Here is a 72,089-nt window from a genome sequence, read left to right on the forward strand (position 1 = left end):
AGCCTCATCTCGACCGGTCTTCTCCAAAGAAAACCGAGAGGGATCGCGCAATCCCGTATACTCGAATCCAAGATGACTGCGGCACTGCAAGGGATGAACCTGCCTCCTAAGCCAGGACGAGACAACTGTAGCCCCAATCACCCCCTCCCTTCGCAGCCTAGCAATTTGCTTCAGAATCTCCCCCACCTGATCAGCATTGCCAGCAGGCACACACCACTCGTGACGCGCCGTCGGAGGTCCAGAAGCCCTCTCCAGAAGAGCAAGAGCATGGTTATCAATATAAAACCACTCCACTTTCCAATCCCCAATCTGACGGCGCAGAGAATACGGAATATACTTCTCCGCCATGCCAGGGCGAAGCTGGAGATCAACACCCCCACCCTCGCAATATTCCTAAGATTGGGATATGGGGTCAAGTAAAAGAGACTTTTGAAAAGATCAAAATGAGGATGAACCCCAAGAAATACCTCACATAGCTGAACAAAAATAGCTATATGCAGGATTGAATCAGGGGTTAAGTGATGAAGCTGAACACCCCAGAAGAAAAGAAGACTCCGCAAAAAGTCACAAGCGGGAATGGCAAGACCACGCTCAACAAAGGCTTTGAAAAGAACAATTTCAGAAGTTTTTTCAAATGGCCTCCCATAACCCTCAGCTGATTGCCACTGAATCAAACTCCTAGACTGCAATAGATGGCGGCTAACAAGAGACAAGATCGCAACTTCCGTCAACTTACTTTTCTTCCACCCATCAGCCATCGCCACCTCCCTCTCGGACACTTGGCGCTTGGATTTCTTCAGCGCCATCCGAAAGGTCACGAGCCTCTTCTCACGCATATGCTCGGGGGCTGAGAAATCAAAGAAAGATAAAAGATGAAGCCTAACACAGAAGGCTAAGGAAACAGCCGGAGGCAAGAAAAGATGAAAACTCACATCGGATCTCCACTGTTAAATAAATAGGACAATGGCATTTCTGAGAATACCAGGAAAACCAAAGGTCACAAAGAACGCCTCGGTTTGGGAACCTTAACCCTAAATTGAGGGATTTCAAGTCAAGGCTCGGGGGCTGCAAGATAGGTGTCATAAATGGTGAACTTTTTTCAAAATTAGACCTAAAGACAGAAATGACCCTCAGCCTGATCCATCGGTTCAACCTAAGGCTCGGGGGCTACTTCATATGGAGCGCGAGTACATCGTGCACCATATCAGAAGAAGAAATTTAGGGCTAGAGCACCTCATAGCCTCGATGCAGCTAGGGAAGTACTCGGAAGACTACTCGAGGCACTCAAAGGACTCCAAGCCTGAACAATGGATTCCGGAAGCACTCGAAAGCACTCGATGGACATCTTCAGAAGTACTCAATGTCTGCAGGACTCGACTACGAAGAGCTCGGGGGCTTGTCAGACTCGGGGCACGGGACTGTTCACGGGCGTAGAATATTCTAGAGTAGGGAGTACTGCATGTGTACACCCTACCTCTACTGTAACTACTCGTACAGCAGTAGAACTAGCCTAAGTACAAGGAAACTACCCAACCCACTCGGAGTAGGACTCTAAACGTACTCGGCTAGGACTTTCCATGTAACCCTGTTCCCCCAGACTATATAAGGGCGAGCAAGGACCCCTCCAAAACATCGAACAATACCTGAGGGTATTATGCTCCGGTGGCCTGAACCTGTCTAAATCCTTATGTTCCTTGCTCCATCGCGTTCTGATCTCGGCGAGTCCCTACTCATAACCACTCTCCTCGGGATACCCCTCGGAGAACCCGACGGTAAAACACCGACAATGGCTGGACTCGGCGTGTGTGCTAATAGCGGGATGAGATGGAGTATCCTCAAAGGAGTATGTATCCTGTGGTTTTTCCAAGAAGAAACTCTCATTCTCATCATTGACTTCCGTACCCGACATGGAGTTTGCTGCCTCAAGAGTATCCATAGAGCAGACATTTTCGACATCTTGCTCTAGCATATAGTATTCATGAGGCTTATCAATGCCTTCAATGTGGAAGTCCTTGGATTGCTCCGGGTCAAGAAGAAAAGATGTTTCCTCGGAGTCACTAAATGGATCAAGGCATTGATATTCTTGGAGTTCGGAGGGGCTTGGAGAGATAGGAGCTTTGAACACCTCATCAGAGAATTCAAACTTGTCCTCTGAGAAATGGAACTCCATGTTCTGGAATGATGAATCCTTCTTTGCTTGATTAGTGTCAGGTATGGATTCTTCATCGGGATCGGGAGTCACTACCTCAAATTCTCCATAAGTATCACTTTCTTCTCTTGGTAATGAAGAGATATCACCGTCCACTATTGATTCATCATCATAAAATATGGAAAAGAAGAAAGGTCGATGATCTTCGCTGAAGGGTTTAGGATTTGAGGTGAAAGGGTATAGTTCGGCAATCCTTTGTGGGCAAGGTGTTGGAGATGGAATGAAAGGTTCTGCTCTTTCAGCAGGCTCTCGAGATTGTTCAGGCAGGTCTTCATATACTCGGTATCATTGAGGATCCTATCAAGGATGGCTTTGGCTTTGCTTATAGTCTTGTGCAAGAACTACCCCTTGGAGGCCTTGTCTAAAAAGGTTACACTATTTGTGCTAAGGCCACATGCAAAGTGTTGCAAGTGCATAGCCTCGGGTATACCCAAGTTTGGCCCTGAAGAAATTAGCTCTGTATAATGAGCCCATGCTACTCCTAGAGATTCTTCCTCTCGTTGCTTGAAAGAAAGAGCTTCTATACGAAGTTTAATGATCTTTCAGAGCATTCCAATCGCCCTCTACACTTCCTACGGTTATGGAGTACCAATCTTTGGCACGACCAGTCAAAGAGAATGGGAAAAGTATCCATTTCACGGTTTCATGGTGCATACCTGGTATTGAGATTATAGAGCAGTTTTACTCGAATTCACATAGGTGAGTGTAGGGATTTTCATCCCTGCACCCAGAAAAAGATTGTGATCAAACCATGGCTACGAGACTAGTGGGGATCTCATAGCCTGGTGCAAGGATGGGATGATGTTGGCACTCCTTAAGTACCCATTTTATCCCTTGTTTATCCTTGATAATGGCATGAATTTAATATCAAAATCACTAACCGTCCTAACCCCGGCCTAATTATTGGTCATTTTTACATTTGCACATATATTATGGAGGAACTTTGTTTTGCAGGTTTTTGGCCTATTTTGGAGCATGAAATGACGAGGCCCGTGATTGAGCGCTAACACGGAGAAAGATGAAGGCCAAAGCCCAAAGGAAGGACCAAAGCCCATGTTGATTCGAAGCTCATTCATGCACATCCATCCTCCAAGAGAGCCCAAAGGACCAAGCCCACGAAGATGAGATCAAGATACTTCGGGATTTAAGGAAGGATTCCCTATCCTATCCTTTCCTCGAAGATATCTCCAAGATAACGACGTTCAAAGGGGTGCAATCGTGAAGGACATAAACTCTAGAAGATGTGAGGAGTCTACACGTGAAAGAGGAGACCGAGGTGGTCCCGAAAGTGGGTAGTCCGGCCGGCCTAGGCCCATGAGGCCGGCCGGCCTAGCCCGTTTCTGAGGCGGTTCGGCCTCCCCTTCGACTGGTGGCTTCCTCGGCTTATAAATAGCTCACACCTTATTCAACTCGCGGAATCAATCCACCCAGAACTCGACAAAAACCTAGGGCCAAGACCAGAGGAGGCTGACGGCCGCCGCGAGTCTTCGAGGGTACCTAGGAGATGGCTTAGGCCACCCCTAGCTGCCATGGCCTCCCTGCGAGGTTGTGCCATGGTGGAGTTCGGGAGTCACCCCCAACATTCGTCAGGGTATGTACACACACGATGGTGATATCAATCTACTCTTTATTCTAGTTGTCTCGACTTTGGTCTGCTTCAATGCATGCTTTCTTTCTCATATGTGATGCATCCATATGTTCATAGTAAGATTAGATCTATTCGTGGTGATTAGTCTATATCTAGCGGATACGTTAAGGTAGCGTGTTTTATCTAGTTTGTTGATTACCCCGGTATGGTGACAGCATGGCGGAGGGAAAAGCCCTAGAGATGACATGATGTGGAATAGGATCGATGGCGAGTATCATGGGAGTCGTGGCACGACCACCGAGAGGAGGAGCTTCGAGTAAGAGCACTTGGTGGGCGTTTGGGGTAAAGCTTTGGGAAACCTTAGGCGTTAACACGCACCTCGCACCGGCGACCTTGGGAAAGTAGGCCGCTTGCGAGCCGCCTTTCTGAGAGATGATTTCGTGTACCTTTAGTTGAGATGCAATCTATGTTTTGATCACCTTTTTTACTAGAACTGTACCTAGAGACGATAGGCCCTAGCTCCTTGGTTGTGTTATCTCATCTATGGTTGTGGGTGTGATGATGAAGTGTCCCCTCATAAGAGAGAACTTAAATTTGATACAAACATCAGTCCCAGGAGGCTGATGCCACATTTATTACATCAGATGGTTCATTACCGTACAAACCTCCGAGGAGGACACTCGATACAGATGATAATAACAAGTAACCAAGCTACGACATAACACCAGACCGCAACCCACATGAGGTCTAGCTCGGGCTCAGAGTACTGCGTCAGCAAAAACATCTCGAACAGGGCCGGTTCCACAGGCAAGGTTGGGTGTAGAACGATAACCCTACTCGGCGTCGTCTGGTACGAAGTCTGGGTCTTCTTCTGTAAAAAGTAAGAATGGAGTGAGTACAAACGTACTCAGCAAGTCCAACCACACCCACGGAGGGGGGTTATATCAGAATAACATGCACAGGTAAAACAAGGATAAGGTTATGGCTTTAATTTGCGGAAAGCTAAATTTTATGCAGGGGTTCGTTTAACAGAAAACATTTTGGAAAACAGTTTTTGTAATGAATAACACAGTATTTAAGTTTTAAACTGCTACCGGACTCCCCGTCCGTCGTAGCACACGGCACAACTACCGGACACAATTCCAAAACAACTCACGCTAGCCCAACCCAAGGTAAACACTAGTTATGTGACCACACCGTAACTCGCCCAATACCGTGGGCACGGCTATTCGAATAGCTTTTAACTCTGCAGAGGTGTGCAACTTTACCCACAAGCGGGTACCACAACACGAGCACCGAAGTGTCGGTGTAGATCCCGACATAGCCATTACCCACCTTAGCTAAACCTGACTAGCCATCACGGGATGCACCAAGGGGTCATCGACCGTTCACTTAGGTATAACCAGGCATAAGTCACTCGGGGCTTATCCCTTCTCCTTAGTCACCCGTTGCTCTCAGCTCTTCTGATGGCTATCAAATTAACTAGTGGGATTTATGCTAAGCCGTTGCCCATTCAATGGTCGAGTGATTTGCATGAGAGTGGAGTAAGGTGAGATGACACACCAACTCGGTCCTTAGACACGACAAGATATATATCTCCCTTCTTTGCCCTGCCACACAGGCACGAGCACACCAAATGGCAAATCACGCAGAAATGCCATCCATCCCGTCTATACTCACTTTTCAAAAACACCACTTTTATCCCATCCCACATACGCACACATTTTCTTTATAAAAATAAATCGTATTATGAGTAAAGTCCTAAGCATTCTAATATCGATTAACGTCTAAGCAAAATCAGACATTAATCTAGGTGGTCAAGGAATGGTTACAACAAATCAAGGGGTGGCTATCCAACCGTGTTTTCATGCAAGCAAATCATATGCAACTTTATAAAACAGGCCATAGGTTGTGTTTATAAAAACTAGGACCGAAACATGCATCAAAGGATGGGATTGAACTTGCCGTCTTCAAAGCCTTCTGGGATGTCCTGTCCTTCGGGCTCGGGGTCGCGGAACGGGTCCTCGTTCACCTGCTCATAGTACTGCTCGTTGACGGGCTCTCCTTCATTCACTCCGTGGTCTACAGCGCACACAAACAAGCACACAATCAATACACAGAAAATAAAGATCTATCGTTGAGCTCGAATCGGGAACACATAAGATATGGGGTACGGAGTAATATTTTTGGTTGGATTCCTAATGGCATGGGCAAAACTATGTTATGAAAGGTGTGGTCAAGTTTTAGGTTGATCCGAGGTCGTGTGGCGCATGAAATGATAGGTTAAACAAAGGTTTAGGGGTTAAACAAGGGTCCAGGGATCTATTTGTAAATATAATTGAGAATGCAGGGGCTTGGTTGATAATTTAGAAACTATTTGGGTTATTCTAAAAAGGGTCAGGGGATTACTTATAAATGTTTTCATAACGTGGGAGGTTCTGTTTTGAAATATAATAAAAGAAGGGGTTTCTTTTGCAAAATGGTCCAAAGGTGGGAGGTTTCTTTACTAATTAGGGGAAAAGCTAGGGGGTTTTGGGCATATTGCCCTGTCCCCTTCCTCCCTCGCGCTGGGAAACAGGGGAGGGAACGGCGCGTCGCCGGCGGCGCCAAATCCGGCGGCTCGGGGGGCTCGGGGTGGCTCTGGGGTGGGGGAAACGAGAGAGGGGAAGGAGGTAGGTCGATTCCCGGCCGTGGCTCGGCCAGAGGCGGCCCGAGGTGGACTAGCCACGACGGCCGGCGGCAGCGGGCGGCGGTGGCGGTGGGTCGGCGGCTCAGGGGCATGGTGGCGGTCATGGAGGTGGGGAAGAGCACCGTGGAGCTCCGTGGAGTCGACTACTCCGCTCACCTTGGGCAGGGGTGACGCGCAGAGGTGGGGCGACGGGAGGGGGGTGGCGGCGGCAACGGCGGGTGGTGGTGCTAGGAGGCAGTGGGTGGTGGCGGCCGGGGATGCGGGGCTCAGGGGTGACGCCAAGCCCCTTTTATAGTGGGAGTATGGCGGTGGAGGTGGGAGCAGGGCAGTGGCGGGCGTCAACGGCGGCGCTGTGCCAAGGTCGCCGGCGTCGTACGTGCACAGGGTGACGGCGCGCGGCGAGGCGGGATGGGACGCTTCGGGTAGGCAGCGACCCGGTGCAGGCGGTGCTGTGCGGCCGTCAACAGTAGCGGTGTGCGAGCGCGGGCGAGCCAGTGTGCGTGCGTGCAGGCGGGCCGGTGCTGCGGCTCGGCGCACCGCGGCGCGGCGAGCGCGCGCGTCCGAGCGCGGGCGCGGCCTACCTTAGCGTGCGTGGTCGAGCGGCGGGGCAGTGCGCGTGGGGTGTTGGGCGAGCGGGACCGGGCGGTGCGGTGCTGCGCGCGCGAGCGCAGCCAGGCGGCCGTGGTGTGGCGTGGGCACGCGCACGGCTCGGGGCGCCGCGGCATGGCGTGCGCACGCGCGGGCGTGTGTGCGGCTGGGCAGGTGGGGCGCACGGCCAGGAGGCGCGCGCGGGCAGGCGGCGTGCGCGCGGCCGAGCGGAGCAGGAGCGAGGGGGAGGAACGCCGGGTCGGGCGGCGCTCGGGAGCGGGGTAGAGCGGGCCGGGGAGGGTGGCGCGGTCGGTCCGCGTGGCAGAGGAAGAGGGGAAGAGAGAGGAAAAAAAGAAAAGAAAAGAAAAGAAAAGAAAAGAAAATGGGAAAGAGAAAAAAAAAGGAAAGGGAGGGGAGAAAAAAAAGAGAGAGGGAGGGAGATTCGCGCCGGATCCGCGGTGCGCGGTCGGCCATGCGTAGCGCCGATCACGCGTGTTCGGTTGGGTGCGTGCACGGGTCAAGGGTGAACAGAGTGATGGATTCAGATGTCGGGGTCGGGTCTTTCGGGGATCGGGAGATCGGGCGGGAAAAAGGTTCGAGCTCAACGACGAAAAACTTTTTTAAACCATTTTATCGCGTGAATTATTTTGGTGGATTTCGGGATGTTACAAACCTACCCCACTTAAAATGAATCGCGTCCTCGAGATTCGGCTGGCTTCTAAACAGGTGGGGAAATTCCTTCTTTAGAGCCTCTTCTCGTTCCCACGTTGCTTCTTCTACTCCATGTCTGCTCCACTGGACTCTGCAGATCCGCACTTCGGAGTTTATGGTCCTCCTGGTGACAGTATCTAGAATCTTAACCGGTATTTCCTGGTACCACAGGTCTGGCTGTAGGTCTATTGTTTCCACTGGCACGTGTTCTGTCTCAGGTACCCTCAAACACCTTCTTAATTGCGACACGTGGAATACTGGATGTATATCCGACATTTCTTGCGGTAGTCCTAGACGGTACGCTACGGCTCCAACTTTCTTCAGAACTTGGTAAGGTCCAATGTATCGAGGGGCCAACTTCCCTTGTACCTGAAATCTTCGGGTTCCTCGAATGGGTGAAACCTTGAGATAGACAAAATCTCCTGGGTTGAAACATATTTCCCGTCTTTTCTTGTCTGCGTAGCTCTTTTGCCTTGACTGGGCTGCCTTTAATTTTTCCCTAATCTCAGCAACTCTTTCTTCTGCTTCTTTTATAAGTGCGGGCCCAACTAGGGCACGTTCTCCAACTTCTGACCACATCAGCAGTGTTCTGCACTTCCTTCCGTAGAGAGCTTCGAACGGTGACATGCCTAAACTTGCTTGGTACCCGTTGTTGTATGAGAACTCTGCATAGGGTAAACTCTGCTCCCAATCTTTGCCATAAGTGAGGACACACGCTCTCAGCATATCTTCCAAAATTTGGTTTACCCTTTCTGTCTGGCCATCTGTCTGCGGGTGATAAGCGGAGCTAAAATCTAACTTGGTGCCCATTGCTTTATGCAAACTTTTCCAAAACCTAGAGGTGAACTGGGTCCCTCTATCTGAAACAATTCGGCTGGGCACACCATGCAACTTTACTATGTTTTCTATATAGAGCTTGGCCAGCTTTTCTCTGCCGTAGTTGGTTCGTACGGGTATGAAATGAGCTGATTTAGTAAGTCGATCCACTATTACCCATATGGAGTCGTGCCCTTTCTGAGTCGTGGGCAAACCTACTACAAAATCCATTCCTACTTCGTCCCATTTCCAAACCGGGATGGGTAAGGGTTGCAACAACCCTGCTGGTTTCTGATGTTCGGCCTTGATCCTTTGACAAGTATCACACCGGGCGACAAATCGTGCAATATCTGCCTTCATCCCATTCCACCAATATTTTTGTTTTAAGTCCATATACATTTTGGTGGATCCTGGGTGAATGGAATATGCCGAGTTGTGAGCTTCATCCATGATCATTTGCCTGAAGTCGCCTTTTTTGGGGTACACAAATTCTATCCTTATACCATAGGGTTCCCTTATTATCCACTCTAAAATCCGGTGCCTTATTTTCTCCAGTCTGCCTCTGGATTCCCATCAGCCTCTTGTCTGATCTTTGTGTCTTTCTGATTCTGTCCTCTAGTGTGGATTGAACATTCAGCACTTGGCTAGAGCCTCGAGGGGCAATGTGCACATTTAATCGTGCCATCTCCTCGCACAGATGGTCATCCTTGGGTACATAAGATTTTCGGCTTAGGGCATCGGCTACTACGTTTGCTTTTCCGGGGTGGTAATGGATTTCCAGGTTATAATCCTTAACCAATTCCAGCCATCTTCTCTGCCTTAGGTTCAGATCTGGCTGGGTGAAAATGTATTTCAGGCTCTTATGGTCCGTATAGATTTTGCACTTATTTCCGATCAAATAATGCCTCCAAATTTTAAGGGCATGCACTACAGCTGCAAGTTCCAGATCATGGGTTGGATAGTTCAGCTCGTGAGACCTGAGTTGGCGGGAAGTATATGCAACAACTTTCCCGTCTTGCATCAGTACACAACCCAACCCTTGTCGGGATGCATCACAGTAGATGACAAAATCCCGATGAATATCCGGTAGGGTCAGCACTGGGGCGGTCGTCAGTCTTCGCTTCAATTCTTGGAAACTCCTTTCACACGACTCCATCCAGGTGAATTTCTTCTCCTTCTTGAGTAGCTCTGTCATGGGCCGGGCTATCTTGGAAAATCCCTCAATGAATCTCCGATAATACCCAGCTAGTCCGAGAAAACTCCTGATCTCGCTGACATTGGTTGGTTGCTGCCAGTTGGAGACTGCTTCGACCTTCTTGGGATCCACTGCTACTCCTTCCGCGGTCAGAATATGACCAAGGAAGGCTACTTTCTCTAGCCAGAACTCACACTTGCTGAATTTGGCGTATAGCTTATGCACTCTCAGCTTTTCCAAAACTACCCTCAGGTGCTGCTCGTGCTCCTGAATGCTCTTCGAGTAAACAAGTATGTCATCGATGAAGACTATGACAAACTTATCCAACTCATCCATGAACACCTTGTTCATAAGGTTCATGAAATAAGCAGGTGCATTTGTCAGACCAAAAGACATCACTGAGAACTCAAACTGTCCGTATCGGGTGACAAAGGCTGTCTTTGGGATATCGCTCTCCCTAATCTTGAGCTGAAAATATCCGGACCTTAGATCGATTTTGGAGAAGTACCTGGCCCCTTTCAACTGATCAAAAAGGTCATCGATCCTGGGGAGGGGGTACTTGTTCTTGATAGTGACTTCGTTTAGTGCCCGGTAATCCACACACAATCTCATACTTCCATCCTTCTTCTTGACAAATAGAACCGGGGCTCCCCAAGGCGACGAACTTGGCCTGATGAAGCCAATTCATTGTAGTTCTTCCAGTTGTTTCTTCAATTCAGCTAACTCCGAGGCTGCCATCCTATAGGGTCTCTTGGCTATAGGGGCGGTTCTGGGGACAAGGTCAATGACAAACTCTACATCCCTATCCGGTGGCATACCAGGGAGTTCTTCAGGGAAGACATCTGGGTACTCATTCACTACTGGTACCTCTTCCAAGGACTTTGCTTCCATGCTAAATACCATTGGGTTTGCTCCACTTTCCCGGGTATGGCAGGTCACTCGTATTCCTTCTGGGATTGTTAGGTGTACCACTTTGTCAGTATAGCCTATGAGACAATTATGTTGGCTTAACCAATCCATTCCGAGGATCACGTCTATCCCTTCTGACTTAAGTACTACTAGGTCTGCTATAAATTCTACCCCACTTAAACTGATCATTACCCATAGACAACCCAGTTGACACTTGATGTCACCTCCAGGCGTCCGGGTTATTAGGGGTGTTTTTAGTAGTACTATAGGTATTTTATGTTTCTCCATAAAGCTTGAAGATATGAACGAGTGTGATGCTCCAGAATCAAACAATACTGTTGCGAGGGTTGAGCTGACTAGGTACTCACCGAGTACTATGCCCTGAGCTCCTTGAGCTTCCTGCGCGTCGATGTGGTTGACGTGGGCTCGTCCAAACGACTGCTGAGGCTGCCTCATCTGCTGACTATTGTTGTTGGTGTTGTTGTTGCTGTGGATGGGTACTCGGTTGGCACCGGTCAGGACTGGCTTTGGTCCGTTCACCGTGTTGGAGAAAGCTGACGTAGCTGGCTTGTTCTTGGCATAGGGACAGTCGGCGATGAAATGTCCCGTCTCTCGGCAGTTGAAGCAGGCCCTCACATTGTTGTTGTTGGTGGTGACCTGGCTTGCATTACCTTGCGGGGCCCTCATGGTGTTCTGGCTTCTGGGCTGGGTGTTAGGGGCCCGTGGTCCTGTCACTTGAGTCTGAGTTCTGTACTGCATTGGGGCCTGGGACCTTGGTGCGTTGTAGCTGAAGTTTCTGGGCTTCTGGAAACGATCCTGCTGGCGTGACTTGCTCTCCAGGAACTTGCGCTTGTTATCCTTTCTTTCATCAATCTTGGCCTTCTCTGTGACGATTGCCTTGTTCATCAAGGTGTTGAAATCAGGATAGATCTGAGGAGTGAGCAGGGTCCTGAGTTCTGGGTTTAGTCCCTTCTTGAACATATCCTGTTTTTTCTCGTCGTCGTTCACTTCTTCTGGTGCATAGCGAGCCAGCTCCATAAATTGGTGAGTATACTCTTCCACCGACATACTCCCCTGCTGTAGTGCGCGGAATTCATCTGCCTTGCGCTTCATGGTGGCCGAGGGGATGTGATAATGGCGGAACTCCCTCACGAATTCATTCCAAGTGATGGTGGAGGCATCTCTGGCAGCAGCGCAGTAATTCTCCCACCAGGCTAAGGTAGACCCGGTGAGTTGATGTGCTGCCAGCAGAACTTTATCTCGATCCTGGCACTCGAACGGCTCAAGCTTCCTCTGGATCACACGCAGCTAATCATCTGCATCCAAAGGGTTGCTGGATCCAGCATAGGTGGGTGGCTTGGTCCTCAGAAAAGCTGTCAGTTTGTCATTCATGGTTTGTCCCCGTGGTTGCCTGTTGACAAGGGCATTGGCCAGTGTTTCTAGGATGAGGGTCTGATTGTGGATTATTTGTGCCAGGTCCCCGAGAGGCGGTGGTGGTGGTGGCAGTGGTATTTCTTGATTTTCTCCTCGGTTCTGGCTCACTTCTTGCTCATCCTGGGGAGGGTTCTGTCCATCCGGCTGCACTCCCTTGTCAGCGACTGGAGGGATCCGGTTGCGGGAGGCCCTCGTGACGCTCCGGGAAACCATCTGCAGATCGAGTGGATTGGGACTAAGATTAGATGACGTTTAAGTTGTTTAATTCGTATTTTTGGAAAGACAGTATTTATCTATTGCTGATAAGCACACAACTAACAAGCACACAACATACCAAACAATAAGCACAACAACTTTATTACTGCGAGGGAGGGTACAACACGGGGCAAGACCAAACGCGTACTACACGTCCAGGTACACAACTTCAAAAGAAAAGGGGGCACAGATCTTCTTCGGACCACACAGCTTCATTCCTTGACGGTCGCTAGCACTTTTAGGCAAACTCATCGGCTTGAGTGGGTTCCTCCCTCGGAAGAGAACCCAGGTCTTCTAGGGGAATGAGCGGTCCTCGCTCGCCGTCCACTAGATCTCCGTTTTCTCGGGGTTGCATAGTGGCTTCTCTTGCGGTGGCAGTTGTAGACCTTGCAGGGTTCTCGGGTGGGACTTGTGGGTTCCCAAAGAGTGGTCCCCATCCTATGACGGGCGTTCCGAGCAGAACATGGTCTTCTCCAATTGCTGGGACTGGGGTTCCACTTCTAGTCCATTCCTGCATACGCCGATCCCGTGCTTGCCTGAGGCTCTCCTGAGCAACTGCTTCACTGCTGACCGCGGCTGCGGCTCTTGCCTCGGCTTGGACTGCTCGGATCTGTTGCAGTCTTACTGTGAGCTCTGCTTGCTCGGCTCGATGGGTCTGTTCCCTCAGCAAGTTGGCTTGCTCGTCAAAGAGCTGATCCAAGGAGGCTAGGTAGGTAGCCACTTGGTACAGGAGGCCTTCTTCATGGCGGCACCGTTCCAGGCTTCTCATTCGGGCTTCCCAAACTGGAGTTCTGATGGCCGGTGGAAAGAACCTCATTGGTGTGGGGGCGAGGTGTCTTTCGAAAATCCGACACAGGTATCAGAGTGCTTTCCTGATGGCTAAGGGATAGGTGTCCTGGTGCCTGAACCCTGTAGCGGTCACTCGCCATGACTGGATGTCGGGGTAGCGGTCACTTCTGGCGATGACTAGGATCACCCTGCAGCGGAGAGTGCCATGATGCTCGTACTCTCTGCTGTAGTACCTTGGGCGTTCCGTGACGCCAAGGCTTTCCAGGGCATTGATCAAGAGGCTGGGGAAACCAGGTGCAGCTTGGCAGTCGCCCTGGGTCCATCCTTCCTCAGCCATCTGAAAATAAAGATAGGGTGAAAATCTTGCACAATTATTTGGGGTACATAAAGGGAGTGGGTGATAATTATTATTGCAACATGGTGGAGTACAACTTCATGGTTACACGATTAATAGAGTAGAGATCCTAGCTTAAAGGCTACTTCTATCATGGGACTCTTCCTCGATCCTAAGAGGGCGCTTCTTCAGTGGAAGATACTGATCCAGCGCGTCATCTTCGGTCTGAGTACCTTTTTCCCAGTGGGTTTCTTTGGGTTCTTCTTCTTCTGTCTGAGTACCTACATCCCAATGAGTTTCCATGGGTTCTTCTTCTTCTTCTTCTTCTTCTTCTTCTATCCATCCACCTATTCCTCTGCGAGCCTCGTACTCTCGCATACGGGCTTGGAGGGCGGCTAGGGAATTTTCGGCGCGTGTGACTCTTGCATGTTGTTCTTCCAGTTCCGCCTCTTTTTCTTGCATCTGGATTTGGAGAGCGGCTAGGGAATACTCAGCGTGTACGGCTCTTGTCCATTGTTCGTCCAGCTCTTGGGTTGCCTTTTCTGCTCTATGGACTTGTTGCTTCAGTTGTGCCGCTTGTTCGCAGTTGAGCTCATCCAGGCCGGTGAGATAGATAGACAGGTGAGAGACCGTGTCTTCTAGGTCTTCTTCTTCTCTTCCAAGTCCTCTCATCCGGGCAATCCATGTGCGTCCTCTTCCTTCAGTCGGCGGGAAAAATCCCATAGGAGTCCGCTGAAGATGGTGCCTGTAGATCACGCGTAGACGTCGTAGGGCTTTACAGGCGGCTTTCCGATAGGTGTCCGGGAAGCGAAAACCAGTGGTGGAGATGTACCAGGGATCCACATCTGGGTAGCGGGTGCTCCTTGCCACAAAGATCATCAGGTCGCACCGAAGAGTGCCCTTGGAGTCGTACTCCCGGTAGAGAAACTCTGGTAGGTCCACAACTCCGATGCGTTCTAGGCTGAGTATCAACAACTTAGGAAGGCCGGGCCCTACATGACAGATTCCGCCAATCCATCCATTGTCAGCCATCTGGAACAGGGCAAGAACCAGTGGTGAATGTTTGTGTGAAAGAAGGATTAAAGAAAGAATAAACCTAGTGTGGAAAGGCCTAAAACAGGGTTTCGTTCCTAGGGTCACGTCCTACGGCCAACCTACAGCTCTGATACCACCTGAAGCGTCCCCTCATAAGAGAGAACTTAAATGTGATACAAGCATCAGTCCCAGGAGGCTGATGCCACATTTATTACATCAGATGGTTCATTACTGTACAAACCTCCGAGGAGGACACTCGATACAGATGATAATAACAAGTAACCAAGCTACGACATAACACCAGACCGCAACCCACATGGGGTCTAGCTCGGGCTCAGAGTACTGCGTCAGCAAAAACATCTCGAACAGGGTCGGTTCCACAGGCAAGGTTGGGTGTAGAACGATAACCCTACTCGGCGTCGTCTGGTACGAAGTCTGGGTCTTCTTCTGTAAAAAGTAAGAATGGGGTGAGTACAAACGTACTCAGCAAGTCCAACCACACCCACGGAGGGGAGTTATATCAGAATAACATGCACAGGTAAAACAAGGATAAGGTTATGGCTCTAATTTGCGGAAAGCTAAATTTTATGCAGGGGTTCGTTTAACAGAAAACATTTTGGAAAATAGTTTTTGTAATGAATAACACGGGATTTAAGTTTTAAACTGCTACCGGACTCCCCGTCCGTCGTAGCACACGGCATAACTACCGGACACAATTCCAAAACAACTCACGCTAGCCCAACCCAAGGTAAACACTAGTTATGTGACCACACCGTAACTCGCCCAATACCGTGGGCACGGCTATTCGAATAGCTTTTAACTCTGCAGAGGTGTGCAACTTTACCCACAAGCGGGTACCACAACACGAGCACTGAAGTGTCGGTGTAGATCCCGACATAGCCATTACCCACCTTAGCTAAACCTAACTAGCCATCACGGGATGCACCAAGGGGTCATCGACCGTTCACTTAGGTATAACCGGGCATAAGTCACTCGGGGCTTATCCCTTCTCCTTAGTCACCCGTTGCTCTCAGCTCTTCTGATGGCTATCAAATTAATTAGAGGGATTTATGCTAAGACGTTGCCCATTCAACGGTCGAGTGGTTTGCACGAGAGTGGAGTTAGGAGAGATGACACACCAACTCGGTCCTTAGACATGACAAGATGGATATCTCCCTTCTTTGCCCTGCCACACAGGCACGAGCACACCAAATGCCAAATCACGCAGGAATGCCATCCATCCCGTCTATACTCACTTTTCAAAAACACCACTTTTATCCCATCCCACATACGCACACATTTTCTTTATAAAAAGAATTCGTATTATGAGTAAAGTCCTAAGCATTCTAATATCGATTAACGTCCAAGCAAAATCAGACATTAATTTAGGTGGTCAAGGAATGGTTACAACAAATCAAGGGGTGGCTATCCAACCGTGTTTTCATGCAAGCAAATCATATGCAACTTTATAAAATAGGCCATTGGTTGTGTTTATAAAAACTAGGACCGAAACATGCATCAAAGGATGGGATTGAACTTGCCGTCTTCAAAGCCTTCTGGGATGTCCTGTCCTTCGGGCTCGGGGTCGCGGAACGGGTCCTCGTTCACCTGCTCATAGTACTGCTCGTTGACGGGCTCTCCTTCGTTCACTCCGTGGTCTACAGCGCACACAAACAAGCACACAATCAATACACAGAAAATAAAGATCTATCGTTGAGCTCGAATCGGGAACACATAAGATATGGGGTACAGAGTAATATTTTTAGGTGGATTCCTAATAGCATGGTCAAAACTATGTTATGAAAGGTGTGGTAAAGTTTTAGGTTGATCCGAGGTCGTGTGGCGCATGAAATGATAGGTTAAACAAAGGTTTATGGGTTAAACAGGGCTCCAGGGATCTATTTGTAAATATAATTGAGAATGCAGGGGCTTGGTTGATAATTTAGAAACTATTTGGGTTATTCTAAAAAGGGTCAGGGCTTACTTAGAAATGTTTTCATAAGGTGGGAGGGTCTGTTTTGAAATATAATAAAAGAACGGGTTTCTTTTGCAAAATGGTCCAAAGGTGGGAGGTTTCTTTACTAATTAGGGGAAAAGCTAGGGGGTTTTGGGCATATTGCCCTGTCCCCTTCCTCCCCCGCGCTGGGAAACAGGGGAGGGAACGGTGCATCGCCGGCGGCGCCAAATCCGGCGGCTCGGGGGGCTCGGGGTGGCTCCGGGGTGGGGGAAACGAGAGAGGGGAAGGAGGTGGGTTGATTCCCGGCCGTGGCTCAGCTAGAGGCGGCCCGAGGTGGCCTAGCCACGACGGCCGGCGGCAGCGGGCAGCGGTGGCACTGGGTCGGCGGCTCAGGGGCGTGGTGGTGGTCATGGAGGTGGGGAAGAGCACCGGGGAGCTCCAGGGAGTCGACTACTCCGCTCACCTTGGGCAGGGGCGACGTGCAGAGGCGGGGCTAGGAGGCAGTGGGCGGTGGCGGCCGGGGATGCGGGGCTCAGGGGTGACGCCGAGCCCCGTTTATAGTGGGAGTATGGCGGTGGAGGTGGGAGCAGGGCAGTGGCGGGCGTCAACGGCAGCGCTGTACTATGGTCGCCGGCGTCGTACATGCACAGGGCGACGGCGCGCGGCGAGGCGGGATGGGACGCTTTGGGCAGGCGGCGACCCGGTGCAGGCGGTGCTGTGCGGCCGTCAACGGTGGCGGTGTGCGAGCGCGGGCGAGCCAGTGTGCGTGCGTGCAGGCGGGCCGGTGCTGCGGCTCGTCGCACCACGGCGCGGCGAGCTCGCGCGTCCGAGCGCGGGCGCGGCCTACCTTGGCGTGCATGGTCGAGCGGCGGGGCAGTGCGCGAGGTGTGTTGGGTGAGCGGGACCGGGCGGTGCGGTGCTGCGCGCGCGAGCGCGGCCAGGCGGCTGTGGCGTGGCGTGGGCGCGCGCACGGCTCGGGGCGCCGCAGCGTGGCGTGCGCGAGCGTGCGCACGTGCGGGCGTGTGTGCGGCTGGGCAGGCGGGGCGCACGGCCAATAGGCGCGCGCGGGCAGGCGGCGTGCGCGCGGCCGAGCGGAGCAGGAGCGAGGGGGAGGAACGCCGGGTCGGGCGGCGCTCGGGAGCAGGGCAGAGCGGGCCGGGGAGGGTGGCGCGGTCGGTCTGCATGGCAGAGGAAGAGGGGAAGAGAGAGGAAAGAAAAGAAAAGAAAAGAAAAGAAAAGAAAAGGAGAAAGGAAAATGGGAAAGAGAAAAAAAAGGAAAGGGAGGGGAGAAAAAAAAGAGAGAGGGGGGAGATTCGCGCCGGATCCACAGCGCGCGGTCGGCCATGCCCAGCGCCGATCACGCGTGCTCGGTCGGGTGCGTGCACGGGTCAAGGGTGAACAGAGTGATGGATTCGGATGTCGGGGTCGGGTCTTTCGGGAATCGGGAGATCGGGCGGGAAAAAGGTTCGAGCTCAACGACGAAAAACTTTTTTAAACCATTTTATCGCGTGAATTATTTTGGTGGATTTCGGGATGTTACAAATGAACACTTATGCTTCATTCATATCTATCAAGTGTTCAGTTTATATGCAATCTTCGCTTTATGTTTAGGATAGGTTCGATAGATTAGATGGTAAACTCTAGTCGGTTCGCTTCCGATCCACGGATTGATAAACCTTCGGGGAGTACTCTAAGGGAAAAGCTACCACGATCCGTGCCCTTGCGGTACGTAAATTGGGGCTCTATGGAGTGTCAACAAGCTTTTCTGGCGCCGTTACCGGGGATCGGCAACTCGAACCCTAGGGAGATCTATCTATCTTTTTGGACTAACCCTAATTTCATTATTGCATATATCCTGTGTTTCTTGTTTGTGTCCATGAATGCAGGTAAAACCCTAGACACAAAGCGATTGAGAAGTTCTCAACGTCCGTACTTTGACAAGTCCAATCTCACTCAAGCAAGTTGATGGCTACGTGAAGACCCGCTCTTTAGTGGTAGGTGCTAACTTTTGTTAGTGGCCCAGCATCCGCTATCGAGCCCACACTCAAAACAAGTAAAGATGAAAAAGGTATGTCACCGTGTCAACTTTGGGTAATGTCTCTTGGAGATTTCTTTGTCCAAGCCATAGGTGATGAAGCATGCCCAAAAAGAAAATCGTGCAATCGGATCATCATCATCTCCAAAGTACTGCTGTTGTGATGAGATTTTTGTCCATGATCAGAGAAGTACCATGAGAGAAAATTGTATATTGTAAAGCTCCATCAAACCATCTTTCCAACGCATCAAGAATCGTGAATTTTGGAGATCGGTGTGAAGAGTTATGGTAAAATCTTACAACGCTGCGCGTTCTGAAATGTCTCGGGACAGAGCGCAGTGCCGGAGTAAAATGACAATAACTTCTTCATCCGGAGTCCATTTGGGATCAATGACCACTCGTTGAAAAGGTAATTTCATAAGGCTTTCCATGGAGTAGAATTTTGGTACATGTTCTGTGCAGGATGATCAAGGAATTCAACGAAGAAGAGGCAGCAACAAACAATGGAGAAAGTGATGACGATGTCGCAAGATGTTTGGAGGACCTTGTGCACAAAAGTTGATGATTTGAAGTTGACCAACGCTGGAGGCAACAAGATTAGAGGAACCATGATGCCACCTATCTTCTCCATGGGATGCTCAAGAAGCTTCTAATCGAGTACAATCAAAGAAAGAGACCACTCTGATCATCGACACAAAGCAAGAACCATGGAGACAGACCATTGGAGCCATGCTACTTGCTGGTGAATCAATGGTGATGTCCTTGAAGCCGAGGATGCACAACAAGACGCTCCGAAGACCACAAGATCAAGATCATCGACATCTTCGGATCGATTCGTAAGAAGTCATTGTTATCATCAATATTCTGCTCGACCTCAGAAGAAAATTGCAGTATATTTTTGGATATTCAAAAGCCCCATGAAGTTTCGGTCCCAACAAATCAAGAATGAAGTCAATCGAAGTTTCCCACAAGAAGTTATGGCCAAAACATCGAAGGTCGTGCACTCTGAAATTTTCTAAACAGCACGCAGCGCTAAAGTAAAACGGTCATAACTCTCTCGTTTGGACTCCGTTTAAAGTGAATGACTACTTGTTGGAAAGGTAATTTCATAAACTTTTCAATAAAGCTATATTTTGGTATATGTTCTATTCTGGATGCAGGGGAAAATCCACGAAGGAGAGACGAAGAGCAACGTGACGAGAACAAGGTGAAGGAGATAAGAATGCCAACAATGAAGAGGAGCTTGGGCTGTGGTTTCATCAAGCATACATGATCAAATTCAGAAGCTCAGGACAAAATAAGGGCCCTAAGGACGTTGGCAAAGGAAGGCACGAGTGACAACATTCAACGCATGAAGATGTTAAGAGCGAACTATGATGGATTACTAAAGGCGTCATCAATACAAGCTGCATGGACAATTCGAATTCGCGCACGAAGGACCATGGCTTCACATAAATGAGAAGGTATGTGAGAAAGTCAAGCTCTATGACTTCAAATGAAGCGTTTTGGGGGAGGCAACCCGTTCATTTTATTTATCTATTTATATATATTAATATGACCGTCTACATTGCACTCTTTAATCGGAATATCAAGTAATATTGTACCATTGCTCTAACAAAAACCACAACTTCATGTTGTTCATTCTAAATGTTATTGAGGGAGCACTTTGTTATTTGATCTTGGGAAACTTGTAGACCTTTTTGTGTGCCTATTAGTGTTTAGAGTCTTTTTATTTGTGTCCTTTTAGAGGGAAATATGAAGTGTTGCACCGCTCTTTGATTCTAAACTTGTGGCTAGTTAATTTAGGCTAACTTTTTGTTTTGTTTTAGACCACCTCATCATGTCATATCATTTTGTTCACCCACCTCGTGTTGCATTGCATACCATGTTGTTCGTCTCACCCTTGCATTGCATTGCATGTTGTATTTAAAAAAAACTCTTTTTAAAAAAATATTGACTAGCCTCACTTTTGAGATCCTAAAACCCTTAGGAAAACCACTCATAGAGCAATCCTAAAACCATAGGTTATGTTTTTCTTTCAAAAAAAATCTAACTTTTGTTTCTCTCTAGTTTTTTTTAAACCACCTTAGATAGAATTTATATACCCAACACTCTCTCTTCAAAATTTTTGTTTTAATCCAAAAATATAGGAAACCCATAAACCTACTTCTAAAACCTTGTTAGCTCGGTTGCTTGGTCCTTTTCGATAAATAACCTTTTCATTGACAAAAGCCTCACTTCTTATGAAGCGTCGCGAAGGCTTTTTGTCACTCTTAGCAATTGTTTTTGAATAAACTAGTTGCGGAACGATATCAAAAGGTCCTTTCAACCTCACTAATACTTGTTTTTGCTAACTTTGCATTTGCACTTTGCATCCATTCCATTGTTCATGCCCTCATTTTGCTAGCTTGGTCTCAATCTTATTGATGTATGCTTTCCTATCCATGTAATGCTTATCATGATAGCATTTATCTTTTGCAATCTTGTGTAAACGTGGTGTTTCAACTTGTTTGCGGACCTCCATCTTTAAGCTCTTTTGACCAAGATAGCAATCCATTTTTCTCTCATTCGCATACACACACCTCCCACTTGCATTCACATACACCCACTAGGTTTAATTTTTCACTAGACTAATTATGCCACAAGTTAAGTATCTTAGGGGATGTTTTTGATTTGTTGGCGATTGTTTCTACTCCCAACTATCACCTTGGGGGTAGATTGTGCACTTTAATTATTTTGCAGGCATGACAAAGCGTTCCCATGAATTTGTGATCAAAGAAGAAATCAAATTCGTCAACACCTCCAAAGTTCGAGAGAAAGCCCCGCTATTTTCATCAAATTTTTCACACGGACAGAGATGTACAAAGAAGAAAAGTTGATATTCAGAAGCTCCATGAAATTCCCGTTCCAACGCATCCAAGATCAATGAATTTGAAGACCCGTACAAGGAGATATGGCAAGAACATTGGATGTTGCGCGTTCTGAAATTCATAGGGACAGATTGCAGCGCTGAGATGAAATGGACATAACTCTCTTGTTCGGAATCAATTTTGGGCGAATGAGGACTCATTGGAAAGGAAAATTCGTGCACTTCTCAATGGAGCAATGTTTCAGTACATGTTCTGTTCTGAAAATTGAAAGAAAAATTTGTGAAGATGAGGCAGCAATGGGACAACGAGGAATTGAAGGAGGCGACGACGATGTGAAGCAATGATTGGGACCATGACTTAGTATAAGAAGAAGTTGAAGAAAATTGAGGCAACAAAGGTGAAGACATATTGAAGATGATATTCATACACATGAGGGAAGGACTTCAAGAATTGTAAGATGGTCCATCTTCTCCTTCCACGCCTAGCATCATGCTAAGCATGGGGGAGGATTTCGAGGACAAAGAAGAAAGATCTCATGGAGTAAGATAATCGCGGTTGCCACAAGGTGCTCATGATTCTTTTTCCATGCTTAGCACAATGCTTAAGTATGGGGGAGGCCGCGCTACACTTCATTATGAGCATCGAGAAGGACGGTAATTCTTCCTCAACTCTCTCTTTTTCAAAATGCTTGTACATATATGCCTTCAACCATAGATGCAACCTTTGTTTATCTCTCACTATAATAACATGGCTACTAGGAGTACAACCTAGATTTGTTTTTGTTTTCAATGAATGATAACCACCATCACCTTGAGCTCACCACGATGATATTCTTATATGCTCTTGCTTATGGAAAAGTGATGAAAGTTGCTGCTTTGTTTTACCTACGCTATGTTGTATATGACTTGACCATTTGCTCTCAATTAAATGGAATTAAAATGATTAAATACCGACTCTTTTATTTGTGGAGGTTAAATGACTAAATTCTAGACCCACATATTCTATGTTGCTCTTTGATTTAAGTCTACCGATGACCTTACACCTTGTGTTGTTTAATTTGAAAACTTAATTCCTATGCTATCTACATTTGTGAATCTCTTGCAAAGTTCTACCTACCAAAGCCTATACATACATATTCTTTCATGATGAAACCATTAGATTGCAAACTTATATTTTGATGAGTTGGATTAAGATTGATTTCTTTGGTATGAGACTAAGAAGCTGGTCATTCCGTTTTTTTTGTGTAACCTTCTTTTTGCTAGCCTATTTATCCATGCATTGTGAGTTTCTACTTCGGGAATTTTGCAAACCTCGCTGGATATCCACCCTAAACCAAAAATATCTTTTTGTGATTACCTCCTTGACCACAACCCAATTTGAGTATGGATTATCATTTTGACGGAATCAAAAGAATCAAGGGCACCATATAAAGAAAAGTTTTGGGAGACAAGGCTCCCCGGAGATTCAAGACGTTCTACGAAGAAGAAGGTGAATTTGAGATACTTACCCTAGCTAATTGGTTCTCCCACTATTCATACTCGAGGACGAGCATTTGTTCAAGCATGGGGAATGGCTGGGTAAGTATTCTATGTTATCAAAAGTTCTAAGGAGCAAAAAGAAAGAAAAATAGAAAAATAGAAAAATGAAAAAAAAAGAAGAGAAAAGAAAAATGAAAGAAAAAAAGAGAAGAATAAAATGCTCCTTAGTTCTTATTGGCTTCATTAATTTTTCAAGTTACTTTGAAGAACTATTCCATACTCAAATCTTCCAACCATGTGCAATCCGATAATGAGAACTTCATTTGTGTCTCGGGGTCATCCATTTGCCACTTGCACATGTCCACCTATCTAAATGTGTGTGTTTCATCTTTCTCCCTCTCCAACATTATTTTCCAATGGCCTTTTTGACAAGTCTCAGTAAATCCAATAGATCTCTCTCTCTTAGTTTGACAATATTTCAGATATAATATTTTGCTAGGATTGTTTTTACCTACCAAGCTCCACATAAGCCTTCCACTTTTATATATGAGTAGAATAGGTTGAAGACAATCTAATGTATGCTTGAGAGACTTGATGAGATGAGTATTTAAATGATCTTTTGCAAGAGAACCTCACTTATGTTTGATATGCATTCTTTTGAAAACTCTTCATGATGAAACAAGGTAAAGGTTTAAAGTTCGCTTAAGTTTGAGAGCATTGCATTTATTTATTATTGTGGCTTGTTCTTTAATTGCTAGTCTATCTTCCATAATGAAAAAGTAGCCGGTCACAACATGAACTTAAATGCTAAATACTTGAGAGAGCAATATGTCTTGTTATGTATGACTAAGTGCAGAGAGGACATTGAGGGGAAACACTGATTTCTTTATAAGCAAAGCTCCTGGACTTACTCGAGGGCGAGCAAGGTTTAAGCATGGGGGGAATGTTGGTGCTCCTTAAGTACACATTTTATCCCTTGTTTATCCTTGATAATGGCATGAATTTAATATCAAAATCACTAACCGTCCTAACCCCGGCCTAATTATTGGTCATTTTCACATTTGCACATATATTATGGAGGAACTTCGTTTTTGTAGGTTTTTGGCCTATTTTGGAGTATGAAATGACGAGGCCCATGATCGAGCGCTAACACGGAGAAAGACGAAGGCCAAAGCCCAAAGGAAGGACCAAAGCCCATGTTGACTCGAAGCCCATTCATGCACATCCATCCTCCAAGAGAGCCCAAAGGACCAAGCCCACGAAGATGAGATCAAGATACTTCGGGATTAAGCAAAGCAAATGAAGATTTAAGGAAGGATTCCCTACCCTATCCTTTCCTCGAAGATATCTCCAAGATAACGATGTTCAAAGGGTGCAATCGTGAAGGACATAAACTCTAGAAGATGCGAGGAGTCTACACGCGAAAGAGGAGACTGAGGCGGTCCCGAAAGAGGTTAGGCCGGCCGGCCTAGCCCGTTTCCGAGGCGGTTCGGCCTCCCCTTCGACCGGTGGCTTCCTCGGCTTATAAATAGCTTGCACCTTATTCAACTCGCGTAATCAATCCACCCAGAACTCGATGAAAACCTAGGGCCAAGACCGGAGGAGTCTGACGGCCGCCGCGAGTCTTCGAGGGTACCTAGGAGATGGCTTAGGCCACCCCTAGCCGCCATGGCCTCCTTGCGAGGTTGTGCCATGGTGGAGTTCGGGAATCACCCCCAAAATTCGTCGGGGTATGTACACACACGATGGTGATATCAATCTACTCTTTATTCTAGTTGTCTCGACTTTGGTCTACTTCAATGCATGTTTTCTTTCTCATATGTGATGCATCCATATGTTCATAGTAAGATTAGATCTATTCGTTGTGATTAGTCTATATCTTGTGGATACGTTGAGGTAGCGTGTTTTAGCTAGTTGGTTGATTACCCCAGTGTGGTGACAGCATGGCGGAGGGAAAAGCCCTAGCGACGACATGATGTGGAATAGGATCGATGGCGAGTATCATGGGAGTCGTGGCGCGACCACCGAGAGGAGGAGCTTCGAGTAAGAGCACTTGGTGGGCGTTTGTGGTAAAACTTTGGGAAACCTTAGGCGTTAACACGCACCTCGCACCGGCGACCTTGGGAAAGTAGGCCGCTTGCGAGCCGCCTTTCTGAGAGATGATTTCGTGTACCTTTAGTTGAGATGCAATATGTTTTGATCACCTTTTTTACTAGAACTGTACCTAGAGACGATAGGCCCTAGCTCCTTGGTTGTTTTATCTCATCTACGGTTGTGGGTGTGATGAACACTTATGCTTCATTCATATCTATCAAGTGTTCAGTTTATATGCAATCTGCACTTCATGTTTAGGATAGGTTCGATAGATTAGATGGTAAACTCTAGTCGGTTCGCTTCCGATCCACGGATTGATAAACCTTGGGGGAGTACTCTAAGGGAAAAGCTACCACGATCCGTGCGCTTGCAGTACATAAATTGGGGCTCTATGGAGTGCCAACAGATGACATGAAGGTGGACGCTCACCATGACTACTACGGCTTGGAGCCGAGAAGTCACGAACCATGGGAAAGGTGGATGATACAAGGATAAACTTGAATCGATACAAGTACAGCTACCGTTCCCCGGCAACGGCGCTAGAAAGCTTGTTGGCAGTCCTTAACCTTACAGATAAATCTGCAAGCGTACGGATACCGATGTAGCTTTCACCTTGGAGTATTCCAGGGTATCAAATCCTCGAGGAATGAGAAGTGTACTAGTAGTGACTCTTGTTTATCCAGGGGACATGACGGGAGTGAAGATGTCCAGATAAGATAGGTAGCAGTAATCTAACGTCGTCTTGCCAACTACTCCTACAGGAATACTTGACTTGTACTCTAGTTGCTTCGGCGGCCTCAGGGAAGGACTCTGAAAGGGATGAGAAGGGAGTCCAACGGCAGTCGGCAACTACTTCTATGAAAGCACCCGAACGTGGTGGACTACAAAGGACGGACAGGGCTGTCACCACCTGCCATCTACCACAGCGATTCTGTGGGGTGGAACACAACCCAAGGTAAAGGAGAGAAAACAATATTACTGACGAAAGAGGAGGAAATTACTTGAACCGAAGCTTCATTCCTCGGAGGCACAAAGTTGGAGAAGGGCCGACACTCCGGCTCCTCTCCGGACTCTCACCTCGCCTCTCTCCCTATTTTCTAAAGATATGTGGAGCACTACGCTATGCCTTGGACTTGCTCCAATTCTCCGTGCTTTGGAAGTGAGGTGTGGGTGTCCTTTTATAGCTCTTCCAAGGCGGTGCTGAAGCTAGCACGTGCACTTTACGCAAGTAGGTCGGCTGAGGTAACTTCCACGCGAAGTTGAGCAGTGGTGTGACAAAGTGAGGCCGGCCAGCCTCCCTTAGGCCGGCCGGCCTGGGATCTCCACCAAATCCGCACCGCCTTTTCGTGGACGCTCCTGATCACTCCTGGAGGTCGGTAGTGGTTGCGTCGGTTTGAAGCATGGCAGTTAGTAGGCCGGCCAGCCTCTCCTAGACCAGCCAGCATGGAGTTGGCAACTCTCAGCCCTCCATTGCACCGACATGTCTATCGACGGTTGTATGTTTGTTGGCGCTCCTTTAGTACCCATTTTATTATATAATTAGGAGTGGTTTTGGTAATTTCTTCGGGATGATTCATGCACTAACCTGCCACTTGGCACCCAAACTTGACCGTTTTCGATTTTGCCTTGGATTTTGAAGCATGTTGCATTTTGGCAGGAAATTGGACATTTTCGGAGATGTTTTGACGCAGGGTCACAACTGGGCTAAGATGAAGAATAAGGAGAAGAGCCCGCACGCAAAAGATGGAGCCGAAAAGGGCCAGAAGGAGCCCAGGCCGGCCGGCCTGGAGCCTTTAAGCCGGCCAGCCTAGCCCATTCCAGGGCCCAATCGGCCTCAACTTTCTTCAGCATGAAGTACTCGTCAACCCTAGCTGGTGTTTTACCAAAACCATCGACCAGAGCCGCCTATATATGCCCCGAAGCCGCCATCAAGAAAGGGAGAGCATCCAGAGATGATTTCGAGAGATCCATTCGAGTTAGACACAAGAGAAAGGCGACACCGGAGGCCTTATCATCCCTCAGCGCCGCTGCAAGTTGGAGGACAGCAAGGGATCCATCACTTGACGGAGATTTCGTCACCATGATCGACTACGCTTCGCCTAGCTTCATGGGGTAAAGTCCTCATTTGTTCATGGGGTTGTAAGGAGATCTTGAGTTGTAATTGCCGAATCCTTTATGAGATTGATCTATCATGATTCTTGTTGATGATGCTTTGATGCTTAATAGGTCGCGACTTGGCTTTGGGTTTGCTTTGCTCTTGCATGATTTACTTAGATTACATCAACTATCATGCTCTTGTTGTTCGTTACCGATTATCCTCGTGTAGTGACAGTATGCGGGAGGGAAAGGTTTTGATCTTGGAACACACCTTTGGTAGATTAGATCCGTTCTTTGTTGCTCGGCGATTACATATCTAGTGATCCTAGACCCTATGGACAAATGCTCTTCATATCTTGTGCACACACCTATCATTGCTCACTAATCTAGATTAGATTAGATTGGTTAGATTAGATCTATTTCACACTCAATCACTCAATATAGATCTTTTACCAATGCCATTAGTGCTTAGTTAAGCATAGCAGAACGCTTGTTCCGTGGATTGATAAACCTTGGGGGAATACTCTAAGGGAAAAGCTACACGATCTGTGCGCTTGCGGTACGTAAATTGGGGCTCTAAGGAGCGTCAACAAGCTTTTCTGGCGCCGTTGCCGGGAACAAGCGATTTTGCTACGTTTAACTTTGTATTAATTTTGTTGGTTACTAACACCTAACCTTTTCCCTAGAAAATTTTTGTTTTTGTTTTTGTTTTGATTGTCTAGATGGCCCTTCTCATTCAACACATGGAGGAAGGAGAAAAATCACTAAGGGATTATGCAAGCCCGCAATTGGAGGACTTCGACAAGCAAAAATCAGATTCGGTGTTGCGAGCCACCGAGTACGAGATCATACCTCAAATCATCAAGATGGCGGCGGCAAACCCCTTTAGAGGAGATGAGATGGACAACCCATATAGACATATCAAGTGGTTCACAATGCTATGCAACACGGTACAACAAGACGGAGTTCCGCTATCTTGGTTTAGATGGAATCTTTTCCCATACTCACTTGCGGAAGAAGCGAGAATATGGTTTGCACTTGCATCCTTCGAGGTAAAAGGAAATTGGGATGACTTGATGAAGAAATTTTGCGAGCGGTTCTTTCCGTTAAGCAAGGTTCAACATATTCGGAAGCAAGTGATCAACTTCGCGCAAGGAGAAAAAGAAGGGATAGATCAAGCATGGGATAGATTCAATGGATTGATTGAACAAGGACCGAAGCTCGGATTTTCCGGTGATGTACTCTTGCATACCTTTTATTTTTCCCTAACCCCCGAGTGCATGCAATTTGTTCAAATGTGTGCAGGAGGAGATCTCATGGAGAAAACAATCACGGAAGCCGCCCAACTCCTACAAAAAATAAGCAAGCGTGCGGCCATGCGAAGAGATTTGGAAAAATGATGTTCGGCAAGCTCCGAGGAAGAATCTCAAGTGCAGGTGCTTGCTGGAATTTTCAGAAAAGAGACATCGGAAGTGAGGGAAGAACAACCGAAGCATGGGAAAGTCATAGAGACAAACCACGATGAAGAAGCATCGATCCGGAGTGCAACGAAAGACGACCCGGAAAAGAAAGGAAGAACCTTGGGCACCGCCAAATCGCTAAGGGAATTCGAGAAAATGGATTGGATACCAATTGACTTCGGAAGATTGTTCGTCAAAGCAAGACCGCATCCAAATCAACGAGGAATGGCGAAGGTGCTAGCGGAAGACTTTCCATCGGATAATCACACGGGATATACATTTGGCAAGGAATCGGCCGGTGATATTATTCGGAAACTTTTTGAAGAAAAAGAGGAAGAGATTGACTTGGACGAAGTGCTGGAGGTCAAAAGGATCATGGGAGTGAAATCGGAATCATCACCCTACGCGCACATAGCCCAAGTATATGCGATTGGAAGCAATCAAGGCAAAGGTAATCCATCACCCACACCACGTGTTGATTGCATGATAAACGGAGTAAAATGTTGCAATGTTCTATGTGACGTTAGTGCCCATGTTAGTGTGATGAGTTCCAAGGTTTATGTTGGGCTTTTTAACGAAATACCGAACCTAGATGCTATAATCATTAAATTGATCATTGAAGATGGTAGATTAATCAAACCGCTAGGAGTGCTTAGAAATCTAAATGTTGCTATAGCGGGTAAAGATATTCCTACCGACTTTTTTGTGATTAATGCTAGTGATGATGAACATGAAAGTATAATCCTTGGAAAATCCTTTCTCAAATTAGTAAATGTTATTCTAGATGTTGGAAAAGGGATTGTCACTTTTGATCTAGATGGAGAGAAGCACACTTTCAAATTTCATTTAAAACCGTCTCGTGCTTCACCTCTACCTCTTGATAACGAAGGGGTAGAGAGCATTCGTTTCATTGATTCTTTCAGGGATCCTCTCCAACGCGCTTTGGAGAATGGGGACGCTCAAGATGATCAAGATGGAGAACTAGTGTAAATAATGGAAGAGTTGAAGCCGCAACACGGGAATTTGGAGGAAGAAAAATTTGAAGACATTGGAGAGTTAGATCAAGAAGGAGATGGTGCGCCTGATGTTGAGATGAAGCCGCTCCCCAAGGGATTGAAATATGAATTCTTGGGAGATGGCAAGACTTTTCCCGGTGATTGTTAGCGACGAATTAAGCCCGGAAGAGACGGAGAAGTTGCTGAATTTATTGAAGAAGCACAAAAAGGTGATCGGCTACTCGATTAATGACTTGAAAGGTATTAGCCCCGCTTTTTGCACACATCGTATACAACTCGAGGAGCAATACAAGCTGGTCGTAGAGCATCAAAGAAGGTTGAGCCATGCTATGCGTGATGTGGTGAAGAAGGAGGTTATCAAATTGTTGAATGCCGGAATAATATACCCCGTGCCACATAGTGAATGGGTAAGCCCCGTGCATTGCGTTCCAAAGAAAGGAGGACTCACGGTTGTGAAAAATGAGAAGGAGCAATTGATACCGCAAAGAACCATCACGGGATGGAGGATGTGCATTGATTATAGAAAATTGAATAAGGCAACGAGGAAGGATCATTTTCCACTACCATTCAATGACGAGATGCTAGAAAGGTTGGCAAAGCATTCACACTTTTGTTACCTTGATGGATACTCGGGATTCTTCCAAATACCGATCCATCCGGATGATCAACATAAGACCACATTTACTTGCCCTTATGGAACTTTTGCATATCGGAGGATGCCTTTTAGATTGTGCAATGTGCCCACTTCTTTTCAAAGGTGCATGATGGTTATATTTTCAGATTTCATAGAAGAGATTTTAGAGGTATTCATGGATGATTTCTCGGTGCATGGTACTAGCTTTGAAAATTGCTTGGCAAATTTGGAGAAAGTTCTTAAAAGATGTGGAGAGGTTGATCTCGTGCTTAATTGGGAGAAGTGTCATTTCATGGTGAAAGAAGTAAATGTCCTCGGTCATGTTATCTCCGAGAGAGGGATAGAGGTGGACAAAGCAAAGATAGAAACCGTGGAGAAATTGCCACCACCTACAGATATCAAATCTTTGAGGAGCTTCCTCAGTCATGTCGGATTCTATAGGAGGGTCATAAAGGATTTTTCAAAAATCACCAAGCCATTGACACAACTTCTCAAAAAAATGTGGAATACGCCTTCGATAGTAATTGTCTTCACGCCTTTCGAACACTCAAGCAATCTCTCATAAGTGCTCCTATCATGCAACCTCTGGATTGGAATCTACCATTTGAAATCATGTGTGATGCAAGCAACTACGCCGTAGGAGCCGTTCTTGGACAAAGAAAAGAGGGGAAGGTAAATGCTATCTACTATGCAAGCAAGACTCTCAATGAAGCCCAAGTTGATTATGCAACAACGGAGAAAGAATTGCTTGCCGTGGTATTCGCCTTCGAAAAATTCAGATCATACATAGTAAATTCCAAGGTGATAGTTTACACTGACCACGCGGCAATCAAGTATCTCTTGTCCAAGAAATATGCTAAGCCACGCTTGATTCGATGGATCCTATTGCTACAAGAATTCGATCTGGAGATAAGGGATAAGAAATGGGCGGAAAATGTTGTGGCCGACATCCTATCAAGGATGTACCATGGAGATGATGGAAAAAACCTTATCAAGGACCAAATGAGAGATGATCACCTATATAGAATTCTCGACAAAGATGGTTGGATGAATGATATAAAAAGGGCAATAAAAGGGATGCCCTTAGATCACTTGGAAAAGAATGCAAAGAAAAGAGTGATCGTGGAAAGAAGAAAATACTATTGGGATCCACCATACTTATATAGATATGGAGAAGATGGAGTCCTAAGAAGATGCATATCGAGGGAGGAACGTGAAGAAGTTCTAAGAAAGTGTCACTCGTTGGGATATGGAGGACATTATGGGCACTTTAGAACTCAAGCTAAGGTATGGGCTAGCGGATTCTATTGGCCCGAGATGCATGAAGATGCGAAAAGATTTGTTTCGACTTGTCCGGAATGCCAAAGGACTGGGGAATATCTCGCAAAGGAATGCCATGCCGTTGAACTACTACTTGCAAATAGATCTATTTGATGTTTGGGGAATCGATTTCATGGGACCATTCGTGAACTCACATGGGTTTGAGCATATATTGGTGATGGTGGACTATGTTTCAAAGTGGGTTGAAGCTATGCCATGTCGGAAGGCATCAACAGAGGAGTCCTCACACATGATTAAATCGGTAATCTTCCCTCGATATGGCATCCCGAGAATCTTGATAAGCGATGGAGGAACACACTTCACGGGCAAAGACTTTGGTAAATGCTTGAAGAAATTGGGAATCGAACATAGAGTGTCCACGGCTTATCACCCCCAAACAAACGGACAAGCAGAAACTTTGAACAAGCAATTGAAGGATATTTTAAAGAAGACCGTGATAAAAGGAGGAAAAGATTGGTCGAAGAGACTAGATGATGCACTATGGGCATATCGTACGGCACACAAAACCCCGATTGGTATGACTCCTTAGCAATTTGTTTATGGAAAAACATGCCACTTGCTGGTTGAGCTAGAACATAAGGCGTATTGGGCAATGAAAGAGATGAACTTTGATGCGGAAGCCGCTGGAATTAAAAGGAGAATCCAAATAAGCGAATTGGAGGAGTTAAGATTGAAAGCGTACAATAGTGCAACAATTTACAAAGAAAGGATGAAGAGATGGTACGACAAGCGATTACAAAACAAGGAATTCAAAGAAGGAGACAAGGTCCTACTCTACAATTCAAGGTTCAAACTCTTTGGCAAAGGAAAATTGCAAAGAAAATGGGACGGACCATACGTCGTACACTCGGTTTCACCTACGGGAGCGGTGACAATCATGGATGCGAAAGGCAACGAATATGTGGTGAATGGACAGCGACTAAAGGTATTCTTGGAGCCCGACGTCGTGCCCCTTCATTACATCAACATATACACCATGGATGAGGAACCGGAACGTCAAGCCTAACGACATTAAGCAAGGTAAGTTTGTAAATATTCTTTTTTAGATTTTATTTTCGTAGTTTTATTTTTATTCTTGACGAACTTTGAGTAAAACATAGGCTTAGAATTTGTTGGTGGGCACCTCGGAAAAAGTTGGAGTCCAGGGGGCCGAAAAACCCCCTGGGCCGGCCGGCCCAACACCCCTAGGCCGGCCGGCCTGAGCTCTCTCGTGCACGTCTCGGTCTCGATTTTTGGTAGGTACGATATAAGGAAATTTTAAACCCGTACCTTATAGATTTCGCATGCCAAAAATGCAAAGATATTGGACTTCTCATCCAAGTCTTTTCAGGACTTAAATAGAGGCGCGGTTTAGATCAATTCTCTCATTCTTTTCAATCTACACCACCACCTCGTGAGAGACGTCGACAATAGCCGTTCCAGCAAGCGCAAGAGCCATGATTGCAGCGATGGAGATCAAGGAGGGGGGCATGGCGCACGACACCCCCACACCAAACCAGCAGATGCCTAGCTCCACCTCGGCAACCGGTGCGCTGCCCCTCCTTGTCGAAGCAAAGCGATGTGAAGCGAAGCTCCCTCGGAAGAAATTTAATACCCAAGCACGGATGAGCGTCGGAGGGAAGGGCCCTCTATGGCGCAAGGAGAAGCTAGCTGAAGCCCAAAGGGTGGTCTTCGTCATTAGCGACGAGGACGAGGGCGAGAAGCGACAAGACAATGGGCCACCCGCACCTAGGCGTTCCTTGCGCCTTCTCGGAGTTAAAAGGAAAAACTACATCGAGCACACCCCGGAGCCGAAGGACTATGTGAGGGACAACGATTGGGAGAGCTACATGAGCCCCGGTTCATGGGGCGCCGCCGGTCGTGAATACGACGATGATTGGCCGGGGTGGGCCGAAGAGGAGAGAAGGGAGGATGACGACCCCTCCAGAGGTGATCGCGGTAAGGGAAAGAAGAAGGACGACGACGAGCCCAAGGATGACGGTCCCAACCGCGGCGGCCATCACTTCGGGTGCTGTTTCAAGTGCCGCAATGAAATCACGGATCTCTACGCCACCATCGATAGGTGTCACGATCAAATCGTGGCAATGGATCGAAGGATGAACGACATCGAGCGCTTGGCCGAAAAAGATTACAACTTCCTTCTCCGCAACATAAGGAAATTATTCGGGATGGTCGGAGATCTACAAAAGCAAGGAGGAGGAGGGCGCCCTAGATGTAATTGCCCTAGGTGCCGTTGAGAACACCGACGAGCGTCACACCCGTCCTTTATATCATTGCGATGAGGGCGCCGCATAATCTAAGCATGGGGGAGAGGTGTGATGGCTCGTAGATTGAATTTTGTTAGTCTTTGTTTAGTCGAAAGTTCGTCGTGTGCATGTCTTTAATTTCGTTTGTGTGAGAGTGAGTCTTAAATTAGTGTTGAGTCATGAAAACGAAATAAAAAGAGTCTTTGTTTTTTTTGTTAAATTGTTGGATCGTGCAATTTTATATATGCATGCAGTTTTACTTTATTTTCTTTAAAGCAATTGTGCATGAGCGTTGTCATGGAAATTAATTCTTATTTGTGGAGCTTAGTAAATTATTCGTCCATGTTAATATCCACACTTGAGCTTTGATCTAGCGCTTGGTTTTGATTACGCTTGCAAGTAAGGCATGATTTGGAGGACTTCAATTTCATAAAAATAATAAAACCAATACAAACATAAGGTTGATCAAGTTCTTGACAAGTCGAGAGTAAAAATCCTATCATCCACAAGCTATATTCGTTCCACCATAAGCATTGGATGTGCATTGAGTTGAGTTAGGATTTCTTTCTCTTGGGAGTTTTAATTTCGAGCATTGATCATGTCCATATTTTTCATCTCTGAATTGCTAGCCCCGTCAATATTCGGTAATGAGAATTCCACATTGGAACAACTCATGAGGTCTACCGGATTCCAAAACCCGATCCGAGATTATCTTATTTATTATCCTTTTCCTTGAACACAACCCAATTATGAGGATACGTTCTGTTCCTGCGCATGAGTTGTATAAAAAATAATTTTGGGATGAAGAAAGGAAGGAGTACTAGAAAGACGGATCGAAGCCGAGCTGGGAAAGCCCCAGGCCGGCCGGCCTACACCCCTTGAGCGGGCCGGCCTAGGCCCCTCTGGCCTCGGCTCGGGCTCCAAAAATTCAAGGAGCCACTTCGGAGATTTGCCTATTATGTTTTATAGAAAGTGTCCTATGAAAAGGTTCGGAAAAGAGAAAAAAATTCAGGAGAAAGAAAGGAAAAAAATGTATGAGAAGAGAAGAAAAGAATAAATGAAGGGATTCTATGGTTAGAGAAGTGCAAAGATATATCACCTTGTTGTTTCAGAACAATATCCTCAATTCCAACCATGTGCAATCCGACAACGAGGACGACGCTTGTGCCTTGAAGTCAATCTTTTTGTATGCCTTTGCACATATCCACCATTCTAAATCTTCTTACCCTTGAACCCCTTACATTATGGAGAAACTCTCATGATCATTGGCTCGGAAGGTAAGTAATCATTAGAAGGTTTTCTTAATTTGACAATATATGTATATACTTTGCTAGCCTCACCTATAGCCCCACTTTATACTTGAGAGACTTTTGGGAGATGAGAGTTTGCAAATAATAATAGGATAGCCACTTATATCGTGAGACATGAAAGGACTTGTGCAAGAATTTTTTGTCTAACCTTTGCTGTAGGGTATTTTGATTCTAAAAACTAAAAGAAAAAAAACCTCTGAGGATGGCAAGAAAAGCAAGTGTTGTCAATATTCAAGTTGCCGGCTAAAGGTAAGAGTCGTGGAGTAATATTGGATGAGTTTTTAAACGCCCATGATATGATTACCCTCGCTGCCCCTCTGACCTTTGTTTGAAGAAATATTGTTAGACTTGTTTGCATAAGTAAATTTTGCAGTTTGAGAACTCTCGAGCAACCCATGGAAGGACTTGATGATTTGATTTGCTCGAGGACGAGCAAAAGCTAAGCATGGGGGGAATGTTGGCGCTCCTTAAGTACCCATTTTATTATATAATTAAGAGTGGTTTTGGTAATTTCTTCGGGATGATTCATGTACTAACCCGCCACTTGGCACCCGAACTTGACCATTTTCGATTTTGTCTTGGATTTTGGAGCCTGTTGCATTTTGGCAGAAAATTAGACATTTTCGGAGATGTTTTGATGCAGGGTCACAACTGGGCTAAGATGAAGAATAAGGAGAAGAGCCCACACACGAAAGATGGAGCCAAAAGGGGCCAGAAGGAGCCTAGGCCGGCCGGCCTGGAGCCTTTAAGCCGGCCGGCCTAGCCCATTCCAGGGCCCAATCGGCCTCAACTTTCTTCAGCGCGAAGTACTCGTCAACCCTAGCCGGTGTTTTACCAAAACCATCGACCAGAGCCGCCTATATATGCCCCGAAGCCGCCGTCAAGAAAGGGAGAGCATCCAGAGACGATTTCGAGAGATCCATTCGAGTTAGACACAAGAGAAAAGCGACACCGGAGGCCTCATCGTCCCTCGGCGCCGCTGCAAGTTGGAGGACAACAAGGGATCCATCCCTTACCAGAGATTTCGTCACCATGATCGACTACGCTTCGCCTAGCTTCGTGGGGTAAAATCCTCGTTTGTTCATGGGGTTGTAAGGAGATCTTGAGTTGTAATTGCCGAATCCTTTATGAGATTGATCTATCATGATTCTTGTTGATGATGCTTTGATGCTTAATAGGTCGCGACTTGGCTTTGGGTTTGCTTTGCTCTTCCATGGTTTAATTAGATTACATCAACTATCGTGCTCTTGTTGTTCGTTACCGATTATCCTCGTGTAGTGACAGTATGCGAGAGGGAAAGGTTTTGATCTTGGAACACACCTTTGGTAGATTAGATCCGTTCTTTGTTGCTCGGCGATTACATCTCTAGTGATCCTAGACCCTATGGACAAATGCTCTTCATATCTTATGCACACACCTATCATTGCTAACTAATCTAGAATAGATTAGATTGGTTAGATTAGATCTATTTCACACTCAATCACTCAATGTAGATCTTTTACCAACGTCATTAGTGCTTAGTTAAGCATACTACAATGCTTGTTCCGTGGATTGATAAACCTTGGGGGAATACTCTAAGGGAAAAGCTACACGATCCGTGCGCTTACGGTATGTAAATTGGGGCTCTAAGGAGCGTCAACAATGTTCCTTCTCCAGTTGGTTTGGGTCTCGATACTTAGTTTGGTCACTTTGGAAGCCCATTTCAGGGACATATGAGGCCTTTCGGTCTTAGTTTCACTTCTGGCTTGCCTCCCATGTGTTAGGGGACTATTGGTGAGTCCCCAAGGCCATGACATTGAGTGGAGAGTGTTTTGAGGGAGGTGCCAGGCCGGGCCTGACAGGGCCTTGTCGGTGATCTTCCTGGAGGCGTAACTTTTTCTTCCGGACTCTGAATTGGGTCATCCAAGTGTCCATTTTTTATCATCTCGACGAGCTCTTCGACATGGTGCTATCAAATATGTGATTTGAGGAACTTTTGTACCATGTCCAAGTGTCATTTGTACTGAGACGTCTGAATGAACCTTCATTTGTGTGGCCTCAACTGCTACTTCACCAATAATGGTATTTGTGCACCATTTTACCTGTATTCCTTGCAAAATATGATGGGACACAAAAATAGTGGAACTCATTAGTTTAAATAAAACTTTATGTCCAAACTACTTCAAGTTCCCTCATTAATGGCAATGGTTGGCGGCCAAAATGGGCGTATAATGGCCGCCAACAAAGCCGCGATCTCCTACCACGCGCCCCCGCGAGGCAAGCGCCGCGCACCACCTGATGGCCGCGAAGGAACTCGTGCACCCCCGCGAGGTGAGCACCGTGCCCGTCCTGCCACCCCTCACCCCACCCCCCCCAGTGCTACCCTGTAAGGAGTGCAGGCGCCGACCAGCTCACCACTGTTGCTGCCAAGGAGGGAAACATGTCCCACCGCGCATCATTCCCCGTGAGGCGACTATCCCCCCCCCCCCCCCCCCGCAATGGCCGTGAGGGAACCAAGGGCGCCTACCCACTACCGCCCCCGCAATCCTGTCCCACACGAGTGCCGGCACCGACCTGCTCACTAGTCATCGCTGCCGCCAAGGAGGTTGTGCGATAGCGATGGAATAAGGAAGGAGGGAAGGAGGACACGGGAGAATGGGAGAGAGTCAGGTTCGGCTGTTCAGATAAGGCAGGGTAATAGGGGCATTGTACACTTTTTTCCCTTTTCCAATCTCTGTTTTTCATCTAAACAAGCAACCTCCACTTATGGTGTTAAGAAACGAGGGTAGACGGACGACCCAAATTCAAAAAATGGGGGCAAACATGCAAAGTCTAAAAAATAGGGGCAATGGTGCAATTGGAGTAGAAAATGAGGGTAGTTATGCAATTTGCCCTAAATAAAAATGTTGCTTGCATTGGTGCAGTTTGCGTTGAGGACCCAATCCGACCAGGCAGGGTGCGTAGAGGCTCTGGTCGATGGTCTAATCCAACCGGACATACCGAGTTGAGGCCTGAGTTGATGTCCCAATCCGAGCTAGGCAGCGGGGATCACTACTACAAAAATCCTTAACCGAGGTGCTTTGAAAAGTGCATGGAGGCGGGCAGGAAAAATAACTGCCTCGGTTAATGGTCCACATTAACCGAGGCGGTCACTTTTTATTAACCGAGGCGGTTATACAAAACCGCCTCTCAAAATCTATTAATCGAGGCGGACGCATTAGAAATGTCCGCCTCGGTTAATAATCTATTTTCGGAGGCGGACTCCTTATAAAGGTCTGCCTCGGTTAATGGTCCAAGCCCAGCCCGCTAGCCCAAATGCCCAGTTGCACACACATATATATAAGTACTCCTTTCAAACAAACCCTAACTCTCTCTCATTTTTCTCCAACCCCACCGGCCTCTCCTCTCTCTCCTTGTGCCGCCGCACTGCTCCTCATCCTCGCACTACTCATCGACCGTTCCTCGCCGCCCGTCCTTGCAATCCTCGCCGACCGCGGATGTCATCGTGCGGATCTGACTCCCTCCTCCTCCTCACCACCTACGCCAGCGGCCACTCCTCTAGCGGCAGGGAGGCGGGATCCGACGGCAGGAAGGCAGGATCCGGTGGCAGGGAGATAGGATTCGGCAGCGGCGAGGCGGATCCGGCCCCTTCTTCCCCACAGAAAGCGGATCCGGCGGCAAGCACGTGTTGACGCTTGCTAACGACTCATTTCAAGTGTCATTTTGAGCTTAAAATTATCAAAATAAAGTCTCATACCTACTGATGTTATCTAGAAAGAGCCGATTTCACGTTTCCTCTTAGAAATATTACTATATTAGAATTCAAGCAGAAATGCAGGTAAAACAGGTTTCAAGCGTCAAGATACAAATCCGACCATCAGAGCAAGCTATCAGCTCCTGCATGAGCGTATGAAAGATGAGCGTCAAGACTAGTGGTAGGAGTTATTGCTAACAAATTTCACCAAGTGTTGGTGTACATTTATGTGCCGGTTGCTTATGCTTGGAAATGAGAGGAGAATGCACCCCAAAAGCAAGGTGACACCTCGTTGATCTGATGCAACAACTTCTCGATGGATCAGACATGTTCACGAGGATCTACGGGACCACCAGAGCACCCAAACCAACTTAAGATAAGCCCATACCCATGTATATAAAAGGGGGCCCACCTAGCTGCCTTTTGACCAAAGACTGAGCCAAACGGGGCCAGCCCACGGTCGGCTGACCATCATGGTCGGCCAACCATGTGGTAGCGGCCCACGGGCCCCACCGACTCTCAGTGACTCGTGGCGTCGTGTGGTTGTCTATCCATGGCGGTTTGGCTCACTTCCCGGGCAAGAGGCAGGTGGTTCCCTCCTATAAATACAAGGGGAGGGGGCTCAAATGAGAACACACACAACACACCACACTCCACACCATCTTCTCTTGAGTTCTGACTTGAGTGAGAGTTGTCTTAGGGAGTTTAGGAGTAGAGGTACTCAGGAGGGGTGCCAGTAATGGCGCTCTTCTCCAATTTATACCTCTACAAGAGAGTGTGGAGAAGTCAGGGGGAGTGCCGGGCTTGTCAGCACTCTTTTCTCCGCTTGTACCTCAACGGATGCTTATTCGGTTGTAAATGTTCGAGACCTTCTTATTTAGACTTAGGGTTTAGTTGCAAGTTATTTCTTCTGCCTTATCTTAGTTGAGTGTATGCTTAGAGTAGCATTTGACTCTACAGTTGGGCTCCAGATAGAAAAGGATAACCTTGATCGCCTCTAGAGTTAGTAGGGAATAGCGTAGACTATATCACTCAATTGTCTGATAGTCCCACGGTTTGTAGAGGTAATCCTCCACGTTCGGATATTGGATAGAGCATTATTATTGGAGCTATCAGCTTGTTTAAGCCAGTCAAAACCAGTAGCTCGAAGTATAACGATGAAGTATGTCTTCCTCTAAACATAGATTCTAAATCTTAGGAAGTCCTCTCTGTCATATCCCTCCTACACCAGTGTGTGTGTCTTTGGATGAACTTGAACCCGTAGATAGTGTACTCACGTTCCTTAGTGGATACGATACCCTGGAATACTCCTGGGTGAAAGCTACAGCGGTATCTGTGCGCTTGCGGATTTTATTCGTGGTGTTACAAGGTACCAACAGCGCGGGGGAGACCGGGACTGGCGGATCCAGTGGGGGCGCGGTGGAGGCCGGGACCGGCGGATCCAGTTGGGGAGCGAGCGCGGCGGTGGCTTAGACGCGGGTGAGGCGGCGGGCGTGGGCGAGGCCGCAACCAGTGGTGGCGGTGCGGATCCGACGCATGGATGGGCTCGCCGAGCCCATGATGGGCTCGGCGGGCTTTCTCTTTTTTTTAATTTTTTTATTTGATTTAACGAGGTGGGCGTCTAACCGCCTCGGAAAATGTCACATTTACCGTGACGTTGGCTCCGAGGCGGTTGGGGTTGCCCGCCTCGGAAAATTATTTTCAACCGCCTCGAAAAGGTTTTTTATAGTAGTGGATGAGCCATGTCTCTAGAGGCTTCCTGTCCGCGCAGGCGATGCAGAGAGATTCTAGCTGCGGCATGATGAAGGTGAGGTTTGGAGCACCTCGGTGGTACTATGTCACCCTCGACAGCAAAGCAAACTCAGATCCTTGGGGAGTCCAGTGATGGTGGTGGAGAGACCCGTGCGCTTTAAGGTGGTGTCCGAAAGTGTTGTGTGGTAGTGGATGTCGTGATGCCCCCATGTGTTGAGTTGAGGCCTAGGTCCTTGTCCCAATCCAACCTGGGTGAGGAGTTGTCTCGGAGTTCCTGGATTTGGCATATTTTTTGGTGTTTGGGGTGCATGGTGTCGCAATGGTAGTTCGGAGAGGCATCTTGCGTGGCGGTGGCTCTTTTGGTGTGGTGCCATGGGCTCCTCTACTGAATTCTACTAATGTACGGCCGGAGTTGGGAGATCGGCGATCGTATTTGTGTGATATGAGGATGACAACGGCGTGGTGGAGAAGTCGTGGTGGCCACTTGGCTCTGAGCGGACTGTGACGGCCAACAACTGGTCAGGTGCGGGACATCGTGTTATGGTCCTAGACCTCCGAATCACAATAGCAAGAATATTTGAGTTTATGGATACAATCTTGGAGAGGAATTAGGTAGGGGATAGGAAGAACTAGGGTTAGGGAAGCAATAACAGCAATAGGGGGAGTTCTTCACGGAAAGAAGAAGACAGAGGGTTCAATTCATGTTCAATGCCCTCCTCTAGCTTTCCTCCTTGCCTTATGTACACTGGCCTTAGTTTCCAGTTGTTGGGCTGAGGCCTGCTCCTAGGCCTACTCCTATGTAGTATCACGGCCCATCGCCTAGTATGTGACATTCCCCTCCGCTTGAAATGTGGCTTGCCCTTAAGCCGCGCCAAATCTTCAGCATATCTGCAAATGAGAGAGGAAAAGTAAACAACCACCGGATCAAGACCTTGAGTAATCGCAACAATCCTCATTTGCTTGCAGACGAAGGAAGCAGTGAGGTTCATCTGGAACAACTCGCCATTTTTTGTAGCATGCTCCACAACTAGCCAACCATTATCCAGCTTATCAAGGAAAATGAAGATCAGGTGCTCCAGTATAGTAATATAGCACTCAGATACCAGCAATTGAAGTTCCTTGACCCTCCTGCTGATCACCTTGGCAATCAGAAATTTTAGCAAGCAAGTATTGCTCTTGACCACTAGTTTTGCATTGCTATGAGTCTGCAACTTCCCAACATTTCCTTTTAGTTGTACACACCAAAAAACACCGGACAAGAATGTGCTCCCAGCAGAAACAATTAATCTCAAGGCCACAACACTCTTGGCAAGCTCCAATAGTAGTGAACCAAGTCCAAAGCCAGTACCACCACCAACAGCATTGAACCTGTCCAGTATGCATACTATGGTATTGATCTTGACTTCACTCAACCAAATGGAATTAAGAACAACTACTATAAGATATGTTCTATCCCATTGAGATAGTTGCTCAAACCCTTGTAATAGACACACACTAACTATGTAGCCAAGCACAAGAAGCTCTCTAATTCCATCAGTGCAACTTCATCTTGCACTTACTGACTGAATAACAAAACATTATTGGCAATGACTTTTCCGACTGCATAACCAATATCTGACAATTGAAGGATGGCCAAGGTAATGGTCTGAGCACAGTGTTACTGTCCCTCTGAAGGTGTGGCCAAAGTGTCCATACAATCTGAGTAGTAAAATCACACTCATGCCATGCAATCTGAGTAGTAAAATCACACTCATGCCTAAGGTCAACTAACTCTCCCTTGAAACTAGGGCCATCTAGACAAATCACTGACCATGGGGGTATTAGCACAATGTCAATTTTTTTAGGATTCCAAACAGATGGCCCTTGTCCCTTGGCTAAAGTAGCAGGTGGCGGACTCTGAGCAATCATTCTCCCAAACACCTTCTCGGCATCACGAATAACACCAATTGAGCATTCAGGGATGGTGTTGGTGATGTACCTGATCTGATTACACTCAAATGAGTTGCCCTTGTTGGTGTCCAATATGGAATCCATTGTTGGTGCTGCGGAGTTGATTACGGGCACTATTGGCATGATGGTTCTCTGAATTTGCGTTGAGCACATGATGGGTGATCTGCTTGGGAACCAATCCTCTGCACTCAAAGCAGTTGTTGCTTGTGTGGATGTCAACGTGGAACTTGTGACTCCATCTTTAGCACTTGATGAAGACTGGGCATGGGTGGGCGCTGGTGCCATTGGCGATGTGCCCCGGCCAATGGTCAGAGTAGCGGCGGGCGTGGTCGGCGCTATGGTCGGAGCCGAGGATGCCGCAAGCTTCCTCTCGAGTTGCTTCAGCCAATTCATCGATGTCTTGGTGATGCAGTGGTCTCGAGTGTGAAGAATGCCACGCACATAATCGTTCTTATCAGCCATGTACTCGGCCACCATGATGTGAAGAACGCTTTGCTTCAGGCTTGTAAAGCATTCCGTCGATCCCTTGTGGATGTGTCACCGGCAGCAAAGGAGGCTGGGGATGCGTCCTTGGAGGTCAGTGGAGTTGTCTTCGAGGGTGAGTGGTGCACAGAACGCTAGTCGTCATGGCGGCCGCGGTTGGAGGCGAAGGAGCCATCGATGAGCGCGCGTTGGTGCCGATAATGCCAGACGTCGTGGCACCCGCTGGTGTAGGTGAAGGAGCCGTCTGTGCGTGCGCGTCGGTGCTGCCAACGCCAGCCATCGTGGTGCCCGCGGGTGACGGCGAAGAAGCTGACGCACCGGTGGTGGCGACCTGCACCGTGGTCGGACTAGAGGGCACCGATGCTGTGCTTGAGGACGGGGGTGCCCCCTTGGATGGAGGGGAGGACGTGACGAGCATGGGGGTGGTACTCATCCTTGCAAGCCTCTCCTCCATCTTCTGTAACAACCCATCCATCCTCTTCGAGAGGGCATCAATGGTGGCAGATGCCGGGTCGGTGGTGGTGAAAGGTGGTAGAGCACTCCCAAATGCAGAAGCTCTTGGATCTAATCTGGCGAACAAAATGGTGGAATCAGAAGAACTCGCAATTTGGAGAAAATTTTGGGGGATTCCGAAGAACCTAACTCTGATTACCAATTGTTATGGTCATAGATCTCCGAATCACAATAGCAAGAGTATTTGAGTTTATGGATACAATCTTGGATGCACTCCTCCAGCTTTCCTTCATGTCTTATGTACACTGGCCTTAGTTTCCAGTAGTTGGGCTGAGGTTTGCTCCTAGGCCCACTTCTATGCAGTATCACGGCCCATCACTTAGTACATGACACATCGTCGGGGACGACGGCGCTCATGAGATGGGCTGCTTGTCTGCCTCTTTTTGGGTAGTGGTGGCGCGGCGTGGTATTTTTGTATGGAGTCGAATTTGAATTGCATAACTATGTTGACGACCCAATCCAATCGGTTGTTGTTTGAGGCAAGTTCAAGAGGAGTTGTGTGGTCTTTTTGGCCGGTGGTAGTGTTGTTGTTGGTTGTTGTGGTACCTAGTCTATTTTTTTTAATATAATCGGCATCTCTTCTGCCTGGCTTGTTTCAAAAAAAATATTTTTTGTTAGATTCTGGCTAGCTTGGTACTACCAACTCGGTGATCAAAATAGTGCTAATTGCCATTGACCCTTCGTTTCTATAGAATGTTGATGGCCGAAATAATACCAAATCGATAGCCAACTGTAGGGTGTTGGCGACTGTGCGTTCATAGAGGAGGCGTAAGCTACTTTAAGTAACCAATATAATAGAGGGCAGAGGGATTAGTGAAAAAACGGTACACTGCAAAGTAACAATTCTTTAACAACAACATTTGAGAAATCATTGAAAAGCTTTCTTACAATCCCAAGCAATGGCCCGATCGGACCATATATTATTTTGAATGGAAATTTGAAACGTGGGGCATCCAAAGTAATTAATTAAGCACTCTCACTCCCATGGAACCGAACGGCGGATGTTCGACTCTTAGAATGGGAGGTGGCTGGCGTGTGGCCCTAACCAAAGAATGCCTTCAAGAAGTCGAGGACTTTCTCAACATCTTCCAGCAGGATACCCCTCGCAGCGTCCAATGCCCTGAAACGATCAGCCCAAGCAGCAAGGAGAGGAGTCCTCTCCGCGTCCAGGACCCTGACGCCAATCATCTTCTCAAACACATTGAACCAAGCGACGTAGCCCCCGAGCACAATGTCCACAATCCAAGCTTTGTCTCCACCAAAGTAATCCTTCCCCTTGGAGCAATCCTGGAAGGCTCCTTCAAGTGTCTCCAAGGCCGCAATGGCCTGCGCCGCTCCGTCCACCTTCTCCTCGATCCTTTGGGCGAACAACATGGTTCACCAAGCAGACCCAACCTATAATGTGCGAAGCACAGAAACAAAGAAGCTACATTTTTGAGCTCCCTATTTATTGATCCAAGGATAAATTGTTAGCTGATGCAGTATATATACCACCTTGTCATCCACATAAGCAGCCAGAAGCGGGCCGTGGCACGCTCAGACGGTTCGGCAGGTAGAATTGGATAGCCGGCGGCTCCGAAGACTTCGTCAATATACTGCACGATGACCTGCGACTCACAGATGGGCTTGCCATCATGGAGGAGCATGTACAGGCACCTTCTGGTGAACAGGATTCGAGCGGATGAGGAGCTCGCTCTTATTCTTGACGTCCTCCTCGACGTACTCGTAGGTCAGGCCCTTCAGATTAAGCATAAGCCGCCCTCTGATCACAAAGGGGCTAGTTCACAAGCCCAGCAGTTTCAGCTCGCCGTCTGAAGCCATTGGCAAACTCTTGATCTTGATTAGGGTGACGCGATACATAGCTGGAAGATGAATGAAGAAAAACAATGCTGTGTTTACAGAACGCTCAGGTTGTTTTTTGTTCTGTCTTCCCTATGCAAAGATCAGATCGTCTACGGGGTTATTTATAGAGGTGAGCTGGTGTTGTGTTTGTTGCATCGGAAGGTTCAAAATAAAAGAAACGAAAAGTAGTTTGTTGTTAGGTGTGGCTGCTGCTTTCCTTAGGATAAACGATGGGTGGTGGCTGTAGATTGTAATGTCGATTACGTGTAGTTGGTTGGACCTGGTATTGTGTTTGAACGGATTCTACATTTTGGAGGAATATAATTGGTTTCATCATTTTTTTTAAAGTATAGTTGGTAATGCTAGAGATGCTTTATGCACGAATTATTGTGCTAAACGAGTAGGAGAACTATGTCGTCGAGGTAGTATCGTGTTTCGTACATCGGAGTTCCAAAAAAAAAAAGACAGAAGTATTGTGTTAGGTGTGCCTGCTGCTTTTTCCTTGAGACAAACGAGTTGTGGAGGCTGCGATTTGTAATTTCCAGTACGCGCAGTAGGTAGCTGGTTTTGTGTTTGTATAGCTTCTGCTTCTTGGTATAATATAGATTTCTTTTACTTCTTTCCAGAATTTTTAAGACACATATGGTTGGTCATTTACTATCCTGCGCTATTTTTGTAAAGTGTTATGACCAACATGGCATTATTACGTTGATTAGATGATGTGCAAACTTCTATAGTATTTGTATTGATATTTTTTTGTTGTCAGATCTTTTTTCCGGTAGCTCAGGGAGACTCCTAGATTATTCCTTTTTTTTGCCAATTGGCGCAGTTTTGAAATCACTCATCGGTTCTCCTAAATGTACTTGATTGGAGTACAAATTTGTTTTTGTAAAGAGAAGTAGCAGCCACGCTTACAATAAGATCAGACATCTTTGTTCAGGAAAATGAAAAACAAGTGGAGAAGTATTTTTCAGCAGGATAGCAGCCATGTGTTTCAGTTCGCACGCATAGAACAATAGATACCTTAGTATACCACTCCGGTAAGAAAGACTAACTCAATAAGTACAATAATGTTTATAAGATGACGTATCACACTACTATAGAATTACGCACTCCAAACGCCACATCACCACCGGTTTAAACCGAATCGGTGCTGATAGTTCGTATCACCGCCGACCGGCGGTGATGAGTGTGACGGGATCATCACCGCCGGGTCGTATCACGATCCGGCGGTGATATATTTTTTTATTCTCCTCTCAATCATCCTCTACCACTTATGTCTAATGATCCCTCCTCCGTCAACAGCCCCTTCCTTCTCCCCGTCAGCCCTCTTACTCCCTCTTCCGCAGACCCCCTCCCTCACTCCATCCGCTGCTGACCCATTCTTACCCCTCCACCAGCCCTCTCCCTCCCTCGACCGCCGACGACCCTCTTCGTTCCTCAATTCCAAGTCATTCCTCGCCGCCCCCCGCCCCCCCCCCCCCCTTCCAGTCGCCCCTCACCTCGTGCCTGAGGCGAGCAGTGGCGGGAGGGAGAGGCACAGCAGTGGTGGCGATGAGATCTGGGGCGCCGGTGGTGACAAGATCCAGTACGCTTCCCCTCTCTCTCTCTAATATTTTCTAGGGCCATAATATCCTGACAGTTGCCTCTATCCTCCGGCAATACGACATTTTGGTCCAACACCCGACTCCCAATTCACCAAACCAGATGATGATATAGTCAATAGTATATCACTACTACAAAAACGATTTGTAGCAACGCTCTAATTTTTTCAGGCCGGGTCAAAATGTAACTCATTGTTACAAATGGAGCGGGGTTATTGTAGCTTTTGACCTGCCAATAAAAATACATTTCTAGGAGTGGGTGATGGCTAATGACCCCCATTTGGAGGGACGGGTGTTGGCGTCACCCGCCCCTAAAACAAAGCATTTCTATGGGCGGGTGACGTCATCACCAGCCCCTAAAAATGGTGACATTTCTAGAGGCAGCCCCTAAAAATGGTGACATTTCTAGAGGCGGGTGATGACATGGCTCGTCCAAACTGTTGAGTATTTTAATGATGCGAATAAATCCGCAAGCGCACGGATACCGTTGTAGCTTTCATTCGTGAGTATTCAATGGTATCGTATCCACATGAAACATGTGTGCATTAACTCCTAACTTAGTCGGTCCAAAGACACACCAGGATATGTGGTGATGATGGAGAGGATTACTGTGGTAGCACTAAGGATGAGTTAAAGGTTGATCTCTCGAGCAGAATACTCGCTTCGGCCACCGGCTTACCCCTAAAATGATCCGGAGACTTCGGCCAACGACTCTACGCTATATCCGAACGTGGAGAATTATGAAGGACCGACACGGCTGTCACCACCTGCAACCTACCTCTAAACCGTGGGATATAAGGCAAACGAAGGTAACATTTAGCCTAGACACTAAGTCCACGCTACTAGATACTAGTGCAGTCTAACTATGTCTGACTTCTCGTAGCAAACTACAGCACTTCCTATAGATACGGAGCGACGAACCCGCGAGTAAGATAACTGAACTCACTCATATGAAAGTACTATGCAAGATAATAATCATAAATACTAACTTACTCATACCAGAGGAAGCCAGCATCCATAGGGGTACAAGACCGGAGAAGACCGCCGACAGATCCGGCGCTTCCCCGAACTACTCCTTACCCTCCTCCTATTCTAAGCACTACCTAAGCAGCACTTCGAAGTGGAGCACAAGTTCTACATCTTGGTGGTGTGTTGAATGTGGGGCTCTCTACATCCTTATATAGCCCTCTCAAATGTGCATCCTCAGGTAAGTTTCCGAGGTGGTACCATCCAGAATCAGAGTAGGGAATGTGATGGGAGTCTCCTGGAGAAAGTTGGGCCCGATTGGGCCCAGTAGGGGTCGGCCAACCTCTTTCTGAGGCTGTTTGAGCTCATCTTTGGTTGGTGCACTCCTTTGTGGATCCTTATGTGGATCATGGGGTGCACGGGCTGAAGTTGAGTTGGCATGTTATGTGGGCCTTGTTGACGCTCGCTAATGACTCATTTCAAGCATCATCTTGAGCCTAAAATTATGAGAATAAAGCCTCATACCTACATATGTTATCCAGAAAGAGCCAATTTTATATTTTCTTTTATAAATATTGCTATATTGGAATTTAGACAGAAATGCAGGTGAAATAGGCCTCAAACGTCAAGATACAAATCCGACCATCAGAACAAGCTATCAGCTTCTGCATGAGCACATGAAAGACGAGCGTCAACACTAGTGGTAGGAGTTATTGCTAACAAATTCCACAAAAGTGTTAGTGTACATTTGTGTGCAGGATGCTTATGCCTGGAAATGAGAGGAGAATACAACCCAAAAGCAAGGTGACACGTCGTCGATCCGAGGCAACAACTTCTCGATGAATCAGATGCGTTCACGAGGATCTAAGGGCCCACGAGAGTGTCCAAACCACCTCAAGACAAGCCATGTCCCACATACATAACATGAGGGCCCACCTAGCAGCGTCCAGACCAAGATTTGGGCCGATAGGACACAGCCCATGGCCGGCCGACCATGACGGTCGGCCGACCATGTGGTGGCGGCCCACGGGCCCCACCGCCTCTCTGTGCACACGTGGTGTCTTGTGGTTGGTCCTCCATGGCGGTTTGGGTCGATTCCGGGCGAATGGCTGGTGGTTCCCTCCTATAAATAGTAGGGGAGGGGGTGAGAATTAGAACACATCCCACACACTTCACACATGAACTCTCTTCTCATAGGTGATGTAAGTGTGTATATTTCATCAAAAAAAAACTGTAGCTCGACACTATAGGACTATTTGGCTGGAATATTTTTTCTTTTTTAATTTTATGTTTCTTATTCTTTTTGGATTTTTTTTTTATTTTTTGGATATAGATTTGTAGGGGCCGGTCACGCCATGACCCGCCCCCTAAAAATCATTTCTAGGGGCGGGCGCGTTATCTGGCCCTAAAAATAGTATTTTTTAGCTGCGAGAATTAGGGACGGGTACCGCACCTGCCCCTAAAAATACGTTTTTAATATTCACCCCTAAAAATACTTTTTGTAGTAGTGTATACAAGACTACCAGGAAGCTATAAATAATGTCAGTTTGAATCCTTAATTACCACCTAAACTAAATTTTATAAATTTTTGTGTTGCTCCACTAATAAGTTTTGGCCCACCTTGTGTGATGTAGCTGAACTAAAAATAGCCCGAAAGAGTCATCAGCACTCCATTGAAAATTATAAGTGTAGTGATGGTAGAACATGGCCCCGTTAGGCCATAGTTTATAATTTTGATGATTGTGTGGCAACATAATTAATGGGACTAATAAGTTTGTAAGATCATATTTGTAGGATTTATAGGTCCCATGGATGACGTCTAAAATTATATCTAAGATGTCCAATTCGCTATCAAGATGTCCAAATCATATTGAAAAGTAGAGATAGAATATATTTGAAGTATATATCCAACGGACAGCCGCAACGAGTTGGACAAAACCAGTAGGAATGCATCCACCAATTAAACCGATGACTAAGAATAACAGGTCGGTGCAAAGTTGTGATCAATTAAAGCAAACACAGAGGCACCGGTTAAACCGATGGCCTTGGATTTGAGAGAGTCAGTGCATTGGACAGTGCATATGGAGCTCAAGAGAAGAAATGTCAGTAGCGCCGGTTAAACCGACGATACCAATAAGAGCGTTGGTGCATATTGGTGAAGGCATTGTCCAAGAGAGAATGTCAAGGATGATCGGACAAAGCTTTCAAGACCGGTTAAATCGACATAGTGTCGGTGCAACTGTATGTGCATCAACGACAGCATTCTGAGTCTGATAGAAGTCCAACTATTATGAGAAAGGTTTACTGTGACCAATTTAACCGAAGCTTTGTGCATTGAGAGCCCAACGATTTGCAACGGCTCTATTGAGTGGTTGGGCTATGTATATGCCTCACCACGCGTCAGTTGATGCTGCTGGAGTTCAGAGAAGTTACACACACTAGAGAAGATCTCCAAGCCATACAAGAGTCAATTGATCACATCTTTAGTTCTCTAGCACACTTTTGAGAGTGTTAGTGCTAGGTTAGATCTTAATAAGTGAGTGAGAGAGCAAGATGTTGCCGACTTGTGAGCTGGTTCTACAGTGAACCACACTTGTATCTTGGTATGCCGGCTCCTTAGAGCTTTGGTGGCTCGCCGACGAGTCTACGACCTTCCGGTTTAGTGTGGAGTGACGTCAACGGCTTTGTGCGGAAAGAGACTTGATAGACGAGAAGCGATACTCTTGATTGAGCACTTCAACAATGTGGACTAGTGGTGGCTTAGTGTCTACTGATACCATGGGATACATCCTTACGTCAAGAGTTTGCTTCTTTTCATCCCACTCTTTAAGAGTTTGCTTCTTTTCATCCCACTCTTTAGGTTTCCACATTTCAATATTGTAACTTTGTATGCCTTTACATTCTTAGTGTAGTATCTTCCTAAGATTAGTTATAGGTTGTAAAATTCTTTTGGGGTCACATTAGAAGAATCATAGTTGCATACATAGATAACATGATCTAGTTTATATTTTGTACATTTTAGTTGGAGCCATTGGCTAAGGTTTTTAGTTTGCCTAATTTACCCGCTCCCTCTTAGGTTACGAGCACCCGATTTGTTTCAGTAACTCCTAAATTCTCAGCGAACAAAAAACCATGATCCTATCACTTACAATTGTGCTCTGTTTGATATTATGAGTTCAACAACGTAGTAGAGTCGATTGATAATCATATCGAAGCGGCATTTACGCCGGAAGAGGGGGGATGCATGTGATTGAAAAAACAACAAAGTCAAGATAATTACAAATATATATTTTTATTCAATATTATTTTTTCCACATCATCCTGAGCAAGATCGAAAGAAATGGTATGCATCGATGCATAGTTGCATACCGATATGATACCCTCTTGTCATCACTCAAAGCAAGCATATATACATGATTGAGAAAGAAATTAAACAATGATCGAAATGAACTGAAGCATCATCTATCAGTGTTTGGGCTGACGGCCAATATAATGCAACCCACTGATCGTCACTCCCGCGCAACAACGATGAGCTGCCTGCCGACGTTCCGCCCCTGGAAGATCCCCACGAGCGCGGCCGGCGCGCCATGGAGCCCTTCCACGACGTCCTCCACGTATGTCACTCTGCCGTCACGGAGGTAGCCGGCCATCTCCTCCTCGAACCAGCGGTAGTAGGGGCCGTCGGCGAGGTAGTCGGCGACGTTGAACCCCTCCATGCGGATGCGCTTGGCGACGAGCAACGGCAGGTTGCGCATGCGCACCCCGGCGGCCGGGTCGTCAAGGTTGTACTGCGACACCATCCCGCACACGGCGACGCGGCCGCGCGTCCGCATGCAGAGCAGCGCTGCATCCAGCGTCGCGCCGCCCACGTTGTCGAAGTAGATGTCGATGCCCTCCGGGAAGCACCGGCTCAGCGCGGCGCCCAGGTCGGGCTCCTTCCTGTAGTTGATGGCGTCGTCGAAGCCGAGCTTGCCCTTGAGGAGGCTCACCTTCTCGTCGGAGCCGACGCTGCCGACGACGTAGCAGCCGGCGAGCTTGGCCAGCTGGCCGACGATCTGGCCAACAGCACCGAACGCCGCTGAGACGAAGAAGGTGTCGCCTTTCTTGGGCTTGCACACGTCGAACAGCCCAGCGAACGCAGTGAGGCCCGACATGCCTGCATATGTATGGCGTGTCCCAAAGCAATTTCACATACAGTTAAGCCGTACTCGATCAGGTAGGTAGCTAGAGTGGTGTAGTAGAGATGGAAAATAAAGGAAGAAAAGCTAATTATTAAGTGAACGGAATCGATCAATGGCGCCCAAAAATGGGGGTAGGGAGAAGAGAAGAGCTCATCACCGAGAACGCCTGTGTAGTAGGAAAGCGGCAGCTCGGGGTGGTTGATCCTGACGAGCGACGCCGGCTCAGAGATGAGCGTGTACTCCTCCCACCCGCTCATCCCCCACACGAGATCGCCGGCATGGTAATCCGGGTGTGTGGAGTCAATCACCATGCTAACGCCAAAGTTGGTCAAAGCCTGCAGCGACGTTAAATTATAATAAATAGCGTGAGAAATTTGACGAACCAAATGCAAATAAGGCCATACAAACAAACTACAATGCAAGTTACGTACCTCGCCTAGGACGAAGTCATTGACGACGGTGACGGGGTCGTCGCGCTTAGACATGCGGCCGCGCATCCAGGCGTCGCAGGAGAGGTAGAGGTTCTTCAGCCGCACGGCGGGCGCCTGGAGCCCCTGCGGCACGGCGAGGTGCACGGTGCCGTCGACGACCTCCATGTCGTCCTCGGCGGGGTAACCCGTCACGTAGCGCTTCAGCAGCACCTTCCGGTTCCTCACCTCCGCCATTGCTGCTGCTTGCAGTTTCCTCCGGTCCGGTGAACTTCACGAGAGGTGTCTGGAGATATATATTGTTACTTGTTAGCTGCTGCCTGCAATGTCTCTCTATATATATTGGTATACCAACTGGCAACTGATCGACCCAAACGTTGTTATACATGCATGTATGGGTCCAACAAAATGTTTAAGGGCCGGTGGCTAAACCGGCCTGTTATAAATTTGTAAAGTGCAGCAGCCGCGAGATCACCGGCCGGCTACTGCCACCATACAGGCATGACGACTTCGTGGCACAAGTGATCATTCATACCGTACCACCACCTGATCAACTATATAATAAACCCCAGCAGTTTTCTAACAATTCTCATTTGTCAGCACCCGCAGCACTTTGATGCTACTGGCTCAGGAGATCAAAGGTATCCCAAGAGGTGGTGATTAGGTTGCACAACTCTTCAAAACAAAATAAATTAACTAACAAGTTTACCCTAATTTAATCATGTATATATAGTGGAAGATGCTTAATTAGGTGCTATATTGCTTAAAGACAGAGAATCTTGTCACATCGTTAAGCACACATTTTTATAAAAAAAATTGGTCCCTACAATGCAGTTAAACTAGTGCTTACATATGTTCAACCACATTGTTAGCACACATTAATAAGCACCACTGCTAGAAGAAGAACCGTCCGTATTATATTGTCGACTCATATCCAGCTGCCTGCCATTCACTAATTCAGAGTAATCATTAACTATAACCCACTACTAGAAATGGGTTCGTGCGCTCTAGCAGAAAACCGCATTAGAAATGCATTTCTAGTGGCAGATTTCTTAAGGAATAGCCACTAGAAATGGAGATATTTCTACTAGTCATTCTCGTATACGAAACCACCATTGGAAATTGAGTCAATAGTTGATTCTCTCCTCTTCAACACGATTCAAGGTGATTACAAGCTAACTTTATCTTTTTTTCATAAAACTTTAATATAAATTTGATATAGTGTTTTTGTTATGAATAATTTATTTACAATTTTTAGCAATAATGTACATTTTTAGAACTTAGATCTATTTCTACCTACTTAATTACTACAACTACTTCATGTTTGAACTACGTGTGTTGTAAAAATAATCTTCAAAATACAAACAAACATATGGGAGAGCACATTCATGCAATTGAAGACCATTTATAATTTGTAAGAAAAAATTGAAATGACTGTAAATCTATCTCTAAAAAATCAAATTGAGGTAATGGATTGCTTCATTTGGTGTTCTTTTGTTCATAGTCAACTCTCTCCTCTCTAGCAATATTCAAGCTGATGAACATCTAACATTCCTTTTGCGTGCAACTTTAATACATCCTTGATATAGTATGTTTTTTGTTAAAAAAAATTAACTAAAAGGCAATAGTACTCGTTATATATATATATATATATATATATATATATATATATATATATATATATATATATATATATATATATATGTGTGTGTGTGTGTATGTATGCATATTTATTGGAATTACTTCATATTTGACATGTGCTTTGTAAAAATGATCATTAAATTACAAAAAAAAATATGAGAGCGCATTCAAACATTTCCATAACATGTGCAAATATTTAAGAAAAGTTTGAATGTTTGTATACATTATACTCGCATTTTCTAAAGCACTTTGTAAATTCTAAAATTCAACAATACCTAAATACATCCTAATGGAATCTTGAAAATATTTTCACAAATATATCAACTTGAGTTAACTGTGTGTGAGAGAGCATGCCTTGATCGTGCCTCTACTGAGTGGCACTCAAGGGTGCTCTTTTCAAGCTAGCCGCACGTAGAGACATGGCCAAGCAATGCTAACGGGAGTCTCCATAGAAATGATGAACTTCCCAAGGGTACCAAGCCTACGAGGAGGGATATGACAGTGGGCAACGCTGTGGAGATCGACCATGCACAGACACGAACTCCGATCCTCAATGGTAGCAAGTCCACAATGAGGGACGATGATGACCAACATGGTGGATGGAGAGGCTTCCTTAGACACATGTGATGCAATAATTTAGGGATATGATATGAAATTTTTAGGTATTTGAATCTATGGTTTTGAATATTTTGAGAATTTGGTGGATCACACTGATGCTGCATGTGTGCGAATTTGAGTGTTGCTTATTTAGGGATTTCATGGTATTGGGCTTTTGGGGAAGCTCTAGTCCTTGGGTTTCGGGTTCATCACAAATTGTTTGATTCCCTACCTTTTACATTCTAAGTGACACTAAAATTCATTGTGCATCGGCATTAAGAAGGAATTTCCATGAAATTAGCGCTAGTTTAGATAATATATAGTCTAAAATGTTTGTAGTAATAATCATACCAAAATCAATGGTCAAAATGTCGCAAATTTCCACAATATTAGCACTAATAATTTCCATGCAACCTTTGTTTCTATAAGATTTTGATGGTCAAAATCATACCGAATCGATAGCCAACTATAGGGCATAGGTGTGTACAATCATAGAGGAGCGTGTGCATGCGTCCATTTGTATGTTGGAGTTCCATTATGAATGAAAAAGCTACTTTTGTATGTGATCAATATAATAGAGGGTAGAGGGGTAAGTGAAAAAAGAGGTACATTACAAAGTGACAATTCTTTTACAATAATGTTTGAGAAATCAATGAAAAACTTCTTTACAATCCCAAGCAATGGCCCGATGGGACCATATATTATTTTGAATGGAAATTTTAAACATGAGTGAAGGACCGAACAGGCGACCAGAGGGGGGTGAATGGGAGCCTCAAATCCGATTTTGAAAAACCGGAGAGAAAAAGTCCCTAAAGCACCCGAACCACCCACCCGAACCACCTCAAACAGTAAGTATCAGTACCGCATAGCTCAAGACAGCTATCGGCACTAGGAATTCTCACACACCGAAGCCGGAACACACACACGGAAGCAAAACGGTGAAAAGCTTACACTGACGCACACACGCACAAGCGCACGAAAGTAACTAGGAGCAAAACCACTGGAAAGAACGCATATCAAGAACTTGAGCAAAAAGGGTTAGTGCACAAGTAAAACAAAAGCTAGAAGAATTGGAAATAAAACTAACAAGCACTTATCCTAATTAATTTTTGTTTTGTTTTTCCTTTTAACTTAGACATAACAAAAGCTATTGAAAAACTCCTAAGTAAGCATGGAAGATTTAACTCAGATTAGCAAGAACAAAAAGATCTATTCTAAACAAGTGTGCATAAAATAAATAACCCAAAGCAACAGAGTTTAGAAGCAAATAATAGGAGGAAACTAATCTAAGCAAGATAGCAGAAAATGAGCGTGAGAGGATAGAAAATAGCAACCTGCGGTCGGCCTGATGCTGGGGCTGTGTGCCTTGTCCTCGTGGGCCGCACGCCGTGCTGCAGCTTGCTGATGGCGCTGCCTGCTGCTGGCCTTGCCGGCCGCCCTTCCTGGCCGCTGCTGGGTGGGCTCGTCTGCCCTCAGCGCCGTCGCCAGCTGATGCCGAGGATGCCTTCTCCTCAAGCGCTGCGAGTCTGGCTGAAGCCGCGCGCCCCCACCAAGGCACCGCTCGTCCAGCGCGTCACCGGGCGCCGCTGGGAGCCGTGCGCCTGGCCGCCCGCCACGCGTAGAGCCCCGCCTGGGCCCTGTGCTGCATGCGCGCTGCCCAGCAGGGCAGAGAGCAGAGGCCGCCGCCGCCTGCCCCCAAGCGCTGCACGCCGCTAGAGCACCTGCGCACGAACAGAACAAAGGAAACCAAAAATCCAGCCACAAGGAACCACAAAGATGCACGAAATTGAATCCAATCAACACCTCGGAGGGCACAAGGAGGAGAGGGCCTCCTTTCCCATTCAATTTCAGTACCAAAATTCAAGAATCCATGGAGAAATTCTAACCCTAGAGAGAGGAGAGGGAAGGGGAAGAAGGGAGTAGCCAAGAACGGGAGGAGGGGGCGACGGGATTTTTTTTTCTGTCCGACGCAAGGAGGGGCGCCCCCATCCATCCACCTCTTATCCTCTCAATCTTTCCGCTAAATTACCAAAATATACTTATGCTATTAATTACACCAGCCCACGCAGGGGCAATTTAGTCCATCTGTCGAAAAAAACATCAGACGGACACGGCTCCTCTTCGACTTCCATTCGCCTCGAAGTAAGCTCGGAGATGACGCCACGTGCCCTCCGCCCGAACTTTGACCGCACCAAGTTCGTCCCCGGTTTTGCGGCCGAAACAGGAAAACCAACCACAGGTGATGGTTTTGAGGCCCAAATCATCGAAACCGTCCATCTCCGCTTGGCCGCCACACGACCTCTCTGATGTCGGTACGTGTCGAACCTCCCTCCGCGCCTTGACGCCTTCGAGTCGTTCACGCGCACCCGCCGCACGGCCCGCCTATTTGACTAGCCATCGTCCTCGCCGACTCAGCCCACGTCACCGCATCATTCCTTCATGCTTTCTTGTCGATCCGTGCACCATGTGGGTCGTCCGTGACTCCACCTGGCTTCTTCGGGTCCCTCGGCTCAAGTCTACTCGCGTTCTTCTCCTAATCTTTCACTTGGCCTTCACCTCGCGCCGTCGACCGCCACGTCGCACTCTGCACCTGCACTTCACAACCAAAGCAACTATCAACACACAACCGTTGTCAATCACTCATCACACCGGGGTGACCACCCCTTTTCCTCAATGAGACATCCAAAGTAATTAAGCACTCTCGCTCCCATAGAACAGAACAGCGGGTGTCCCACTCTTAGACTGGGTGGTAGCTTGCGTGTGGCCCTATGCAAAGAATGCCTTCAAGAAGTCGAGGACTCCATCAACATCTTCCAGCAGGATACCCCTTGCAGCATCCAATGCCCTGAAACGATCAGCCCAAGCAGCAAGGAGAGGAGTCCTCTCCACGTCCTTGACCCTGACGCCAATCATCTTCTCAAACACATTGAACCAAGCGAGGTAGCCCCCGAGCACAATATCTAAAATCCCAGCTTTGTCTCCACCAAAGTAATCCTTCCCCTTGGAGCAATCCTGGAAGGCTCCTTCAAGTGTCTCCAAGGCCGCAATGGCCTGCGCCGCACCATCCACCTTCTCCTTGATCCTTTGGGCGAACAACATGGTTCGCCAAGCAGACACAACCTATAATGTGGGAAGCACAGAAACAAGAATCCTTTGAGCCCCCTGTTCAATCTAATTTTTCACTGCAAACTGATGCAATAAACTTATTACCTTGTCATCTGTAACGAACATGGCACCATTTATGCCATTTCGAGTGATTTTAGTGATCGAATGACAACACAACACTTGGACTAATATGATTGTTAAGATGATCATTCTCAGACTTTTAGGTTCAAGTGATGACAAAGAGAAAGAGAAAATAGGCGTAGCAAGGCCCGAAGGGCAGCCCCTACGGGGGTTCCGCTACCCGGTTAGCGGACGGGGGTCGAGGGGGAGCCGCCCCTCGCGGATCTCAGGGCAGCGCCCTGAAAGCTCTTCGGATCAGGAGCACCGGAAGAACCGACGCCAGGGGCACCGGTGCATCCGACGCTTGTCGGAAGAACCGACGCTACGATGTTTGGTGCAGGAGGAAATCGAAGCCAAGTCAGCCTACAGGCACCGGTTGAACCGACGGGTCAAAATGGGGCATCGGTGCATTGGCCGTCCTTTGTACCAGAGGCGATGTCAGTGCCCAGGAGAAGTGTCTTCAGCACCGGTTCAACCGATGGGGCATCGGTGCATACCACCGGTGTAATGACGTTAGCGTCCAGGAGAAGATTCCTTCAGCACCGGTTGAACCGGTGAGGCATCGGTGCAAAGCATCGGTTCAACCGGTGGTCTCTGCGTCAGTCGTCAGGAGTCCAACGGCTACTTCGTGTTATGAGTGACCGGATGAACCGACGCTACCCTGCCAAGAGGCATCGGTTCTTCCTGGTGGTACACAGATTTTCAGCTAACCGTTGGAGCAACGGCTACAAGACTTGGTGGCCTATATATACGCCTCACCCCGGCCATTTGAAGCTTGCTGGAGTTGCTGAACATCCCACACACACCCAAGAACATCTCCAAGCCATACAAAAGCATCAAGATCATATCCTTAGCCCTTAGCACACTTTGAGAGTGTTGTGTAAAGGATTAGCTCTTAGTGAGTGAGTTTGCAAGGCTTAGAGCCTTTGTGCTGTGGTTCATTAGTGAACCAAAACAAGAGCTTGGTGCGCCGGCACCTTGGAGCGTGGAGCTCGCCGGCAATGTCATCGACCCTCCGACTTGGTGTGGAGCGGCGACGACACCTTTGTGCGGGGGACGTGGAGACCCCCATCCTTTGTGGAGAAACTCCTTAGTGGAACCCGGGGCCAAGGTGACCGTGATTGTGTTCACGGAAGAGACTTGGTGGCCGAGTAGCAATACTCTTAGTGAGTGCTACAACAACGTGGATGTAGGTGTGCCTTTGTGGCTAACCGAACCACGGGATAAACACCCGCGTCAAGAGTTTGCTATCTCCTATCCCGCTCTTTAAGCTTCCGCATTTCATTCTAGTAATTTGTATGCCTTTACTTTCATAGAATAGTTTCTTGATAGGAAAGGCTATAGGTTGCTAAACTCTTTTGGGATAGGAGTTTTACACTAGAACAACCTAGTTGCACATCTAGATAGCTTGTTTTAGTTTAAGCTTTGTGCAAACTAGTTGGAGCCATAGGTCTAAGTTTTTATTAGTGCCTAATTCACCCCCTCCCCCTCTTAGGCTAGAGCACCCGATCACTTTCATCATCCACTTAAGGGGCCCAGAAGCGGGCTGTCGAACGATCGTAAGCATCGGACCGGACTACGGGAGGGTCGGATGGCCAGCAGCACCAAGACTTCGTCAATACTCCCTCCGTTCTAAATTAGAAGACATTCCAACAATCTTGTAGAGTCCAAGTTTTTTATGTTTGACCAAATTTATATAATAGAATAATGACATTTATTATATAAACTAAGTATCATTAGATTCTTTATTAGTTATATTTTTATAGTACATCAATTTGATATCATAATTTTTTATATTTCTCTCTATAATCTTGGTCAAACTTGAGATTGTTTTGACTCTCCAAGATTTTTGGGATATCTTATAATTTGAAACGGATGGAGTATATTGTAGGATTACCTGCTACTCGCAGATAGGCTTGCCATTGTGGAGAAGCACAGGACCTTCTTGTGAACAGGATTCGAGCTGAGGAGCTCGCTCTTATTCTTGACGTCCTCCTCAACGTACTCGTAGCTCAGGCCGTTCAGATTGAGCATAAGCCGCACTCTGATCACAAAGGGGCTTGTCCACAAGCCCAGCAGCTTCAGCTCGCCATCTGACGCCATTGGCAAACTCTTGCTCTGGAGTAGGATGAGGCTAGCTTCAAGATGAATGAAGAAACAATAATGCAGTGTCTACAGAACGTTCAGGTTCTTTTTTGTTCTGTTTTCCCTATGCAAGGATCATATTGGCTGCAAGGTTATATATATTGGTGAGCCATTATCGTGTTTGTTACATCGGAAGCTTCAGAATGAAAAAAAAAGAAGGAAAAGTGTGCGTTGTTAGGTGCGGCTGCTTCTTTCCTTAAGATGATAAGGGGTGGCGGCTGCAGTTTGAAATGTTGAGTCCGTGTAGTAGGTTGGAACTGCTGTATTGTGTCTGAACGGCTTCTACATCTTGGTGTAATGAGGTGTTTTCACATAGTGGGCTGCAAATCCCGTTGTGAATATTACTAGTACTTGTGGATGTGCGTGGTGTGTGTTTTCCAGGTGCGCCTAAAGAAAAGCTTCGCTTGGCAATTGATTGAGCGAGTATGTGTAGGCCCTGTTCGCTTTTCTTTTCCCGGTTCGTTTTGGCTTATTTCTTCTCACATGGTACTATTAAATCAGCCGAAATCAGCCGGCTTTTGGATCAGCCGATTCTGAACTGTGTGACACCAGATCCAATTTGAATGTGGTCCAGTAGTGGCTTATGAGGTGCCGCGCACTAGCCACTCCGGCCTGCTAGTAGCGCGTGGGCCGCTGCTCCTCCTGGGCCGTGTGCGTGCCGCAGCAAGCGAGCGCTGCTGCACGCTCCGAGCGCTCGCGTGCACTGGCTGCAAGCGCCGCCGCTCGCCCCTGCCTGCTCCTGGCAGCCGAGTGTGCCGGCCGCCGCCACTGGGCGCTGGCCACGCAAGCCGCCGCCCACTGCCTAGGCGAGCACGCGCGCTTACCTGCGCAGCTGGTCCCGCTCCGCTGGATGAGCGCCACGCGCCGCGTGACACCAGATCTGCTCAAGAACAGAAGGAAGAAAGGAGAAGAAATAAAACCGAATCCGAAACTTAAATCTTAAATTACTTCCTCAAATCTCCATGAATCAAAACCAAACTTGAGCCAAAGATCTCTGACTACTTGACCCAGCAGATCCAACAAAAAGATTCCAAAAATATCAAGTAAATCTCGCGAATCGAAAAACACTCGAAATCACCCGAAAATCGGTGAAAAAAAATAAAAACACTCGACAGCATAAGATTAAACACGAACATGATTTTTGATTACTCTACGAGATCCGATTACAAGAAACTCCTAGTCTAATCAAAGCATCGATGACAAAAAAACAAATCTCAAACAAAAAGCCAAATCTCTCTAACTAAAGTCTAAATCTCATACAAAAGAGAGGACCTCCAAACGAGAGACAACCAAAAAATATGCCCAGAGGTGGGTTCTCTCAACCAGCCCACTCTCTATATATAGACATACCGGCTAAAGATCAAAGGGACCGTATCCTATGAAAACCAACTAGGCTGTGCAAATTTTGGAAACTACAATCAAGACCATAGGATTCTAATCTGAGGTCATAGAGTGTAGGTGGACTAATTTTGCACTTAAAACCCCACACTCCTCCCATTGTAATAGTTCTTTTTGCAACTAACCCCCAAGCTACATGACTGTCGTAACGTCTCCAGGAGCCGTCACAGGAGGCTGCTCGGTCCATGCCCAGGCGCCGCCGGCCTCCGCCATGCCCTAGGGCTCAAGCGTCGCCGCCCTCCACCACCGTTGCTGTCGCCCTCCGCCGCCGCTGCCGTCGCCCTCCTCCGTCGCGCCCAGGCCGAAGAGAGAGGGAAGCCGGCCGATGGTCCATGGCAACGCGTCTGTTCGTGAAGTTCATGGCGTCGCAGCCGCCGGAGTCCATGGCGTCGCGACCAGCAGGCGCAGCAGCCCGAAGCGTCGCCTCCCGCGCTACCCATGGACTACCTCGAAATCGAGGCCAACCAGCTAAGGTAGCCCCCGGCGTGGCAAGCCAAGGTCTCGGCTCGGCGAAGGGTATGACAGGTGAAGGGCTCGGCTATGGCTACGTCGGCGTCGTTCGAAGGCTAGGGATGGCGGCGGCGTTCCTAGGAGATGAACGGACGGACAAAGGGACGGACGGATGAATGAACGAAACGTTACGGCAGTCAGGGAGCTTGGGGATTAGTTGTAAAAAGAACGATTACAATGAGATGAGTGGGGGGTTTTAAGTGCAAAATTAGTCCACCTACACCCTATGCCCTCAGATTAGAATCCGGTGGTCTTGATTGTAGTTTCCAAAATTTGCACAACCTAGTTGGTTTTCATAGGATAAGGTGGCAAGATCAAAACGTCCTCCATTAAACATACAACCCAAATACTCCTTAGGGATAAAACCGTCAAGCTTTTTACCAGAGTCCCGGACAGAGATGCCGCCTTCACAACTTCACTTCGCCTCGACGCTAGCTTCGCGATAACTCCACGTGCCCTCCGCAACTGCCATCTAACCGCACGGGACGCCACCCCCCACCCCCCCCCCCCCCGAATTTTGAGGCCCAAATCAGTAAAATTGCTGCCTCTGATGTCAACGTGTGTCCAACCTCCCGCCAAGTGCCACGACGCCTTCAAGATCTTTCTAGCTCCCACCGCATGGGCAGCCTACTCGAACTTGCCATCGCGTTCCTCCCTGACTTGGCCGACGCCATCTTCATCACCATGTACTCTTGCTCTTCCGTGCACCATGTGGACCGCCCATGACTCCGTCCGGACTCCTCGGGTCCCTCAGTCCAAGCCTACTCGCGTTCACCCTTAACTGCCCTTGGTCCATCGACATGAACCTTTCGCTTGACCATCACCTCATGTCGTTGACCGCCACATCGCATCCTACGCCTGCATATCACGAGCCAAGAGATATATCAAATCCACATAACGTTGTCAATCACTCATCATCCAAGGGTGACCACCATTGGTCCTCAAAAAAGCCACACGAAATCATCTCCCTCCAAGTTCTCCTTCCGCCCGATACAAGGACCCTGCGCCACCAAGTTCGTCCTCATCAAGACAATACCAATCCAATTCCTTGCCCATAGAGCTTCACCAGAATCTTAGACATCCGTTTGAGTCACTCCCAAGCCGATTTTGCCACCGGTGAGCGAGGTGCTCCTGGCCCTTTGGGTCAGTTCTAGGTAGCCTCGGAGCATGCGGGCTTGTGGTAGATCATGATTGAGTCAGTTTCTAGCTTGTTTCGTGTCTTGAGCGGCCGGAACGCATGCGCCCCGCAGGTCCAAGCCGCAGCCATGGGCGCCGCTGCGGAGCTCCCTGCTCCAACCACCTAGGAGCCTGGCTTAGAGGTGAAGCGTGCTCAGGAGAGCATGGTGGTGATGTAGGTGTTGCAGATTGGCGTTAAGAGGGGCAAGCAAGGTAGGTCGCCATGTACAGATCTTTGGTTGGCCGCCGGTGATGGTGTGTACCGGGTTAGATGGTCTTAGCGAAGGGGAGGAGTGTTCTAGGAGATTTAGCATAGTGAGGTGGAGCTCCTTGGCCTGCCTTTTGGTGTCAAGAGGCCATGGCCACCCGTCGTCGGCCAACCAGGTATATGAGGCTGGGTTAGAAAAGAGTTACTTTTTTCATAAACGCTATCTAACTCGTGATTTTTATGGCCTACACCCTCTCCAAATCTCCCTCCACCCTGAATGTGGGGTCCGACATGAGGGGTAAGACGAGCTCGATTATGGTGAGAAATATTTTCAATTATTTTCAATCTTTATAGTATATAGAAGACTAGTCGATGGATAAATCGATAAAGTGAGAAATGTTTTCAATTATTTTCAATCTTTATAGTACAGATATGGACTAGTAGATAGATAAATCGGTAATACAAATAACAGGACGTCCTATGCTTCGGACGATCCATTTTTTCGTTGCCTCCTTTCAGGACTTGTCCGTTTTGGCTCCTGCTTCCAAAACTCGGCTCGACGGCCTGGCGGGCGAGAAGGGCGGCGGCCACAATCCCCTGGTGAGCCTCGCCACACCCCCGCGTGTAGCCCCTGAGCGTGTCGCCCATCGCCGCTGGTGAGACCATGGCCGCGCCTGGGCGCCGCCAAATCCGCTGCCTCCGGTAATAAGCCGCTCTTCAATTCCTCGTAGCTACAGCTTCCTCTTGGCCTTCTCGACTAATTTGAGTCCCCACCCATCCATTTCACCGCCTTGCAGGACCTCCCCTGCAATGAGCCCCGCCGCCGCCATCGGTCGTCCATGGAACGTCCTCGTCGCCGAGCCTCCCCACCCCGTGACCCCCTGGTGAGCCTTGTCGCGGCCCCATGCAGCCCCTGCATGCGCCCCCATGCCATTCCGCTGCCCTCGCCGCCGGCACTACGCGCAGGCTAGCCACATCCCGTGGTTTAGCCATAGGACGCCAAGATGATCTGTGTGGACTTTTAGGCAAGGTCCGGCCCCCCGTCGAGGCCATCGGCGGTGAGATAGCTGCCATGCCCGTCGCAGCCCTTGGTCGTGGCTGCAATACGAAGGGGAGGAGAAGAAGGTCTGGCCCACTTGTCTGTGGGAGGGTGAAAGAGGGTAGGGTGGAAGTGAAAGAGATAGAGAAGTACAGGGGGTTTTGTGCAAATAAGCGGAGGGAGGGAGATGGAGGTGCAGGGAGCCCAGCGCTAGGACGAAGAAACCCACAGCGGCGGTGGTGGATCCAATTGCATCGCCCAGCACGTCGGAATCCAAAACTAGGTATCGATTAAACTGCCCTACTCCTGGCTCTTGTCGCCACCATTGCCCGCAGATGTGGAGCCTTACGGAGGATTTATGTGGCATCACCTCTTCAGGAGCTTAGATCATGTTCAGACTTGAGAATTGATAGTCAAGCCCGCCCTATGGCTGTGTTCCGGTTTGAGTATTGTGCTTTAATGTACCCTAAATATACAAACAATCTCGAGTATGTAATGTACCCTAAATTTTTGGAATATGAAAGGATATTTTTTATCAACCTAAGGTTCGGAGGCTACTCCATATGAAGTGTAATTTTCATCACACCCATACAAAAGAAGATTTTATTTGAAGATTATTTAAAAGATGAAGGGTTGATTAGGGCAGATCACCTCATAGGTCGCAACAGCCTGAAGGTACTTAAAAGGGTATGTTCTCACTGAGGTACTCGTTCCAGATCAGAAGTACTCGAAATGTCTTAAAAGTACTTGGAGGCCTGCAAGACTCGACTACAAAGACACGGGTGCTTATCAGACCATGATCCATAGGACCACCGACGAACCTGGAATATTCTAATATAAGGGGTAGATTATCTCGTGAACCCTAACCGAAGATTCTATATCTGCAACTCAGGTAGGTTTTAAACTAATAGTAGTATCTATGGAAAGTACTTGATGTATGCATGGAAGAATTCCCAGGATCGTAACCGATCAGGAATACCTAGATAGTAACCCTACCCCGAATATATAAGGCCAAACAGAGACCCCTCCAAAATATGTCACCATACATTCATTCTCACGCAATACAAGCTACCAAACAAGATGTAGAGTACTACGCTATTACTTGTCAAACATTTTTAACAGCAGTTTCCCGTTGACATATATCATGATCAAGAGCTCACGCTTAGATTTCATTTGCAACAACCAGAACAATTTAAGGGCTGCCTGGTTGATAGCTTGAATGCAAGCGATGGTCGAGCTGATGCTATTGGAAAGCATAATGTGCTATCTACGTCATTCATTCGAGGCCCTCGTATATGAGGCATTGCCGCATTGGTACATGATGCAATGGCCCTGCTGTGTGGAAGTATGGTAAACTATCTTCCTCACAATGACATGCAATCCTAATCGCGAGATAGAGTGAACTTTACCCAGCTAGACACCCCAAGATCGTTCAGATCTCATCACTCAAGTCTTTAGGGCGAAGCTGGAGGAGCTCAAAAGGAAGTCGATGAAAAATGACATCCGTGGTGTTCTTCCAAAAAGGGAGTTTGCAATAGTCTCCATTTATGCAATTGATTTTGTAATTAGTCTAGTATTTAATACTTCTAATTGATTTCCAAAGATCTGAAGTGATAGGGACTACAGTTTAGTCACGTGGATCCAAACGGTACCTTAGGGCAGTCCCAATGCAGACTGCACTCGTAGAGTCTAAGCTTCCTATTTATTGTATTTTGCTGATATGGTAGTATATTTATTGAAGAGAGAGGAAGAGAAACCAAGACTCCAAGTCTTATTTAGACTCCAAATCTTCACACAAATCAAGAATAAATGTGAGAGAGACAAGTAGGTCATATAAACCAAAATAACACACTTTGCATTGAAAAATATAGTTTCTTGTGATGGAGTCTTTGAGGCTTAAACTCTACGAGTGGAGTCTGCATTGGGACTGCCTTAGACCTACCAGCTATCTTATACCATTAGACATGGCCTTACGTCATTCGATCATTGCCTCCATGGGTGGAGCTAGAAGTTATGGGTACTGGGTGCGGACGCACCCACAAAATGTTTATTACCACTTACTACACTTAGATTTTTATCATGTTTATTGGAATATTACTAGCCTATCACCCGTGCTCCTGCATGGGAGGGGGGCTGCTGGTCTCCTGTGACCCCGAGTGAACCTGTCATACCACTTCCACGCCTTTAGGATTCTGTGTTTTTGCCCTAAAATCATCCCAACAAATCGACCTATTTGTATTTTGTTGCCACAATATTTTTTTTATTCCATAATATTTTTTTGTTGCTAGAACAATAAACAATTGTTCTAGCAACACAAAACTTGCTCCGAAACAAAAAAAAAATAGTTACTGGGTCTTGTGTGATGAGTTGACTGCCAATCACACGTGTGACTCCTAACATTTGCGTCCGCACAGACTAATTAGAATTAATATAAAAAATAAAGATTATTGTTAATAATTATAATTATCTATTTGACGCCCTCTTTCATCTATTAAATATTCTAACACATGCTCTAACATACATATTTATTATTATCTATAGTTGCAATAGACTTTATTTTGCATCACACCTCCATGTATCTTTGATCTTAGTTTAATTGAACCATTTATTTGTGAATTGGTTTTCTTATGTCTTCTGTCATATATGAATACACAGTGACACATCATATCATTGGTAGTATTTTATATAAATAATAACATAAATAATATATTAATAATGCCAGAAAGAGTAATTTAGAGTTTTACATAGATGTACTTTAATATTTTATTATAACTATATAATTTATATTCAGATTTAGAAGTTACTTTACACTACTAAAAAAAGTATTAATCGTGACCTTTAAAAATGACCTCAGAGGCAAGCATCTTTTTAAACCGTCTCGGTTAATGCATGCAATTAAACGAGACGATCATTTTTCATTTACCAGGCGGTTACAAAAAATCGCCTCGCAAAATCAATTAACTAAAGTAGGCATTTTAAAGGAACCTCCTCGGTTAATAGTTCTATTTTCGGAGACGGACCGCTTACAAAGGTCCGCCTCATTTAATAGACAGAGCCCATTCGATGTCCATATCAGGCCAGTTGTAGAGAAGAAGTATATAATAAAGAAAACCCTAACTCTCTTCTCAGCATTCCAGCTGCACCTCTCTTCCCTCTATCCACACTTGATCCCAACGCCCTCCCTCCCGTCGCCCCCGATGCCCCATCCCTCGGCCAGCCGCGCCACCTCCCTCCGCCGGCGCCCCTGCTCTGAGCGGCGCAGCCGCGACCAAGGAGGTGGCGACGGGCGTGGATCCATCGGCCCGCAACACCGACGAGGCCGAGGAGGCGGCGGCGGGTGCGGATCCGTCAGCCCGCGGCGCCGGCGATGCCGAGGTGGAGGCGGTGGATGCGGATCTAGTGGCGCGCAGCACGGGGATGCGGGGATCTGGCGGTGCATGGCTAGGCGGCGCTGAGCGCAACGGCGCGACGGGTGGGCTCAGCGGGCTCGTGGATGGGCTCGCCGGGCCTGTCCATTGGGTTTTCTTTTTTTAATTTTTTATTTGATTAACCGAAGCGGGCATGGAAACCGCCTCAATTAATATCACGATTTACCGTGACGATGACTCCGAGGCGGTTGCAAAAACCGCCTCAGTTAATGATTTTTATCCGCCTCGGTAAAGTTTTGTGTAGTAGTGTAACTTCTAACAACAAATATAATTGGATAATTTATTTGCAAATTTAGGGGTTATTTGCATTATTTTTATAGTGGCACTGGTGAGTAATTTATCCAAAGATTAGGAGTTATTTTAAAAATTTTATAATGGCAGAGGTGGGTAATTTAGATATATGTTTCGAGGGTTATTTAGTCTACTTTCATAGGGAACATATCTGGTGGAAACCACAACCTTCGTGAAAACCCGTGCAAACTACAACAAAAAAAGTCATCTAAATTCACCAAAAAAATAAAAAATGTAGATGATATGATGATACAAAACCTTGTAAAATATCTTGTCCAAACTCGACTTCGTTTGTGAGATATAAATTTGTTATTAGGAAAGGTGACAAATCCAAGATCTATTTGTAATTAGAGTTGCCAGATTGATGATTAAATATTTCTAATTTTTGTGAGTGTATTCACGTTGAATTTTAGATGACTTCACGTGAAGGTTTGAAACTAAGTTGCAGTAAGATTTTGTTTGACGTAAAGAGCCGCACTACCTCTATTTTATGTCTAGCTCCGTCCCTGGTTGCCTCCGGTGTCTTTTTTTTGCAGCAAACAGAAAAAAAAAGTACTTGTGGACTTGTGCCGGTAGTACAACAAAGGAGGGAACCGTACTTGCGGTAGTACTACAACGGGGGGATGACGGCGACGGAGCCACGGAGGCAGAGGGGCACGCGAGTGACATTTCCGCGAATAACAGGGCCGACTCGGCAAAAAAAAATTCTTTGAAAGCGCCGGTCTCCATGTCAGAGAACGAACGGGTTCCCACACGGCACCGTTGCAGGGGTGCGGCTCCGGCCTGATCGCTTGTGCACGGGGCCCCGGCATTTGGCATCCTCCCCACAGCATCGACCCTGTCGCCGAGCTCCAGCTCCGTCTCTCCATGGATGGCCATCGCCACGACCGAAGAAGCTTCTGCAAATATCATGCTGGTCTGGTCTCAGAAGTCAGAACCGGAGGCACGTTCAGAAACTTGGCGAGGGCGACACATACGCCTCCGGCCTCCGAACGCGGCTCTATCCGCTGCAATTGCAACACGTACAGCCTGTGTCTGTGTGGTTCAGAACAACAGGACCCCAGCAGGCACACCCTCCGTCTTCCTGCCACTGTCAATCACTGTCACTGACTAGGATAGCACTGAATGGGCTTGTGTGAATATAATCCGTCAGTCTCTTGATCGTTTGTAGCTATTAGTTTTTGGAGTTTATTGTCTAGCCTAATCCCTTCTCTACGAGATAACATTGAATAGGTGGTGTGTCGCGTAACCAAAGCATCAGCGATCTCGACCGACTGAAGGGTGATTTGTGTCTAAGAGATCAGACCAGATGATGCCCTACTACTACGACCTCCTTTTTTTTTCCCTCTGCTAACGATAAGAGCAGGCAGGTGCTGTGCTGTACCTTTCGCTTCCATACCACACAGACTACTCGCTTTGCTTTCCCCCGGCCTCCTCCCTGACTGTTTGCTTGCCCAGTCAGGTCACATCACCTTTGCGGTGACCTGGCAGCACTCAACGATCCCCTTTGTCAAACCACAAGGATTAAGAAAAGGAAAGGTTAAAGGCTCAGTTTTTTTTCTTCTGGTGATAGGGTTTTATACCGGATAATAATCGAGGTATGGGAGTAATGATTGAGCCGGGGGGGGGGGGGGGGGGGGGTTGGAGATCAGGGTCTCAGGGATGTGGATACGGGATAGTCCCCTATGGTCACATGAACTGTGCCCGGTCCCCGGGACCATGCCCATAAAGCTGGAGCGCGGTGCTGCCTGCTCCTCATCACAATCACAAGCATTGCATTGACTTTTATTCTGCACCCAAATCTTGAAAAGGTCCACCATGACATTATCCTGTTTCCTCCCAAGTATTCTTTATCCGAAAGTTATATTGAAATTGGATATTAGAAAATACTCACTCCTTTCACAAAAATATAAGGTATTATCTAGTTTGTCCTAAGCCAGCTTATTTGATCAAGTTCAAAGAAAAAAATACAACATTTATGATATCAAGTTCATAGATACTTTTCTCGCAAAAAAAGGGTACATAATACTTAGATCAGCTCTTTTTTTCTATGAACTTAGTCGAACATAAGATAGTTTGATAGATTCAGAATTTTGATAGTTTGATAGATTCAAAATTTTATTGTAGTTGTGGATTGTCTGAGTAAAGAATGCCACTGAATGTCTAAAACAATCAATCCTTTTTTATCTGACCCACGGCTAAATGGGTTGCCACGTTGGCCAATGGTGTGGCCAAATGGTCGAGTTTGTACATTTTAGTAGCCAGGGGTTTATTCCTGAAATAGTAACTAAAAATGTTTCATCTTCCTCGCATACAATTCTTTTTCATGGGAGCTCTCACTTGCCATGTTGCAGTTATGTGATCAAGTTGCCAGCTCAAGGATGAAGCCAAGAAAATCCGTGGTCCGGCCTTGAGACACCCGCACTAATCTGATTGAAGAAGGCTATGAGAGGGAGCATCAAGCAACCCCATCAAATAATTGTTTCGCAACAGCTCACGTAACTTAAATTGCCGGTCAGGATAAGACAGGGCAGGGGCCAGGGCCGGCCCAACTCATCGATCAGGTGCCTTGCTTGCCTGGATGGGTTGATTTCTTCTTGTTCCGGGGATGGCTTGTGCAGGGAGGCATGAGATCCTAAGCTATTAGAGTACTATTCAACTCCTGCCGTTGCTGGCTTGGCTTGAGGAGGAGCCCTCTCCCTACCTCTCGGCATCCCTGCGTGTTTTCTGGCAAGCAATTTGTCGGTATCCCTGGACTAGGGTACCCATTCTTGCTATGTCTAGGCAAGAGTCTCGTAGTTTTCCTTGACTACACGCTGGCGACCTAAGCAGCCGGACCCCCTGGTCTGGAGCCCTTCTCACCCGGCCAACGGCCCCGGACCCATTCCTTGCTTGTGAAGTGTCCGGTGACGCCACGTGCCCCGAAGAAGGGAGCGCTCAGTTCAAACAGCCCGGAGCCCCCGGAACTCTCACGGAGCCCCGGACCTCCCATGGAGCCCCGAATCCTCCTACGGCGCCCCGGACCCCCCCCTCGGGAGCCCGGACACTCATATATTATCTGGACCCCTCAGCGGGGAGGGAACCAACTCCCCGCCTGAGGCTAGTCCGGAGCCGCATGTGTCCACAGATACGGACACGCGCACGGTCGTGAGGCTTCACTGGAAGATTCGCCCACCTACCGCATTCAATGCGGGAGACGTAAGTGCGCTCTGCCACAGCAGAGCCTAAGGCGACTTTTGCCAGGCTGTACTATTGATCGCGCATTACCAAGGTGCACACTGCAGCCGCCGGCGCCGCCCACGCTATGCGCGTCAGTTTGCTATGCCAGTTGGACACGACAGCTCGACTTTGCCCATCATGACGCCTACGCGGTAGACCCAACAGTCTACGCCGCAACCTACACTGTCTCAACGGGCGCCTCGCCGATGGGACAAGTGAAGACCCCCCCTCGGTCAGAGAGTCTGCAGTACGATAAAACATATCCGGGAGAGATTCTCAACCACTGTAGCACCATTAATGTCTTTTTCGTGGTATACTATACATCCTCGTTGGGCCCACCTGTCGGGGTCCAACATCTGTGTACGCGTCTCCCTTGCGCTATAAAAGGGAGACGCCCGTTAGAGAAGGACTCAAGTCGAAAAGGGACTTGAAGGCAGAGGATAGACTCATCCACAGACACAAGAGCAATACAGCTCTCAGTGGACGTAGGGTATTACGCTTCGGCGGTCCGAACCACTCTAAATCCCTGAGTGTTCTTGTGTTCTTGCTTCATGAGAAGATCTGACGAATTGCTTGCGCTTCCCCGAGTAACCACTCTCTGGGATTAGACGGGTGCACTACGCCATCCGGCTGTAGCCCTCCTTCTAGAGCTACGACACAATTGCTTGAG

At 47.3% G+C, this 72,089-nt stretch overlaps 2 protein-coding genes and 1 pseudogene across 2 annotated transcripts; all 3 read right to left on the bottom strand.

The window, feature by feature from the left end:
* Positions 1-44,353: 44,353 nt before the first annotated feature.
* LOC120648644 lies at positions 44,354-45,441 on the bottom strand (annotated as a pseudogene).
* Positions 45,442-51,203: 5,762 nt separating this feature from the next.
* LOC120651040 (2-alkenal reductase (NADP(+)-dependent)-like) lies at positions 51,204-56,750 on the bottom strand. The gene is made up of 4 exons (XM_039928371.1): positions 56,115-56,750; positions 52,546-52,828; positions 52,272-52,449; positions 51,204-52,089 (listed from the first exon to the last, which is right to left on the bottom strand). Exons 2-4 carry the CDS (start codon positions 52,777-52,779, stop codon positions 51,443-51,445), a joined length of 1,059 nt encoding a protein of 352 aa, XP_039784305.1. The 5' UTR covers positions 52,780-52,828; positions 56,115-56,750; the 3' UTR covers positions 51,204-51,442.
* LOC120651041 (probable glutathione S-transferase GSTU6) lies at positions 56,567-58,012 on the bottom strand. The gene has a single exon (XM_039928372.1). It carries the CDS (start codon positions 57,877-57,879, stop codon positions 57,547-57,549), a length of 333 nt encoding a protein of 110 aa, XP_039784306.1. The 5' UTR covers positions 57,880-58,012; the 3' UTR covers positions 56,567-57,546.
* Positions 58,013-72,089: the final 14,077 nt, after the last annotated feature.

The sequence above is a fragment of the Panicum virgatum genome, chromosome 9K (genome assembly GCF_016808335.1).
Source record: "Panicum virgatum strain AP13 chromosome 9K, P.virgatum_v5, whole genome shotgun sequence".
Classification (NCBI taxonomy): domain Eukaryota; kingdom Viridiplantae; phylum Streptophyta; class Magnoliopsida; order Poales; family Poaceae; genus Panicum; species Panicum virgatum.

What these genes read in the sequence shown, in the direction of transcription:
- LOC120651040 (XM_039928371.1), bottom strand. Translation starts at nt 52,779, where the DNA reads ATGGCGGAGGTGAGGAACCGGAAGGTGCTGCTGAAGCGCTACGTGACG. An exon ending in ATGACTTCGTCCTAGGCGAG is followed by an intron (nt 52,450 to 52,545) that starts GTACGTAACTTG and finishes ACGTCGCTGCAG; the next exon opens with GCTTTGACCAACTTTGGCGT. An exon ending in CTACTACACAGGCGTTCTCG is followed by an intron (nt 52,090 to 52,271) that starts GTGATGAGCTCT and finishes ATACATATGCAG; the next exon opens with GCATGTCGGGCCTCACTGCG.
- LOC120651041 (XM_039928372.1), bottom strand. Translation starts at nt 57,879, where the DNA reads ATGTTGTTCGCCCAAAGGATCAAGGAGAAGGTGGATGGTGCGGCGCAG.